This window comes from Acartia tonsa, chromosome 7 (genome assembly GCF_053477335.1).
Source record: "Acartia tonsa isolate MP-2025a chromosome 7, ASM5347733v1, whole genome shotgun sequence".
Taxonomy (NCBI): Eukaryota; Metazoa; Arthropoda; class Copepoda; order Calanoida; family Acartiidae; genus Acartia; species Acartia tonsa.
The window spans coordinates 19417082-19474576 of record NC_137266.1 but is presented as its reverse complement, the minus strand read 5'-3'; the positions used below and the strand labels follow the sequence as shown (position 1 = coordinate 19474576).

Genomic DNA, 57495 nt, shown 5'->3' with positions numbered 1-57495 from the left:
ACACGACTTTTTACAATAACTATGTAATTGATACGACCACTTACAATTACATACGCAGTTTAAAATCGTTTCGACTATTCTAACATGCCTAAATTAGGTTTTGTTGAGCAATACGTTACAATGTTTCACTATGTAAAGACAAACATTTAAAATAATTGAAGGAAAGCTTTGCTTTTAAAAAATGAAACTAATTTTTGTAGAAACAGAGACTAATATTAAGTGATTTAATCGATTTTGAAAAAGTAATTTTCGAAGATTTTTAAAATTCAGTAAATTTTTCTTGCCAATATCCTTCCCCATATATTAAAAAATAAGTGTAAGCAATGAAAAAAAAAATATAAGTCATGAACACTTGAAACGGAGTAGTACATAAATGAATTTAATCCAATGAATGTTTTTTTTAAGACATTATGTTTTATTTTGATTTATTTATATTGATATCATCACTTGAAATAATTATTAAATCATATTACTTTATATAATGCCATGGAGTAGTACCATTTAAAAAAAAATATATTGTCATGTTATTATTTGTCTATTAATAAAACAACAATATTAACATTAATTTTATCAAATTGTAGCCATTAGAACAAAAACAGTATTTTATTTTGGATTGTGCATGTAATTTTAGTTAATTATGTATGGTATTTTGCTGAAGATGAAATATATCATTTAAAACACTATTGCATTACACCATTTAAATAGACTAAAAATTACTGAATGACGTATCCTGTTCATACTTTACTACTGAAACAAAATAAAGAAATGTATTCTGTAATTACGGAAAACACACACTAGGTATAGGAAATTAAGTCAAAGCACTTCAATCTAAAATATTTTTGGAAATTTACCTAATATAAATAAAATGATTTTTTGTTACAATTTTTTATCCAACAAGCATTGTGAATATGTTATTTTGAAAGGCTTTCCTAAAGTAAAAAAAAAAACTGGGTTTGATAATTTTTAAAAAATCATAGTAGGCGAAGTCATAAATTATTTTCTAAGTTAGCCTATGAGTAAGGGTTTTCTTAGCCTTACATAGATATAGAAGAATATTTAAGACCCCAAATTTCTATGCTAGAATAAAAATATTATTTAGGTTTAAAAAATTTTGTAAAAAAATGTTGTACAAAAATGAATAGAAAATCAAGTAAAATTAAGTTGCATATGAAAAAATGAATAAAAAAATTAATTTCTATAAAAAAATTTAACTAAATGGGTAATTAATCCACACTTAAAATTCAAAATTTTAGCGTTAAGTATAACTTCACCTTTTTGTATTGTAAAACAGTGCGAGTATAGTAAGTAACCTCTGAATTGAAAATAACTTATGAATAAGAAAAAGTCACTTATTATGTTTATATGAAAGCTTTACAAAGATAAGTTTCAAAATACATAGTACACATAAGATGTTTATTGTTTATTAACTGTTGGATCAACTGCAGTTCACGGTAAAATATTCCTAGAAACGAATATTTCCAAAAATCTATTAATTTTAAAGGCTGCAAGCTGCCAAACGGCTGAACGCACACCGTTTTCAGCGGCATAAGAAAGCCCACAAATAATCTGGAATAGCCATAAATCAATAATGCACAACAATCTCGCAATGCAGAGAAATGCGCGAAAAATACATAATTTACGCGTTTTTTCTTCCGTAAAGCTTTCCCTGTGCATCATTGGATCTTGGCTATGCCAGATTATTTGTAGGGCTTCTTATGCCGCTTAAAACGGTGTGCGGACATGATCTGTACATTCAGCCGTTTGGCAGCTAGCAGCCTTTAAAATTCATAGATTTTTGGAAATATTCGTTACCAGGAAATTAATATTTTACCGCCAACTGCAGTTGATCCCAACTGTTTCAATAATACTTTTTGCACCCCCTGTTTTGAAAAGTACAGCTGTTCCTTATCTTATTATTTCCTTCAAATGAAAACGATTTCATGAAATAGTCTACTAATTCCCACTTTTTAACAAACACAAATTAGTCACTAGAAAGCGAAAATATAATTTACTTTGAGCGTAGGTCTGTCGGTAATGCTGCAAAAGAGAAATACACATTTTATGTAAAGAGGCTTCGTCATTTTTTAGGCATATTTTCTTTTTTAAAGCGAAGATTTTCTATAATTAGGGTCGGTCCGTCCGTCCGTACGTACGTCCGTCACAAACGGATAGCTTTTTTCGTTAATTTAAACAGGTTAGAATTGTCCAATCGATTCCAAACTTTGGATGATGATTCCTGTAGAAGTTAGGTACAATTTAGAAAGCGTAGCAACTCTATGATCATTACAAGAATGTCCGTACGTTCATTTTAAACATGTTGATTTTTTTACTTTCTTAACAACAAATTTTTATGTGATCTAATCCGATTGATCTGATTTTTGATATGTTGATTCCTGGGTCACCAAAGTATAATGTTATAAGCGAAGCAACTATATAATCAAGTCCTAAAAATGTAAGTATGTCCATAAACATTATCCTGTACCAAGCAGTATTTCATCAAATTTGTTTACAATTTTGCTTCGACTCCTATATATTTTTATTCTGATTATTCAGTTCTGACACTATATAAGTAATAATGTCCGTTTGTCCTACCGTTTCAGTGCTTCGCTTTTATGAATGTTGTCATCCTTGTTAACTAAACATCTGCTCTATAATTGATATTGTCTGTTTGTCCACCCGTAATTTATGTGCTACACTACTTACTCTATCATCCTTGTTATTATTCTAGTTTGTAGATAAAGTACTTTATTTTCTTTGTTTGACCTCTAAGTTAAAAGATTAGTTTTATAATTAATTCAAAGGTTAATATAATTAATCTAAAATCATAATGAAGTACTCATTTATTTAGCTGGCGAAAAATAGGGGTAAAAACTTGAATCCAAAACGCAATAATTGTGATTTTTAGTTTGATTCACCGTCCATTGTGGAATTGTGGATTGCTACAATCAAGAAAATGTTTGCAGAATGACACCATCAACAAAAATTCTTGGGAAGCAAGATAGTGGGTAGATTAGTAGAATTTGGAAAAGTGGCTTTATCTTAATCATGAGCAATGATTGAAAAAACTTTTTTGCTGGGCGTGGATACAGGGGGGGGGGGGGGCGGTTGGCTGACCAAAAAAAGTTTTGAGACGGTTACACTTTGAACTTCACATTGTTATGTAAGGTTTTGTAATTAAATATCTTTTATTATTTCAAATATTTTCTTTAATTTTTAATGATTATTAAAAGAATATAGATAAAAATAAGCATTTTTTAAAAGTAAACTTGCAACTTAGTAATATACTAATTCTAAGACTATATTTAAAAACTTGATTTAATACTTCTTTTATTACAATTTTATGTGTCTAATTTATTTAATAAATCAATTGTTTAAACTTTGAACTTTGCTCTTAATGCTTCGTAAATACATAGTACTTTATTATTTGAAAATATTTCTTCTTATCGTAGAATTAATAGTATGTGTAACATTGAATTTGAAACTTTATTACATAAAAATAAAGCTAATTAAGTTGAACAAACGAACATTAACAATGAAGTCTGAACAGAATTCGATGTAATTTTTAGCGATTTTGCCACACATAATTCGGGTAAATCCCTTTCGTGGCAACTCCCCTTAAGGGGCGATTCGTCGTATTTTTTAAATCGTTTTTAATGGGTTATTTAAGTTTAGGTTAGGTTATGTTATATTGTGTTAGATGATTGCCCCACAGGGTTAGAGCCCCCCGCAGGGGCTAGAAATAGGAGAAAAGCTACTGTGAAAAATTTGAAGAATCGCCCCTTAGGGAGCGTTGCCACGAAAGGGACTATACCCCATAATTCTTCATCTTAGGTGGAGCTTAGGAACTCAACTCCTCCTCCCCTTAAAAAAAACTAGAATTAACCGAGATGGTTATTTTTTTCCCTATGCCTAACGTCGGCAGGGGGCCTCTAACCTGCAAGGTCTATACTTGTCGTGCCCTAGCCCGGTGAGGGGACCCAGTTAACCTAACCTTTACATAACCAAAAATGATAAACAAACAAATCTACAACTATCCCACTTACTCTCATTTCGTTTAAATATCCCACAACTAGCTCACTGGCAAAATGTTATCAAAAACACACGAAGCTATTATAATTGTCGCCTTACTTTGATTTTGCATACAAGGCAAATTTTTACAAAGTTGATATTATATTTTTTTGTTCAAGGATTTTCAAGTTCAAACTTCCTTAGACACACAGTTAGCTACAATTAAGGAATCATAGATTTTTTACATTTCATGATAATGATTTTACTATTACTACGATTTATAAAGTGTTGATTCCAAGGACGATTACATACCCTAATATGTAAAGTATCTCTATAACCAATTTTAAAAACGTCAGTACGTCTTTATAAAAAAAATCCTGTATTAGTATTTAGCGAAATTAAATGTTCTCAATTTTCATTTGTTTGTCTGAGTTGTTGAGCTTCGCTTTTATGGAAAATATCATAATACACAAAAAAAATAATATTAAGAAAATATTGAAAATTCTAATAAATAAACAAAACAAAATTTGTCAAAATTTTGAAATATGAAATTAATGACGTATGTCAATATTCAATTAGATCAGTATCGTGTTGAAAGGCGTTTGAGGTGTGTTTCAAGCCCTCCCCTCCCCCCCTCCCATATTAAATTATTATAAGAAAGAGGTTTGTAATTAACGCTTCAACATGCATCTTGTAAGAAATTATATGTGCCTCGTGCATCCCCCTGACAAAATCCTGTGTACGCCACAATTTCATGTGACATATTTTGTTGCAAATATTTGATACAGACATGTTTTTATAAACAGAAAAAGTTTAGCAAATATTCAATGCTTATCAATATAAAACAAGAACAAAAATTAATATTCGCACATATTTTAGCAATAATCTCTAAGTTTTTTCAATTTTTTTCAATTTGATTAAATATCCAACTAGAGCCGTTCACAGGTTTCTTTTAGTGCCCCCCCCCCCTCATCTTATGCTTATGTATCCTGCACTTTTGTATTTTGTAAAGAATTAAATTTTCATTTGTCCTTTTAGATCCTATTAATTACTGATGCTTATTGAGTTCTCCATTTTAAGAAAGCTTCAAATAGATGATGGGACAGTTTTTGTTGTCATACTTCATTTTAAAATCAGAGTCTCATGTTGGTATTACAGCCTTCCTTCTTTTGCTGGGGACGCAATCGCTAGTTTTTTTTACATCAATTGTCTCTCCGATTTGAACACTGTACAATTACATGCCAAAAAATTATATAAATAAACTAGAATTATATTTCTCGTATTTATTCGAATCCGGTGGATAGGAACCGGTTCTCATCCATACGAAAAAACTATGTCTAGCATCGTATTATATCCAGTTTTCTACGAATTTAGAAATGTACAATCATAAGGTTAAAACTAGTTTTTTTAGCCCGTGCCTTCGGCATCTCGGGGCTAAAAAACTAGTTTTAATCTTATAATTGTACATTCTATATCCTAGGAAAGCCGTTTATAATACGATGAAAGAAATAACTATTACTGAGCATTCTTCAAGATTTTAGTTTCTTAAAGATTTTATCCTGTGCTATTGGTGGACAAAATTGTCCTTGAATTCTTGTGTAGCCTTATTCATATATTACGAGAAATCTTCAATAACTCTCCCCTTTTTTCTTTTGCGTAGTTGTATCAAATGAATGTTGAAGGAAAACCATTCTTTTCCAGCCTAAACTATGTGCTGATATTATATCAATGCTTAATATATAAACTATAGGAGCAATAAAGTTTTTAGAATTGCCTGGTAGATATTGGTTTCTTATATAATTTCGACCTTAGAAAATTTGCCCTTTTTAAAAATTATGTCATCAATAACTCTGGCCATAAAGTCGACTTAAAGCATTTAAATTCGATGTCAACACAAATATTCTTAGTTTAATATGGAAGGCTGCACTGCTGAAGTTCGAGTGCACCATATTGCAAAAAAACATTGGTGTACTTTCTATGTTCTAGGCTTCTCTTAAAAGAATTGATATGCTAGATTAGAGGCTAGAATAAATATTCAAATCCAAGTAGTAGAAATTAGTAAATTTTGGGTTATCCTATAATGCTAAGATCTCGCTAACCACTATTTTTCCATTTTATTAATATTATTTTAACAAGCAAAGTTTGAATAACCCATCAATAATAAAGACATAACATTTTCTATAAATAACATCAACAAAAAAAAGACATAAGATTTTCTATCAACAAAAAAAATCATAATAATGAAAAAATAGTTTTCAATCGGTAGGTCATATTCTTTAAAATCATGCTTCAGATAAGAGGTAGGATGTTTGTCTGTAAGTAAATAATATAGCAAGATTGCAAATTTTACTAAACAAGACAGCTATCAGGAGTGCTTTATATTAGTCCAGATTCAAGAGTGTATTTAAAAGGAAAAGTTTAAAACTAAGAACAAGACAACCTTCCTTAGAAAAGGTTAAAAAATGAGAGGGGCCTTCATTTAACAATAAGCATAAATAATTTAATAAAAGTATGCAACTTATTTTGCTACAATTAGCACTGCAAATTAAACACAATTTATGTATCAATTAAAACTGTTATTAATTTTGTTTGCAATACACTTTTTTACAACCATTTTGAATAATATATTTATTGCTGTTAAAGCAGTAAAATGAAGAAACAAGGATGATATCAATCATTAAAAGCTCAACAACAGATATTATGTAGAAAAAAACAAAGACTTTTTATTTTTTCCAATTGTTACAATGCAAGATGCTGCTTTTTTGTATCGTAGATTCAAATTGCTTTGCTAATGAAAACCTCGCGTGATAACTTTTTTCAAAGAATGTTGTTTTAAGAACAGATTCAAAAATAGATTTACCTCCAAATCTTATGTTCCAGCTAGTCGTTGAAGGAATCATCAATCAAAATTTAATATGGATACTGCGACTAACATATCTAAATTTACTATCTTTAAAACGTTGTAAACAGACGGCTGGTCGGACCGGACGTACGGACACAAACAAAATTACGAATAGCTTCGCTATTGATAAGGAAAAATAAATTCGCAGAGGACCGAGGGGCACTTTCAATTTTGTGCGCCTTTCTATGGGATGGATATATAGAGCTAATATGCAAGTCACACGTTCAAGTGTGCGATCAATTTCACTTGAATAGTTGTTCTTTTTTTCATATAAAGGATTTTGAATGTTTGATAATGAAAATGTTATCGAAGGTAGGATTTAAGAGATATGTACAGACTTAACAGGTATAGCTATTGCTAGAGCTTTTAAAAGATGCATATCATAAGTAATTTAGGGGGATATATTAAAATTCACATGAAGTGTATTTTATGTTGAGAAGTTTTAGTTCATTATTTTGTTCATATTAGTTGCAGTATTATAATTTTGCACTTTTGTGAACGCGATAGAACACCACTTACAGGCCTCTCGAATCCTCTTTTCCCCCTCTGTCTCTTTATTTTTCCCTACTCCTCAACTAAGCTATGGGCCCATAATCTGACGCAAAATTTCTGCAGTTAAGAAAAGTACTCCGTCGGAGAAAGTGCAAATGTGTAAACCATACATAAAAGTAATAGGATGTTTGTGTTTTAAATAGCTTAAGGTCTTGCTAATTGCTCAACCGGTATGGTTCTCCTTAAAAGTGAGGCTTCTCATAGTTGCATGGTAGGTTTGAGGGGAGGTTATTTCCACCCTCCTAAGACAAATCTCTCTCAGAAAAAATAACCTCCCCACAAAAAAATTAAATCTTAAAGTCGCGGGTTGACTCTCCCCCCCCCCCTCATTCACTCTTAAACATAGCCTCTAGTTAAAATATATCGAAGGTACATATTTTTGGGGGTATAGATAAAAATAATTCTTAAGAACTTTAAAATATACTGAACGATTGGGTACTACTTTTCAGGAAATCTTCATTGTGGTTCTTAGCAGGTTTTTACCTATTATAAAGAATAGCAAACTACAATTCAAAAGCAAAAATACTACTCCTCCCCCTAAAAACTATTATACTTAAATACACAATTAGATGTTGCATGGAGGCGCAGTATTTTCTTGCAGTTTTCTTCAAATTAATGCATAATTTTTAAAATAGTAATCAAAACATAAAATCATGCAGCTAGTAATAATAATTAAATACAGCTTTAAATTTTGTACTCAACTTTAAAGTATTACTATGTTCACTTACATAAAAGTAAAAGGATGTCTGTCTGTCTGTCTGTCTATGTGTTCGTAGCTTAAAATCTCGCTAACCAATATGGATCTTCTTTATAGTGAAGCTTGAAGTGAAGGAAAGGTTTATAACTATTATATGAGAGGGTACCTCCCAAGATAAATCGCTTCTGGGAAAACCTTCCCCTCCTACAAAAAAAGTTTACCTCTTTTTTTAAATATTTTTATTTTCTTTTTTCAAAACTTAAATTTAAATGAGTTTTGATTCCACCCTTATTTTAAGTACATCTAGAGAACCCTAGGGGCGTATCCGTGTGAGTAAAGTTACACTTGTATCTACAGACGGACAAATTTTAGTGACAGATGCGCTACTAAAGTCAATTACAACATGCATGACATTCATACATTTACTACCCATTATAATTAATTATTTGGTGGGGACTGACTCAAGATTAATTTGTGGGGGCTATAATTGGTCTCATACCAGGCCCTTTTCAACAACCACTATTTATCATAAAAGTTACAAATTATGTTTCATATAATAATTTATCTTTTTGTCAAAATAGTAGCAGGAATATTGGTAGAGTAGAACAATAGAGGAGGAAGGGGTTAAATAACTGTATATCCTCATCCTGAGGACCGTGTGCCAATCTTTAAATTGGGTCTTTGAAAATCAATCAAAAAAGTCGGGAATATTAACTCAGCTAAGTTGCTACAAAATAGCAGATAGCAAAAAGGGTCCCCAACAGGGAGACCCAAGAAGTTGTCTGGTTATACATTTATTTTTATAGATTTTTGCTGGAATGGTCCTTACGTATTTCAAATGATCTTGCTGGCCGCTGAACATTTACTATTTACCATAAAAAGTTACACATTATTTTTTATGTAATAATTTATCTTTTTAGTTCAATTAGTAGTCGAATGTTGGTATATAAAGTGTTTTATTATAACTTTTGGAAATAGAAATAGCTATCTTTAAGCATTTTTTTCCCTTTAAATATGAAATTTTGAAAGGGTTCGTAATTTGTTGGTATTAATTTTATTTGGAAGTCGACCCTTTAAAGAAGATTCTCATTCATTGATTGAAAATGCTTACTAAAATTTGTAAAATTTTAAGGCAGAAAATGTAGCATGAAAAGGAAAAAAAATATGAAATGTGATATGATTTTTCAATTCAAGCATCACAAAGGCCTTAACTTTTATTTGAATATTATCTAAAACTTTAAGCTTTAATTATGAAAATAACAACAAAATGACCGCTTTAGGATATAAAAACGTGATTCATCAGACACACTGTGCAGTTGTAAGTACTGAGCAGACAATGTTGAATAATTTTGATAAAAAAAAACTTGTTGAAATTGTTTATACACAAATGCAAATATTTTGCAAAATCTGTCTTCACCAGGGAGGGGAAGTACAATAGATAATAAATTAATCCTCTCTCAACTATTACAATATGTTTATTCTAATAAAGGAGATTTTGCTTTATTATCATTGGAAAAAATAAATAATTGTTCATTGTCCTTTCTTTCTGCCTATTTTTTCCATTATGCAATTCATAATTTGAATTATATAAGGATCAATATTTTACACAAATAAATGTAATTGTTGAAACATTAAACAATCACATTTAACAGTCTGACAAAGCATTGAGTAAATGCCACTTTGGCTTTTATTGTAGTTCGTAGATAAATACAAAAAATGTTAAATCATTAATTAGACTTTTTAATTAGGGAATCTACACATAAAAAATCAGACTTTTTTATTTCAAACTTATTATTTTTTGTCATATGTTTAATCCTTGTTATTTCTGGTAAAAGGATTAAAGTGTTGCATTCCTTTATAATCCTTCAGAATTTAATGCATTTTTATGGATTAACTTTTCTTGAAGATGTCATATTTTACATTATTGATTTCCCTTTCATTACATCATTTAAAAATATAGTATTTTCGTTACCAGAGGTGAATTCTTAATAAAACCTTTGCCTCACTAAAATCAGTTTGCCTCACTAAAATTTTAGTGAGGCAAACTGATTTTAGTGGGGCAAAAGTTTTTTTTTAAGAATTCACCTCAGGTGTTAGCATGTCTTTGCGTTTTTGCTACTGATTGCATTTAAATATCAATTGAAATTTAAGTATTTTAGAATCACTATCATGTATTTTATGATAAACAATCTAGGATAATTTTGGAAACATTATGTTGCAAATTTCAAAAGTCATAGGTAAAAATTTCCTACGAGTCCAGGATTTAATATTCCTCTTGTGTATGGCAATGCCTTTATAATGTGTTTTATAGGCTGGCCAATTCTATTTTTTATTTGTTCCCGTTCGAAGTTACCCTCTGCATCATAAATTATCCTGAAACAACCCTACCACCTTTTTTTTAAAAAAAGTACAAAAAAGGATATTTAAAAAGGTTTTTAAAAAAGTGCACTAATCAAGTTGCGAGTTATTGCTGTAATAGTAATTGTCTTTGTTCATATGCATTTGGAATCTGGATAATAGATTGATGGGAAATGTCTTTACTAATCAATTTATACAACAATGACCAATTTGACCATAATAGCGCAGCAAAGTCAAATTTTCTATAATTAGATCTTGGGTAAAAAAAATCAACAATTGTAATTCTAGTTTGAGAATGGACGAACGGACATAACCCAAGTTATAGAGTAGCTGCGTTCCTAATAAATTATCTCATCAATAAACAAATATATCTGTCTGTCTGTCTTTCTGTCACATAGTTACAGAGTAAATACATCTGCATAAATAAGTCAGATACAGGAATAGATTGCTATACATTAGAAAATCTTTTTTTTCATAGTTCTTAGTTTTGTAATTATTAATTAACATAAATTTCTACTACTTGAATGAATATCTAATAATGGAGTACTTCACCTTTATAATCCATTCTCAAAATCAAATAATTTTGAAATGAAAATCTTAATATATAAAGTAGTAAATTTCCTTAACTACTGATCCGATTGAATTCTCCATTTTAGGAAAGCTACATATAGGTTCCGGGATGGTTTTTGGATATTTTTATTTAATATCTTAATCTTGGGATGGTTTTAGGATATTTAAGAGTCACTAGGAATACTTGATGTTAGAGGTGAAGCCGCTAGTATAGCCGCTCCATATATATTGATTCATTTTTGTATCTGTTAAAAGTGATGTTTACCAGATGAAAAAGAGTACATTTAATATCAATTTAATCTATAAAAAATAATAATATTTATTATTTTCAAAAGCAATATTCAAAAATTGATAATAATCATTTGCGTTAGGTGCTTCTGCTGAGCTGGATCTTTAAATCATTTTAGTGATGAACCAGATCGGGTTGCGCCAAATTTCAGCCAATCACAGCGCGGCATTTTAAAAATCCCGCGCTGTGATTGGCTGAAATTCGGCGCACCCCGATCTAAATCACCATTAAAATGATTTAAAGATCCTGTCTCAACCATGACACTTTGGTTGAGTGTGACTTCCGAATTAGCGGGAAGTTCTCGAGATCTTGTTGACTTACAGACAAACCCCCAATACCAGGAACCATCAAGTTTCAACAGCAGGTTTGATTATAGATTTATTGAGGCAACTATTTCAAAGTCCTGAAATTACAAAATCAATTAATACATAATTCCAGTTTTTTATAACCACGTAATCTTAATTGCTTTTTTAAAATCATTTTTCTCTACGGTTAAGAATCTTTGGAAACTTTGGCTTTAAAGGAAAATTATTTGGTTTAATAAATCATTGTTAAATGCAAAAATAAAAGCACATAAAAAATTACTAAAACATAATATTAATCATAATAAAGTTTCATGCTTAGCTGGCTAAAGCCTTTTAAACTAAATATAATCGTCCTATACACCATTCCATTTAAATAAAATTAACAAATTCTACCTGAAGTTCTTATGGTTTCAAACCCCTGGTATACTAGGGTCGTTCACGCACTATGAGACCAATGATAGGCCCAATTTTGTTCTCCGAAATCTTCACACACTCACATATCATTCAAAAGTAACGAACGTGGGCGCATCAACATATAAACAATCCATGCCGCGTCCATTACTGAAGGAAAGTCAAACAAGACGACATTTGCGCTCAATTTGGGATAATGATAAGGAATTAATTTCGATCTTGATAAACACAAAGCTTCCTCGAAAAGAGGTTAAGACACACCCCCCGTTTGAAAGTCAAATTAACTTCCTTAACGAGATTCAAGGTTTTTTGCGCTGAGCACTAGCAACATTTCTCACTAAACTCAACTCACCATAATCACATGAGAATGGCCACATCCCGAAAAACGTGACAATTTTTGCTCCTAACTAAATGAAACCCCGTGAAATGTATACACAATATTATACTCCTCACTAGGACTCATAATACCTCACATTTTAGGATAGAAGGATGGGGATTGGTTTGTACCATACAATATTCCAGGCACATGACACTCACAAGATCACATACACAAATCCTAAAATGGATAATCCTATTAATCATGATGTTGTAAATATAACAACTTATACTAAATGATAATCATTTCATAATCAATAGGTAATAAATCATTATTAATAAATCAATAAGTACCTACGAAATCAGGTTGAAATGTAAACAAATAATAGTAAATATAAAACGAAATAAATCTTAGGCAAGAAAATTAAGATTTATAGGTACTTAAAACTAAATTTGTTAAGCATCAAAAAGAGTAGTAAGAAAAAATATTTCAAAATCCTTGGGCAGAAAGTTTTTCAAACTTAATGAATAAGAACTGTAATTATCTTAATCAACAATAAAACTTTTCAATACTTAGATAATAGCAAAATAATAATGATATTTTTGTTAGAATTTTCATCAAAATTATGAAAAAAAATACCAATTTTTCTTTGTAAAAGAAATATGAGACTTTAAATATGAATTTTCAATCATTCCTTGATCTGAATAAAAATGTTTTACTTGATTGAAATTCATATGCAATTTTAAAAAAATCTGCTAAAAAACTACTTGATTTTTTTCTTAGAATAAATATTGAATCACGCAACCTCGACACATTTATTCTTTTTTGGTAAACTTTTCAGGTAAGTTTTATAATGAATTGTACTTTTGAAAAGAAATTAAACTCAATAAAATTAAATTTGAGCATATGAAATAGAATAAAAATTAATCGCATTTCGGTTGATTCTTATTTTAGGCATAAAATAGGCATATGAAAATGTGGCTTTTTACTAAAAAAAATGTTCTCAATTTTCATAAAATAAGAATCAATTATTGATCATAATTTTTAATAACCGCTTTTATTTTTATATCTGCGAAAAAATTAAGGAAAGGTTAATTTAAAATATGCATAGTTTATCTTAAATTAATTCTGTGATATTCATATAAATAATAATCAATATTTTAATAATATCATACATCGTGTTCATTATTATAAATGCTTATCTCATAGAAAATAGAGTTTACATTTTTAAACATGAACGAAAATATATGTACCTAGGAAAATAATTGCTATAAATACTTCTCAAGGTTTGAAATTGTCCGAAGTCGCTAGGTACATATATTACTACGAATCTCTGCTCTCGGAATGAAGAAAAAATCTTTACGCGTGGATTATTAGGAATCCTTGCCTCCGGAGTGAAAGAAAAACCTTTATTTGCTTACAAATTAAAACAAATATCTTGATTTTTTGCGATAATCTTTTTTTAAAATAATAATAAGAAATATTTTAAACATTATCATAATAATTTTACATGTTGTGTTCTTTACTTTAATGCCTTATCTCATATGAGAATCTGAGAAATAACATTTTTTTAGCAAACGTGAACCAAAAAAAATACCTCGAAAAATAATTTTAAAAAAATCTATTTTTCTCAATCTAAAAAAATCTGCAAAAATCATTTGGTAGTTAATACACACAAACTTTTGCTTTTCAAAATCATACTTAAAGAAACGAAATCTTTTAAAATCTGCTTTAAAAGTCTAAACAATTTTGTAGAATTTTTGTGCTTAAATATGAACAATAAAATTAGTTGAATAATGAATACTTATTCTTTACAGAACCTTTTTAGGTTCCCTTCACAAGCTTAATATATAACTTGTATTATTTTTTCTTTAAAAGATCATTTTCACACATAAATAGTTTATGTTGTAAATTAGATTTGTGGGGTTGGTAGACTTTCAATAACTTTCTGGCGGCAACACCCGCCATACTGCAGGCCCTTTACCCTGTGTCGGGCGGCCAGCTTGGCAGCAGCCAGGTCGATTCTTGACTCACAACAGCACCAACCTCATTATCAGCACCGGCTGCAACACAACCAATTTCAGCATCATCATTGTGAACGGCTACAGCCTCACCCGCCGTAGCAATGTTATCAACAGCTGCGGCAGTATCTTTAACATCAGAATTGACTGCAATACAAACAACAGCATCAACTGCAGAAATAACAGGTTTCTCAACAACAGCATCACAAGCAGAACCAACAGGTTCATCATTAACAGCTACGGCAGAACCAATCGGTTCATTATCAACAGCTACGGCAGAACCAACCGGTTCATTATCAACAGCTACGGCAGTACCAACCGGTTCATTATCAACAGCTACGGCAGTACCAACCGGTTCATTATCAACAGCTACGGCAGTACCAACCGGTTCATTATCAACAGCTACGCCAGTACCAACCGGTTCATTATCAACAGCTACGGCAGTACCAACCGGTTCATTATCAACAGCTACGGCAGTACCAACCGGTTCATTATCAACAGCTACGGCAGTACCAACCGGTTCATTATCAACAGCTACGGCAGTACCAACCGGTTCATTATCAACAGCTACGGCAGTACCAACCGGTTCATTATCAACAGCTATGGCAGTACCAACCGGTTCATTATCAACAGCTACGGCAGTACCAACCGGTTCATTATCAACAGCTACGGCAGTACCAACCGGTTCATTATCAACAGCTACGGCAGTTTTCACCGGCCACGTACTCTCATCCTGGCGCAACCAATCTGGACCCAATCTGTACCTGGATGACTCTGAGGACAAAAATTCAGGCAAGGCGCCTCCACTAACACTGACAGCTTTAAATGCGGATTTCTGCTCACCAGCTCCACAGTCAGCACTTGTACAGATAAAACCACTACCAAAAATGGTTCTCCACAACATAGACTGGCCCACTTTCTGGTAGGTTGACGGAAACACGTCAGGATGGGTATTTCCAATGATAATATCCAAACCTCCACTAATATATGTGAATCTTTCTGGCGGCATCTTAAATATTTCGGCGGCGGTTTCCGGATGGACCGAGCGCATCTCGTTGCCACCTCCGAGGTTAGGCATAACAGCTGCCTCAAATTCTCTCAACGTACCATCCCTGTCCTTCAGATAGAACATCACATTGCGGCAGGATGATTCACTGCCGTCAGCTACAGAAATGTTTGTATATCTGCCGGTAGATTTCAGCTTCAACTTGTGGGACAACTTCTCAGATATAAGTGGTAGATTCGCACCAGAGTCAAACATGACGGCGGCATGGCAGGCGCCGCCGCCAGGTGCTACAACTGGAACTATTTGCAGCAGGAAGGTACATGTGCTAGGCGCAGAACTTGATTTGTAGACTGTATTCACACTAGCACTAGCCTCATGCAACATACGACTATGATAACTGTCGCAATTATTGGTGCCACAGACACCAAGCTTATCCGATTTATTACAATTGTCAGCAGCATGACCATCACACAGGCAGAGTTCACACAACTTATTCTGCTGGACAACTTTTTTTCGGTCAACAACATCCATCTTCTTAAATGTGAGACAACGGAAAATAGGATGTTTATCATTACAACTTTCAATAGGACATGCACTATTCCACTTGGAAGTTTTGTCCTTTCCAGCCCATCCATTCTCATTGTCACTGCGGCCAGATACTTGCGCGGCGGCAGCTCTGTCACGGTTCCTCTTGCCGGCACCAGTGTCGTAGGACATATCACCAGCCAACATTGCTCCCCTTGTCCTCTCCAGAAGTTCTACAATCTTCTTGATGTTTGGTTGGTTCATGCTACCTAGCTCCATCATAATTTTCTCTCTCAGGCCATCTGGGCACTTGTCTTTGAAAATATGAATAAGAGTTAGGTGGTGGTAATCCTTAGCTGCAGAACCAACGATGGCTTCTACTTCCTGCATGGTACTCTTGAAGGTAGCAATTGCACTAACCACGTCCACAGGTTTATCCACAGGTTTCATCTTGTTCAGCTTAGTTAAAATCTTCATGAACCGGCGGGTGTTTGATAAAAACATCTGATCGAGAAACAACCATTGTTCATTATGATCTCTAATCGCTGACACTTGCTTGCGTAGCTCCGGGTTGGTTATCACCTTCTCCATACACAACATCAGACTTAACCTCTGGTCAGAAAATCCGTAACCAGCGCATAGATCTTTAAAGACCTGTTTAAAGTTGGAGTAATCCGTGTCAGTACCGTCGAAGGACGGCAACAAACTGTTGTCCCAGCGCCCATACTGCGGGTTGGAACTCCGAATATCCACGGCAGACATACTCCTGGAGAGTATGGCAGGTGTCCCACTCTCATCCAAGTTAGATGAACGCCGTTCCATCTCTCTAAGCCTTCGGTACATATCACGTACTTCTTGGCGCAACTCCATGGAAATTTTAAGCACTCCCATGTCCATCTTCACCTTCTCAATGACGTCGAGGTTCCTGGCGACAGTGCTTGACCTCGCGTCGTCTGAATCATTGTCAAGCCAGTACAGAATTTTTGTACACTGCTCCAACGACGCATAAACTTTATCTGCAACAGTTTTCTGTTCACTAGCTTCATCCAAATCACGCTTGAACTCGCGCAACTCACTAGTCTCCACGGCAGGTTTTAGACTTTTTATTAGGTCATATTGGTCCTTGACCTCACTAAAAATGTCACGAATTGATTTTAAATTCACATTTTCACATGAACTAAAACTTTGGCAGGCTTTTAGATTGTCATAAAACACTTTTAACTGTTCGTCAAACACTTCTAGCCTTTCACTGCCAATAGCGATAGCTCGCTCAATTTTCTGCTTTTTGGTGAGCACCATATTGATTCACTAGGTACTATTTCACAGAAAAATTGTCAATGTTTTTTGCATCAATAATCACTATATGCTATTGATCTCTTGAAGAATGCTAACGCCTATTCTTCAGATTCTTTGAAGAATGCTAATGCCTATTCTTCAGAACCATTTGAAATTGCTTGTGCAGCTCCTTCAAACATCAGGTTATTTGAAATTTGCTAATGCCTAAACTTCAAACTTCACTTCTTTGAAATTGCTTGTGCAGCTCCTTCAAACATCAGGTTATTGAAATTTGCTAACGCCTAAACTTCAAGTCCTTTGAAATTGTCTCAACCATGACACTTTGGTTGAGTGTGACTTCCGAATTAGCGGGAAGTTCTCGAGATCTTGTTGACTTACAGACAAACCCCCAATACCAGGAACCATCAAGTTTCAACAGCAGGTTTGATTATAGATTTATTGAGGCAACTATTTCAAAGTCCTGAAATTACAAAATCAATTAATACATAATTCCAGTTTTTTATAACCACGTAATCTTAATTGCTTTTTAAAATCATTTTTCTCTACGGTTAAGAATCTTTGGAAACTTTGGCTTTAAAGGAAAATTATTTGGTTTAATAAATCATTGTTAAATGCAAAAATAAAAGCACATAAAAAATTACTAAAACATAATATTAATCATAATAAAGTTTCATGCTTAGCTGGCTAAAGCCTTTTAAACTAAATATAATCGTCCTATACACCATTCCATTTAAATAAAATTAACAAATTCTACCTGAAGTTCTTATGGTTTCAAACCCCTGGTATACTAGGGTCGTTCACGCACTATGAGACCAATGATAGGCCCAATTTTGTTCTCCGAAATCTTCACACACTCACATATCATTCAAAAGTAACGAACGTGGGCGCATCAACATATAAACAATCCATGCCGCGTCCATTACTGAAGGAAAGTCAAACAAGACGACATTTGCGCTCAATTTGGGATAATGATAAGGAATTAATTTCGATCTTGATAAACACAAAGCTTCCTCGAAAAGAGGTTAAGACAGATCCAGCTCTGCAATTAAATTCTCAGAGTTTAAACAAAACTTTTTTGGGGTTAACTACTTATCTCATAATTTGTAATTTTCTTATCAAATTTTTGAAAAAAGTATTTATATGTATTGCTTCAAAACTGATTAATATTCGCTGGATTGAAACTGGTCTAACCCATACTGAAAAATCGTGTATCGTATCGTAATACAATTTTCCTTGAATAATAAAATAAATTGGCAGCTCGGGATCAACAAAATTGAAATTAATCTTACAATTTTTCATTATAATATCCGCGGAAAGCTGTCTATAATACTATACGATAAAAAGAAACTATTTTCAGATTTATAATGATGTGATGACTGACCTATGGATAATTACTCTTTGCACTCTCAGCACAATTATTTATCACACAGAGGAACAAATAAACATAAAAAATAGGATCATTAGTTTTATGATTTTTTTGTTTTATGAGTTTTTTTTTGCTTCAGACAAAATATTTTTATGATAAAGGTTGGAAATACCCTATTTTGCTTTTAACAATGTCTGTGACTTTCAAAACATTTAATATGTTACATCAAGGTACTAAATATACATTCTTAATGATTCTATCGCTTTTTTGGCAAATGTACTTTATCCTTTATTCGTCTTACATGCAAAGACTTGCATGAAAACAATATGAAATAATAATAATGTAAGTAATAGCAGCAGACAGGCAGTCTACTAACAGGTCCTGTCCACAACTTTTCTTGCGGTTGACAATTATACACTTAATTGGACAAATCCAGGTTAATAATGTCTGGCAAGGCAGGCCAACCGCTTTTAACTCAACCCTTTTCAGCAATCAGCCGCCATAACGTCAAATTTTTTTCTGACCGAAAGATTCCAATTTGTCAACAATCGGCAGCTGTGTCAAAAAATTGGATCAATTGTAATTTCAGCAGCAGAAAAGCCTCCCTAAACAGAGCGACTGCCGAGCCTAATGTCTGGACAAAAAATTGGCGTCATTAGCCATTAGTATAGTATTATGCAATTTTTTAGGCCACCAATTTAAATGCATAACTTTTTATATTCTTAAAGTTCAACATATTTTTTCCACAATTCTTGATCCAATGAGTACTGATTCGATAATACTTTTAAACGAACGTACTAAAGTTTCAACATTTTTGCTAACAGACAAATGCTTTGTTAAAGTCAAAGGTACACTTTTAAAATATTTTAATACTTAAAAATATTGTCGTTATGCTCTTCATTTGCAAATCTAACCATGGATAAAAGTGCTCTTGTTTTTTTACACTATTTGTATTAAGCATTAACATTTATTCAAAATTATTATTATTAAACTTCGTTTATGGCGAAAACAAGGATGATAACATTTATAAAAGCAACTTTTAATAAAACCTATTAAGTTTAATTTGGTTATAAAATAAGTATTACGTTAAAAGTAAAAATATTTGTATTGGCATTCGGATAATGGCGAAGAAATTGCTACCCTATAGTTACAGGAATCTATTAAACCACAGCAAACATAGAGTACCTATGATACAAAAAAAATACCGTTTCCCACAAAACGTTTTAGACGGACATACGGACAGACGGATATTTCATATTATAAAGTAGCTTCGCTGCTAGAAAATTATTTCTATTTGCTTTATGTTTATTTACAATGGTTAGGCGTACAAAAGACTTTCATCAAGGTAACATAATTTATTTTACAATAAGAATTGTATAATAAGATATATAAGTTATAGGGGGAGATTTGAAATCTGCATCAAATATTAAGGATTTTTTATAAAATTCGTTTTTTCTATAATTCTTTATCTAAAAGCGGAAATGCAATTTAAGATAATTAATTTTGGCATCTGTGATTGGTGGATTTAAAAAATCTGCGCTCTGATTGAATGGCGTACATCATTCAACCAATTAGAGCGCAGGTAGTTTAAAATCCACCTATCCTATTGGTCAAAATTAATTAACTTAAAATGCATTTCCGCTTTTAGATAAAGAATTATACAAAAAACGAATTTTATAAAAAATCCTTAATATTTGATGCAGATTTCAAATCTCCCCCTAACATTAAAATTCCGGAAAACTTATATATCTTATTGTATAAACCTATACGTACTTTCAATTAACTAAAGATAGCTGCTTTTTAAAATTTATTAAAATTTATTTACTCTTATCATATTTTTCAAGATAAAGTTTGATGGTAGACTATAAACAAATCTTTACAAAAACAGTTTTATCAATAATACTTTAATAAAACTTACCATCCTTTAAACTCTAAATTCAATCTTTATCGTCTCTTTTAAAATGTCTAAAACTTTATGACAGAAACTTTTGTATGATATTTTGTAAGATTAAACTAAATTGAATTATTTGCAGAAGGGACTTTACCTACCAAAATGTAATTTTTTAAAAGCGAAGCTTTTCTATAATTATTAAAAGCGAAGCTTTTCTATAATTAGGGTCGGTCCGTCCGTAGGTCCGTCCGTCCGAGATAGTTAGTTTTTATTCGTTAATTTAAGCATGTTAGAATTGTCCTATCGATTTTAAACTTTGCATGGTGATTTCTGTAGTAGTTAGGTACGATTTAGAAAGCGTAGCAACTCTATAATCATTACCAAAATGTCCGTACGTCCATTTTAAACATGTTGATTTTTCTACTTTTTTAACAACAAATTTTTATATGTTCTAATTATCCGTTTGATCTGATATTTGGTATATTGATTCCTGGGACAACAAAGAACAATATTTTAAGCGAAGCAACTCTATAATCAAGCCCTAAAGATGTAAGTATGTCCATAAACATTATCCTGTATCAAGCAGTTTTTCAACAAATTTACTTACAATTTTGCTTCGAATCTTATACTTTTATATTCTGATTATTCAGTTCAGACACTATACAAGTAATAATGTCCGTTTGTCCTACCGTTTCAGTGCTTCGCTTTTATGGATGTTGTCATCCTTGTTTTATTTTTATTTGTATTGATAATGATTACAACACTTCATATTTTTGACATTGTTTTAATAAAATGTTGTAAAATAAATTTTATGATTTGCAGAGAAGACTTTTCAACAGCCTCTGTGGTTTGCTTTCAATGCTCAGGTAAGAATTATGTTTTATCATAGCTTCTCTAATCTAGTAATTGTATTTTTTTTTCTTTTTTTAAAAAAGATGATGATATAGTTAGTGCTCAAAGCAAAATTTTTGGGGGGTTAAAATTTTTCTCCATTTTATCCTTCTAAACTTAATTTACACCTCAATTAAGATTGTTCCCCCTCCCTCAAGCTTGGATGTCCTTAATCAGTTCATATGTATAAAGATTTTTTAAAAGTTTTTGCTTATATATTTGATAAATTACTAAATTGTTTCCCCCAAAGGATTTCTCAATTGGTTCTGGTTGTCCTAAAAGTCAAGTAAATTCTGATTCAATTTCCTACTTGTTTTTGAAGTTATGAGTTTCAATATCAGTAGACAACAATTATCAATAATGATAAACTTTGTTGCAATAGCTACGCTACTAATGGACGTTTTTGTTTAAGTTGTTTTGATAATTATGGACTTTGTTCAACATTCAACGAATATCCTAGATCATAAGTGATAAGACAAAGTACAATATATTGGTAAACACACAAATCAAATGAAGGTTGAAATTATTGTTTGACAAGTTTGGATACTGCTTGTTTTTAATAACTAATAGATTGAAAAAATATAGAAATAGTCCAAATTCATGTACAACAACAACTAATTAACTAATTATTGCTGCGCTTCTTGTGAAGTTAATTATCCTTGTTTTTCCTCCTGAACTAAGTCATGTAATTGGATGAACTTGAAACTTTTTACTTTTAAAATTCAGGGTTAAACATTTATTTATATTTATCCAACATCTAAAGTTTATTTATTAAATGTTTTATAGGATACTCGATGAAATATATATGTATGTCAGGGATTTTAAGAGATAAGACAATGCACGATAAACTAAGTAAATCCTGTGAAGCAACAGATCTATAGTAAAGATGTATATACACACAACTACCTCCCTTCATTTTCAAAGACCTCTCTCGTCTGCTTCTAAATTATTTTCTGCTACTTAGCTGTGTTAATATAAGCTACACCATTGGTTAATTTACAATGACCCAATAGAAAGGTTGCACAAGGCGGTTGAGATAGGGAGAAACAGTTATTTAACCCTTTCTCCCCTAGTATTTTATTCAAATTGTACATCCCCAATGAAGAAAAAAATCACCCTTTCTAAAGATTAAAATTATTGGATGAAAAGTTTGGACGTTGATAGTTTGAACCAACCAATTGATACTTGATATAGGTACTCAAAGTTTTTAATCAAGCTAATAAGAGAACACATTTATAAAACTTTGGGTACAAGTATGAAAAATGTCACCACTCTCCCTGTATGTATTATGTATAAAGAATTTTAAGAACAACACTTCTCTACAAGACATTTATTACTGTTAGTCTAAGCTTAATAACGCAAATTAACACACATTTACAAAATATTTATTCTTCTTAGGTAAATCTTTCAGTCTAAGTAAGAGATTAAAAGTTGCTTTATAATCCTTGTTTAATGGCAGATTTTTATAATTATCCAAATGAAATAAGCTATGTAATGAAAATTCATGAACGGTGCTCTTTCAAAATTAATTCTAGTTATGTTACTTGTGGAAATAATAATCTGTTAAAATCCTATTGTATGGTTTAGTCAGTTTTATTTCATTAGAGCTTTTAAAGCTGAGCTACTTTTGGGTATAATTGTTTTTGTTTCTTTATTAGAAATCATACATTACTTCCTCATTTGCTTAGAAAAGGATTAGGTTATTTTTTGTATTTCACCACACGGACTTTCCAAGTATAGGATATATTTTTGAACTGTACGTTATATCGGGTAAAACTTTAAAAGATCTGAAATCCTCAAATACAGTGAATGGTCGACATCGCCTTTCCCCCTTTTTACCTCAAGTGTCTCTAGATGATTATGCCTATCAAGTAACCCCCCTTCACTTTTTTATGAATAAAATAAGAATTGAGGTGGGGCTCTTTATACACATCCCTTACGGTTGTCTATTCTTGTAATGCCCTAACTCTGAGATGCTACCCTGTACTCAATAAAACTAAACCTAACCTAGACTACTAAAAAAATTCCCCATAAATGCTTTTATTTCATATTATTTTTTTGATGCTTTTTTCTTTTAAATTTTAAAAACATGATATAGGCAGCAAAATAATAAATTAGTAAAGTGTTTATGTACTAATTTATTGTTTTGTATGTAAATAGACCTAACTATACATTGTAATTAACTTGATTATTCACCAATCTAAGCAAGTTAGATACACAAATAGATTACATTGAACTAGGAGAGTTTGTTGAACTATGATAATAAATAGATTTTGGCTTAGTGGTAATTTTATAAAATTATTTTACGCGATATAAAAACATTTTTTTTATAAAATTATTTTACGCGATATAAAAACATTTTTTTTTTATTGTTTGTAGAACCGTCGCTGTTCTATAATTTCTATTCCTTCTCTTTTTCTTTCTCTCTCTTTCTCTTTCTCTCTCTCTCCCTCTCTGTCTCTCTGTCTGTCTGTCTGTCTGTCTCTCTCTCTCTCTCTGTCTCTCTCTGTCTCTCTCTCTCTCTTCTCTCTCTCTCTTCCTCTCTCTCTCTCTCCCTCTCTCTGTCTCTCTCCCTCTCTCTCCCTCTCTCTGTCTCTCTCCCTCTCTCTCCCTCTCTCTGTCTCTCTCCCTCTCTCTGTCTCTCTCTCTCTCTCTCTCTCTCTCTCACTCTCTCTCTCTCTCTCTATCTATCTATCTATTTCTCTCTTGGTATTTAAATTTCATTTGTCATTAATATAAAATATCAATCATATAATAGCTTTTTTTGATAAAGCGGAATATTCACAACTAAGATCTTTAGAAGAATTTAATTTATTATCTTTTCTACATCACAGAAATCTATTCGTTTATGAACCTGCATGTAGTAATTCTGATTACTTTGCCAATACCAAAATACAAAAGAAAGTAATTTTCTTGCGGAAAAACAAAGATACAGAATATGAAAGGGTTTTGTTTTACTGACAGAATTTGTTTATTCTTTAAATACATCATATAACAAGGGTGACAGCGTACATAAGTAAAAATGCACACAAAAATAAAAGCTTATAAAATTACAAAAAGGGCTAAATGACAACATTAAAAATAAATTTTGTATTATTTATACTTCATTAACATTGGAGATTAAATTAAAACATAGTCCACTGTTTTCCTTTTCCTTGCCAATCTTAACCACTATTGAACAGAATCATCCTTGTTATAATTATTTGTCTATCTTTGTTAACAAAAATATATGAAATTGAACCTTAAAGTTACTTGATTCATTGCATTGCATGAGATGCATGGATCACAAGGGATAGGATTGAATTGATTTATTAATCACAGACAAACTTATACTTTTAGTATATAGTAGTTAGGGTAGATGGAAAAGCAGGACACTGCTGGCTCATACAACCCAATCAAGATATAATTTGAGTTCCCACGAATAAGAGAATGTTTTTATGAAACTTTGAGAAACAGCTGAATTTTCAATCCAATATCCCCCCCCCCCCTTCCCTGAAAAGATGTGAATTAGCAATGCAAATAGTCCCATTCTATACCCATTCTCAAGTATAAGATGGGTAGATTATCCAGGGACATATGGATAGGACACTGGAAAATACATGTAAGTGTAAAATGATAAGAGGGAGAAACCCTGTTTAACTTTATAGTTGTTATTTTAACAACATAAGACTGTAGTCAGAATACCATTATTAGAATAGAATTTTTGTATATTAAAAAAATTTAACTTTGACTTTTATTCATTTATATTCTGATCATTCAGTTCCGACACTATACAAGTGTTAATGTCCGTTTGTCCTATCGTTTCAGAGCTTCGCTTTTATGGATGTTGTCATCCTTGTTTTTTAACAATGACATGTTAAATAATAAGTCAGCTGTTACCATTTTCAATGTATACCATGTAGTAGACAACATATGAATGAAACTATCTGTGGACAAAATTTCACAGGAATTGTCCTTTATTCCTGTGGTTACTAACCCATTCTTAAAATTAGATACGGTGTATTCCAATTTTACTGAGAGAAGATGTTTCTTTATTACATTTAAAAGAATCTAATTTTTAATTTAAACTTTTGGAGCAACACAAGTTTTCTTATTTTGAATTAATAGCGTATCTAAACGTTATTGATAATTCAAATTCTACTCTATAATTCACTTTATCTGTCCGTCTGTCAGTTAGTTACTCAGTCTTTCACTTACAAGGTAAATGCAATTTTCTCGGCTGCTATATGAGACTGACTGCTGACTTTTAAGATAACCATAACCAAAGAGCGTCCAATATATGTAGAATTTACTTTGCACGTTGGTCTGTCAGTAATGCTGCAATAAAAGTATTTTATATTTATCATTCTTCCTCTCTATGTTTATGGCCTAATATTTGCCATACAGCACCTTTAAATTCTTTTTGAGGGATAATCACCCCTCCCCTATTATTAGTTCAAGAAAAAAGGGTAGTTGGTGAAGAGAATTTTTTTAAAATAATTAGTTTCGCTGTTTTTTAGATCTTTTGTGACAAAAAAAATGTAATGTATAAAATTATTGTTAAATAATTCGCAATGCAGATTGTTGGAAACCATTTGAAATTCTAATTGTCACATGATTCAAATTTCGAGTACATGCTCAGAATAATTAAATAAATTTCCTGTTACATTGAAATTATATTGTATTGTACAAGTTGTTGCTTCGCCTCTATCCCCTCTGGGTTTAGCTAATGGAGAAGTTGGGGAAATCCTCACATTCAATCTTTTGTAGAAAAGAAAATAATAATAAACTTAAAGTTGGGGTTCTACGTAAATATTATTGGTTTTCCCTGCCCAAAAATTTGGATCTTTATATAAAAATGTCTAAAAAGTATCTTGACTTACTATAATAAAACATGGATGACAATATCTATAAAAGCGCACTTTTATTTCAGCACTTTATAAGCAAATCAGTTGCTTCAATTTCGAAATTTTTTCTAACAGGAAGCTTTTTGGTTTCAATAGGACAATTCTAACATGCCTAAATTAGCGGACGTAAGGATTGACCCTAAAAATAAAAAAGCTTCGATTTTACGATTTTTTGTATATTTTAGATATTGAACTGGATGAGACATCAGAGGACGAACAGATAGGACAATGTCCAGGTGAGAAAAAGACAATGGTAAAACTTTTTTTAAAATACCAGCGGCTACGCCCCTAGAAATCTCTAGGGGCACTTAAGGTAGGAGGGGGAAAAGTCGACCTCATCCCATTTTACATTTGAGTTTCGAAAAATAAAATATTTTGGGGGGGAAGGGGGATGAAGACACCCTCCCCAAAAATAGTTTAAAACCTTTCCAGGACCTATAAGAAGTTTTACTGTAAAGGAGAACATTATCGGTTCAGCGGTTAGCGAGATCCTTCGGGACAGACAAAAAACGGTTACTACTTTATATAATAGGATTAATAAAAGTATTAATAAAAACCATGTTTTTGTCATACGCACCTCCAAATAAAAGGTGAAAGTTTTATTTGGATGTTGTACCCTCCAACCAAAGTAAAACCTTGGACGTTCTTGATTGCTTTTTACATGTTATTCTAGGTTAAGAATGATAAAAAATTAAGAAGATGACTGTTAGCTGTCCACAAAGTGTTTTAAAGGGGAAAAGTTAGTAGTGTTATGTGTTAAGAAAATAAAAATTACATTATACTAATTATTATTCTTATTTATATAGAACTAGGGATAACTAAGCTTTTATTTGCATTCACAATATTTATTTTAAACACTTACATGAACGTAGCAAGGAGGGGGGTGGGGTAATCATTTTCATAAAAAAATGTATTTGTGGTGTGTATATTTTAAACAAACCACTTTTTATCTTGAGTCACCCTTGGCTGTTTATTATTTTACTGTTTTTACAGTATGTGATGAAATAACATTAAATTCGGTCAATTTTTTATTAAAGTTTTCCAGACAAAGTTTTATAAGAACATATATACTTATAAGTTGTGTAAAAACTGCATTAAACACTTTATTAAAAAAAACACCACATGATTAAAATTTTACAAAATTGTTGAATCAATGTCCTTATTTCAATTACATAAATGAAATTAAATAGCAACACTGAAATTTAATAACACCATAGTGTTGAATAAAAAGCTTATATGTAAATAAAGTTATAACTGTGTATTTTTGTAGTGAAGATACTCTAAAGACTGTACTTTGTTGTCCTTAAATTTATAGTATTTCAAAAGTTTTTTGAATTAAATTCTTGTTTTTTTCTTCAGTTTACCATCGCGCTTTATAGTTACGGTACAAAGTTTTTCAAAACTCAACCATGTGACGTCATGAGGGAGATATCAAGAGAATTGGGAAAGAAAACCCCTAATGGATAATCACTCATTTTTATTACTTTACATGGCTGATTTTTGAGAGACTTTGTCCCGCTACCGCTTCATGTGGGCTTAATTGATCTTGTTGAAATAAAAAAATCAGATTTAAGGTTAATTAATAAGCTTATGAGATGATTAGCGAATCCTTAGATTTAATGCAAAATTTGTGTGAATCTTTACAAGTTAAGTTTTTGCTTATACTTTATTAATCCGCTACAATCACATGTCTTATAAGTGTAGAATTTGTAGTAGCGCAGCTACATTTATACAATTCCAGTTTTCACGTCCCTAGCCTATGGTAACATCTTCGTTTCTAAAACAAGGTCAAATCCTGCATGAGACTTATATAAAACTTCCATGACCAGTGGATATAGTTGAGAAAGCCCAATCTGTCCCGATTTTGTATCACTTTTAAAAAGTGCGATTCCTGTGACGTCATATAAAAAGGGAAGGGGGGAAGAAAAATCTCTTCCCTTTTCTCCCATAAAAATCGGGACAGATTGGGCTTTCTCGATATAGTTATGTGAGTGGAAAAAGTCGCTCAAAAAATTAGCATGTGACGTCATAAAAATTAGGGATTATCCATCTCTTTTCAGGGGTTTTCTTTCCCACTCCTCCTCTACTCATCCCTAATTTTTATGACGTAAAACATTTTTTGAGCGACTTTCTTCACTCACATCCAGAGCATAGAGTGGTGACTTGCCCTAGTGTATTTAATATTTATGTAACACAAATTAAAAGAGATACAGACAGACAGAATAAATTAGTGAATACACACACATACATACTTAATTATTAGAAGCGAAGCTTCTCTACAACAACAATTACCCAACATTCACTCGTTAAGAAAATCAAAAGTAATTTCTTGTTTAATATAGAGTTTAAGGATTTTTGTAACATGTTTTTTATAGAACTCCTGAACTTTTTAACAAAATGTATTGAATAGTAGATGACAAAATATGCCAATATATTTGTTTTCAAAGCATGATACTTTATGGCTGCTATGCCAATGAAAATAATTGATCTTGTTAAGACACTGCATACATTAATATTGCATAATATAGAATGTATATATTTCTTATAATTATACTTATACAGCAAAATTATGTTCTTTGAGGGTTAAACCAATATTATTCTTAGATATTGTAAATTACTTAGCTATTTTTATTATATTAAAGTTATAACAAATGACAATATCTCTTGTAAAACATTGGCTACTTTGAAAACTTCAATAGGTTGTAGTAATTATTAACCTTTAATATTAAAATTTTACATAAAGTCTTTTTAAAAAATATAATTTTTTATTTGTCCTTCAAAATCTCTAATGAATAAATAACTAATGAATCAATTGATGTCTTCATTGCAGTGAAGCTTCACGTAGGTCCCGGGATAGTTTAGAGTAATTTGAATTTTAGTCCAGTACGAGTTTTAGGCTATTTTGTACCCAAACCACAAAATATCAAATAAAGAGCCTCTACTCAAAGATTTTGTGCTTTTAAAAGAAATATAGCCTAATTTGTTATTCACTCTCTTAAATTTTTTTCCGAATATTTAGCAATTTTGAATACACTTCTATTCCAAAAAAATCAGTTACTTTCTTAAAAAGAAAGATAATACAGTTAGGGAGTTGAATCCATTTTTATAGAAGCAGAAATATAATATATGATTATGGTTTGGACCCTCTAAAACTGTAATCTACCCTTCCACTTTCCCCTCTCTTGGTGAAGATATCTTCAACGCCGATGCGATTTTTGAAATATAAGATTCCACTTTTGTCTCTCTTGTTGAAGATATCTTCACCAAGAGAGGCAAAAGTGGAATCTTAAATTTCAAAAATCGTATCGGCGTTGAAGATATCTTCACCAAGAGAGGGGAAAGTGGAATCTTACATTTCAAAAATCGTATCGGCGTTGAAGATATCTTCACCAAGAGAAGGGAAAGTAGAATCTTACATTTCAAAAATCGTATCGGCGTTGAAGATATCTTCACCAAGAGAGGAGAAAGTGGAAAGGTAGATTACAGTTTTAGAGGGTCCAAACCATAATCATAGATTATATTTCTGCTTCTATGAAAATGGATTCAACTCCCTAACTGTAATAATTTTCCTTCTTTTTTGTTTGTAAATAGTTATAATTGAAAACAAACATGTCATGATTGTTCTAAAACTATAGACTATGTTATTATTTTTAGAATTGAATAAATTTTGCTTTTTAGGTTGGTTGAGACCGCCAGTAATTTTTCCTTCAACTTCAGGAATTTGAAATATCCTTTTACTTTAATTTAAGGACAATGACGCTTCATAAGGGCGAAGCTTTTTAAAGAATAATACAGAAAAATATGTGAAGTTTAAAAAAAAATTTGTAAAAAGGAGGGATTAGGATGATTAAGCAATCGGAAAGAGTGTTTAGGCTTTGTTTTGTTCCATCTTTATAAAAAAAACAAGGATGACAACATCCATAAGTAGCGAAGCACAAAAATTATAGATGGATGTCCGGAAAAACATTACTTTATTGCAGTTTCATAAAAAAAAACATTAAACTAAAAAATCACGAAACCTTATAAGATTTATAACGTGAAAATCTAGGAATCGATCTAGCACCTCGGCAAATTAGCAAATCTTATTCAAACTTTGTGGGGATATGTAAATTGTGAAATTATTTAATCCCTAAAAATATCAGCAGTCTATCTCAAACAGGAATAAAGAAGATCATGAAACCTAAAAATCTAGGAATCAAACTAGCAAATCTCAATAAAACTTAAAAGTATGCCTAGTATGAAAGTATTCAATCCCTGAAAATTTCCGCCGTCTATGCTGAAAAGGAGTTGAGAAAATCATATAAAGAAGGACAGACGGACGGGCGGACATTTCGAGTTATAGAGTAGCTTCGCTACTAAAAAAGTAATGGGATGTCTAGTGTCTCTGTGTTTGTTGGCAGCTAAAGATCTCACTAACCGCTTGACTGATATGGTTCTCCTTTACAGTGAAGCTTTTATATGTCCATGTTTATAACAATTATGGTGTATGGTACCTCCACCCGCTCAACAGAAATCGCCACCCAAAACATTTTGGTTAACTTTAAAAAACACTAAAATTGAAAATGGAGGGTCGACTCTCCATAATCCTTCAAGTGCTCTTAGGGACTGGAAGGGGCTTAGCCGCTAGTATGCATATAAAGTATGTATGTTGCGTCAGATAAGAACGAAGGACAAGCAACACTATCAACAATTAAGCATTGCTACTAAAAAGAATACTATTATTCTAAATCAATAATATAAAAGTTCAATAATTATAAAAGAGAAAGTATTGGTTATTCTTTTGATAGTTATCACTAATGCAATCATAATTGTTATCTATTGGAAAGTTCTAGTTTTTAGTAGCGGTGCTCCTTTAAGATTGGGGTAGGACTAATTTTCCATCCATAAGTCCAGAATATTTGTCACCCAAAGATTTTTTTAGCAATTCTGACATCTGTATTCGATTTTTCGGGTATAGTCCATTTCGTGACAACACCTCTTTAGGGGCGTTTCTTCGGATTTGCACAGTAACTTTTCTCCTATTTCTAGCACCTGCGGTGGGCTCTAACCTAACCTACCCTAACCTAAAATGAAATAACCTATCAAAAGCTAGTGGGAAAATACGACGAAACTCCTCTTAAGAAGCGTTGTCATGAAAGGGACTTACCCGATTTTTCTTTTAAAACTTAGCTAGATATTGATTCGCAATCAAGAAAAATAAAATAGTTTGGCAAATAACACCTGCATGAAGAAAACACTGTAAAACTGTATGAAAAGAAATCAGTATTAAAATTATATTGCAATAAATCTTGTGGGTAGTGGTTGCTTAATGGTTAATTTATCACACTTTAACATAAACAAAACATTTAATAGTATTTTATTACCACTAAATTACTTAGAATTTAGAATTAATTCAATATAAAATGGATGAAACTGAATTAAATCAATAATACATAGAAAAAAAGCTATCGTATTGACTATCTTTAAACTATCTTGATAAGTCTAATATAAAATCATAAAAGATTGAACTGTCATATCAAAATGAGTATGTTAAAATTGAAATTAATATGATTTCAATAAACGTCCAAATTTTCATATTGAGTTCATGAAAGATTTAAATTTTTTTTTAAGAAACAGCGTATAGTGTCCAATAAAAAATGACGTCATACAATAAAAATTACCAATGATGGCCAGTATACAATTTACCATTGGTCATTTACAATATATTCTGGCATATCGTTAATCAATTTGTATTGTATGCCGTCATTTTTTATTGGGCACTGTACACTGTTTCTATGTTTAGTGCTATCCTTAACGTTAATAGACTCAGGAATTACGAATGGACGTGCAGACGAACACACAATCCTATTATATAAAGGATTTAGTTTTTTTGTCTGTAGCTTCAGATTTCGATAACTACTGAACCAATTGAGCCCACCGTTTTGAGGACCCTTCTTACAGATCCCTTGATGGTTTTAAGCTATTTAATTCTTAAATCTAAGTTTGGTTTAAGGTTATGTTTCTACTTTTCTTACTCCTTCGAATACAGAGCCCCATATATGCTAGGAGCGCAGTCGCTAGTTATTATATAAAATCTGAACTACTTAAGATAAAGGATATTTAAAATATTTCAGTTTATGATGGTTGCATTAGTATTCTGGACTCTGAGGGAACTATTCTTGTTCAGGGAGGGATTGTTTATTCACTTTGCCAAAAGGTAACAATTTCCACCAGGTATAAAGGGACAGGTCAATGGAATGTGAATTAATATTATCCCCAATAATTTCACATTAAATGCTGACTTTTGTAGCTCACGCATTTTTTACTACAAATTTATCTTACCTTCTAATTTTTGTGTGTTTTATTTTTTGCCCTTTGACGGAAAATTGTTATATTGAAAAATGAACGGGATGTAGAATGATCTATGGACCATTTGTCTATCCTATTATACCTGATTTATTCTAAATAGATTTTAAAAACTTTGTTTCAAAATATGCAGGAATAAAATGTTTCGTAAATAAATTGAAAATATTAGAAAAAAATATATTTCTAATAGATTTAATGCTCTAGTTAGTCGGTTAGACACGATAATCACGATGAAATTATACTAGAGGAAGATTTTATCTATATTCAATCACATATTTATCCAAAAATACGAGTTAAATTTTGGGACGCCAATATTTTCTTGAAGGCTACCTTTTAAAGAATTTTAATTATCCAAGATGGCTTATTTATGGGTGACCAAAAGAAATCAAATGCCCCTTTAATATCAAAATGTGTACTTTATTTTTGAGGAGCTGATTTTCTTGACAGTTTAAGTATACCAATATTTGTGAAAACAACTTAATAGACTTGCATAAATAGTATATAATTTAGTGCTAAAGCCTAAAGAATAGTCTGTTTGTCTGTCTGTCTTAATATTTACCCCTGTGTCTTTCCTATCTTTTCATATCTTTAAGCAGTTTTATAATCATGGCTCATCCATTTTTTAAAATCATTTTACTTTATAAGTAGTTTCACCGTTAATAAAGTATTTTAGGGAGTTTTGCCTGTACAATCATATAAGTTACTTAATATCAATGGATTTAATTATAAACTCTATATTTGTTTTTAGTATGAGAATATGACTGATTATGTTGAAAATTTGATTGGAAAACCAGGTACATATTAAACAAATACATTTAGTACAGGGTGATTAATCTTTCAACAGATTCTAAATATTTTATATAAAAGTAACAGGATGGTTCACTCTATCTATTTATCTGTTTATCTATATCATAAGATTTTGCTAACAGCTGGTTCGATATGGTTTTCCTTTACAGTAAATCTTCGTATATGTTCAGGGAAGGTTTATAACTATTTATAACTAGCCCAGGCTAAAAAAAAACTGGTTCTAATCTTATGATGGGCAATTGTCAGTAATACGATACTATACAGGATTTTTGATAAGGCTGAAAACCGGTTCTTGTCTTTCGGATATTAATCGGTTTCAAAACAATACTTAAAGACATCTTACGCATTTATGTTTTTTTGCTGCAAGTCTTCTAATATTGAATACAAAAAATTAATGTTAGAGTGTTGTTTAGTTTGGTTATAATTAACCCTGTACGTACATATATTTCATTTAATCAAATGTTTAAGACGAAGCCCATTTTGTTCCGAATTTGTATCACTTTTGAAAAGTGCGACTCCAGTTACGTCATATTTTTCTTTCCCGAAAAAGGGAAGGGGGAAAGAAAAAAAGGGAAGGGGGGAAGAAAAAAAGAGATGAGAGAAAAGGGGGTTTTCCCCATCTCTTTTGAAGAGATTTTCTTCCCCCCTTCCCTTTTTCGGGAAAGAAAAATATGACGTAACTGGAGTCGCACTTTTCAAAAGTGATACAAATTCGGAACAAAATGGGCTTCGTCAATGTTTAAACATAATTACAATTACAGACATGATTAATTATTTTCTGCAAAACACAATATGTGTTAACATTCATAATTCTTTTTTACATAATAATATCACTTAAATTAAGCAATAACTTGCTATAATATGAATAGTTTTTATCTGGGCAGCAATGAATTTGAGGTTTTGTAACTTCTAAAATCAGCTGGATGTATGTTTGATAATGAAAGATAATTTCTGATCAGTTTTGTGATCACACTTTTATCGGATATAAAATGCGGTACTGACGCGATGCGCGGCTGCCAATCCTAGTTTTCAGAATAGTTAAATTAAATATTTCTAAATAATGAAATGAATTTTATTTACAGGGAAGGTTTTATGTTGTAAAGGACAGGACTGTATGCCCGAATATTTAAGGTAATTTTGTGTCAGTTTTATAATATATGATATACGTCAACTATTTACGTTTCCAATCATGAATTTAAAGAGACGAGACAATGGTCGTTAAATGAATAGGCATCCCCAATGATGATAAATAAGATTAACAAAGTTGTATATTAACTAATCAAATTCAATAAAAGTACCGAAAGTTTGTAAGCCAACAAATAATATAACGTAGTCACAAAATTTGGGTTAACAGTGTAATTTACAATCCAATGTCCCCTCCCTCCAGGTTTTCCAATACCCAAGGTCGAAATATCCAATAATTCCAATTGATGTATACCCAAAACCAATTACCTCTTTTACATATGTTTTGTATACACTCTGTTAAACAAGGGAATTATTATGTTGACACATAAGTTTAAAGATTGGCGTTTATATAATTAATGTAACTATGTAGTCATAATATTGATATGCTGTTATAAGATATTCCAGATGTTGATGTGGAATTTTATTTGCAACTCAAGTCCATTCACCAATGTTAAAATATTTAAACATGATATTTCATTTTCATTTGGTCGCTATTAGTCATATGTTAAAATCATGCAAAACTTTCTTTTCATAAACGACATCATTGCAATTATCTATTTTTACTAGGTGAATTTTTAAAAGAGTGGTCTCAACTAGAATTTGTTTAATTTTTTTTTAAAGATAATTAGAATACTGTAATAATATTATGTTAGTAGGGAAGCTGAGAAACATGGAGTTGGGTACCTTTATGATCTCAATATAGAAGGTAAGAAAATGAAATATTCTTTAATAAAAAGTTGCTTTTGAAGTCTTTTGAATATTTGGTAATTATGTCTGAAAAGAGAATTATTCAGATTTCTAATTTGTTTTATGAAATTGCAGCGACTCTTTCAATAGATTACATCTTTACTTTTATCTGTCCTTTTATACTCAACTATTGTCCTTAGTAGTATTTTATATATTTAAATGCAGTTTATTGTATCTATAAGATCAATATCCAGGTAAACTTTCTTCAACAGACCTCAGTCAGAACACACACAAACAGTATAATATTCTATGTTTGTTATTCACAAATAAAAAAATAAAAAAATTGGTGTTAAAATATGCTACATTATCTTATTGGTTGCCTACTGTTTATAGCTTCGCTTTTAGGTAGTGAAATTGTGCTTGTATTATTTGTACTTTAATTAAAAATAGGTTTAGTGATTTTTTTTCTTGTAGGATAAAATATATTATGTATTTAAAATAAACTCCATTAGTTCAGAAGCTACAAATAATTTCTCTTGAATTCTATAATAATAGGAAATATTTATATTTAGAACAGCCACCATTAGTTCAGAAGCTACAAGCAGACCCTCCTGAGTTCTGTAATAATAGGAAAATAGCTTTAAATTAAAACACTATGAAAAAAAGAACAAAAAAACTTACTATCCTCATAATCTTTAATATGAGTCTAATACATTTAAACCCTTATATTACTTAATAAATATAACTGATAAATAATTAATACGACTAAACAAAAAGGATTTTAAGATATATTTTTAATAAAGCTTTTTATTAGTGCCTGGTTGGAACGAAGAAACTTATTTAGTTTAATTTTAACTTTAATTATGTATACGCTTTTAAGTTAGACTGTTAATTATAAAATAAATAAAATGATAAATGGTTTGTTTTCTGGTTGAGAAATTATTCTATATTTATGGTAAGTTTATGCGTCAGAATTTCATTTAAAAAAATAATATCCTAGTGCAATTTTATCAGGTTTTTTAAATAGAATGTCAAATTTGTTATGTTCAAAAATTAATTTCCTTTGAAGCAGCTTATGGTGCTTATAAAATAAAGCTGTCATACAATACAATTGACCAATGGTAAACTGTATATTAGCCTATAATAAGTCATTTGTATTGTATGACGTATTTTTTTTCATTTACTGCTCTTTTTTTAAAATGAAATAATGCCATCTTGTAATTGCTACGCTTCTTATTACCTAATTTTGTCAGTTCTATATGTTTATTCCGTAGGTAAAGTAACTATTAACTTTTTAAAAAATATATTGGTCAGAACAATAAAAATTTTGGGATCACAGAAATTATCTAGCAACTAAAAAATAATGGTAGTTTGAACTTAAAACAACATTTAATAGTAAAACTATGTTAATTTTGAAGAGTAAAAATTTATTTCTTTATAAAAGTTAACAAATAAAGTCAACACAATTAAAAGGTAGCAAAGCATATACAAAATAACATTTTTATGGTATTATAATTGAAATTATCAATATAAATTTCAATTATTTTTTTTTAAGTTAGCTGTAATAGTAAACTTTTGAGGTTTAGGGACGCACGTGCATGACCTAGCTAATAAATAGCTAAGCTACCAGTCATGCTTTTAAATTTTACATAATCAATTTCCATAGTTGAGCAAAAGGATTCTTTGATTCTACAACTTCTTCAAAGAATTCTTCTACTGGTTCTTCTAAAAAAGAATAACAATGTCAATACAATTTTGTCCTAAAAGTACCAATAGAGTTTTAGTTGTATATAGATTTGTAGCTTAAGATTTCGATAACTATAAATCAATATAGTTCTCTTTATTATGAATGTTTCACATAGGTCCGGAGATGGTTTTGGGCTATACTTTAGAATTAAGTCTTGGGATGGATTTTAGACTATTTTGTACATTCACTACGCCTTTTAGAGGCTTCTAGATATAATAGTTCAGATTAGGAGGAATTCACAAAAACTAAAGAGGATTAAATTTTTTGGGAGAATTACTAAAAACTTATTTGTATTTTTTAAAGAAAAATAAAAGCTTTTAACAGATCAAAGTGCCCTTTAAAAACTTTCTCTATTCTTTAAAATGATTCAATGCAAGTACGCAAAAGTACAAATTATTATAAAAGAACACCAAAAAGTTTATTTAATTTACCTATAACTCTGGTAAGTCCAACAAGGAAGGTCTTTGAAGTTCCAATGTAAGGTGTCAGTCCTCTAATAATATGCTTGTAATATCCTAATAAAAATAATAAAATCCAAATTTAAGATTTTAGGGTATGGAGATAATTCATTGTCTGTTTTATTTATTTGTTTTAAAATCTCTTATTCCCTTCTGTATTATTATGCTTTACACAAGAATTATCTTCAAAAAACATTTCCCTTATCTCATGCTTTTATACTTAGTTGCTCAGCTTCTTTATAATTAATTTTCCTTTGACTAAAATATATAAGTGTTGTAGAAAAACTAAAAAAGCACTAATTCCTAAATTTTTTGAAAAAAACTATCAATCTTTGTTTCTCTTCTTATTTTCAAATAAACTAAAGGGGTTTGTTGTTTTCTTATGCTTAACAGCCAAAAATCTAAAATGTTGTCTTGTTACTGTTGCACTACTAAGGACAAAAATATTCTTGTTCCACTGACCTTTATGAATGATTCTGTATTCTCCTCTTGGGGCGTCCTGGGGAATATCCCATAATACTGTTACCTAAATATTTCAAATTAAAGCATAAATGACTAATTATTAATATACGTTCCTTGGTTACATTAAAATTTTCCTTTTTTATGGTAAAACAACGTTTTTTGTTATTAAGATTTATTTATCTTTAATTTAAAGTTTTACTGTATTTTAATCCTATAATATAAAGTAATAAGGTTTTTTGTCTGAAGCTTAAAATCTTAATGACTCTTGCTTGGTTTTAACTTTAAGCTTTTTTTAAAGCAGCCCCTTTCTGCCCCCGTGAAAACAGAGCCCCTAGATGCAAGGAGCGCAGCCGAAAATCCATAATATAAGTTATGGATTTTTTTTCCTTCCTTTTATGAAAAATTTTTTTTATTTATATTATAACTTGCGATAAAAAATTAATCAAACCATTGATAAACTATGATCACTGTAAGATTGATAGGCAAATTCTTTTAGTTACATTAAATCTATACCTCGCTTTCACCCAGAATGGCATTTGTTCTTTCCCAGTAAAGCCTTGTTGACCAATCATCATCGTTTGCATATTCTATCCATTCTCCATTCTAAAATATACCAATCTACAAATACAAATACATTATTTACAATTAGGATCCAACAAACTGTGTTTTTGAATTGATAAGGGGAAGGCACAAAAAATCATTCTAGTACTCAAATGGTTCTTTGGTTAGCGAGATCTTAACAAACAGACAAAAGATCCTTACTACCTTATAACTATAGCTATACTTGTTGTATCATTGTTACAAAAATTGTAAAAATCGGTCTTTTCGATTAATGAATTAACTTATAGACAGGTAAACTAACTGGTACCAAATAGAGAGTAGCTGTGCTTCTTATAAAACTGTATTCCTAACATGAGTGGTAAAGATTATGAAGTGCATTATAGGGATCATGGGATTATCTCTATTTCAAAAGAAAAAAAGGAATCTGTCATAATAACACTATATAATAATTTATACCTCACATACAACAAAAACTAAAATATGCTTTTAAAGGAAAGTTTTATAAAATGAAATAAGTTACGGTGTCTGATGCAAGTAACTACTGTTCTTTTTTTGCCTTTAAATGTATTTTTTTATCATTATCATTCATTATACATTCCTCACGTAAATCATTCAGTCTCATTATTTTAAATTCTAAATAATAAATCCCCAATTAAGAGGGCTAAAAGGTCCAAGCACAAACTTATAAATCATTTTATCTTGTTATTGTTACGCCACTCACTGATATAATTTTCCTTTTTACTACTCTAGTTAATTAGCTTCCTCATTTTGCTCTACTCTGAGGAAAGTGTCACCAGTAAGAAGATCATTTCTAAGATATCTAAACACAAACCTGACAGTCATTATCTTTTAACTTGTTATTACTACCCTACTTAGGGACATAATTTTCCTTTTTACTACTCTAAATAAGCTACCTCATTATGCTCTACTCTGAGGAAAGAGTCACTAGTAAGAAGATCATTTCTAAGGTGTCCAGAAACAAACTTGGCAGTTACCATCTGTCCGGGTTGTGCGTCGTGTGGTTGCTGAATACAGTGACCGAAAGATAGGGAACCTAAACAATTTAATGAATTGGTGCTTTCCCTCAAAGTGCCAAGTCGAGCACATGAACACTTAGAAATAAATTGAAAATAAGGGGGCTGTTTTTTGTGTGTTTTAATCCACAGGAATAAGGTCCCATGCAAAATAAAACTACAACCCACCACTTATAATTCAATTATTTTTTTTTAAATGGGGAGGATTGCTGGAACTTTAAATGAAAGCACTAATTGTCCCCGTCTTATTAATCTAGAATTATCCAAAGGTTTTAAAACTTGGTATGGTGATTTAAATGTTAATTATAAACTTTTAGCTAATCTGTCATAGAGGATTTAGCTTCTGAAAAATGCATTAATATTATTCTCTAATCGATATTTTAATGTAATAATTTTTCAAATTTTAACTATATCGTATAATTAGCTTACATTTAAATATTTTATTTCTGTTTTTTTTCTTAAAATTATGATAAACCTGGGGTGTGATCAAAGATGACTCCAGGTATGAAAGAGAGCTGAACATCCAGAAGGTATTCAGGTGGTGTACCAGCAGGCAGCTCTTCTCCAGTCAGCATGGATGCTGCCAGCTTAGAGTACTGTTGCTGGTAGGCTTCTAGAGAGCGTGGACCATAGATGTTAGATGCTGCTTCATACCTATTAACATAGCATTAACAAGGATGACAACATCCATAAAAGGGAAGCTCTGAAACGGAAGGACTAACGAACATTAGCACTTGTGTCAGAACTGAATAAGCAGAATATAAATGTATAAAAGTCGGAATAAAATTGTAAGTAAATTAGTTGGAAAACTGCTTCAATACAGTTGTAATGTTGAAGACATATTTACATTTTAGGACTTAATTGAAGAAATATTTTGCTTATAACACTAATAATTCTTACATTTTTATTAATTTTGCAAATTGCGTATGAAAGCAAACTTATGTAAGTGCATCAATACAATATACTTCTTGTTATAAAGTAGCTACTCAAGTTTAAACATGATATACCTTTGTTTCTGATACTCTTCAAAAGTAGTGATATAATGTGTATAAGTATTTGATAGTCCAGCAACAACTGGTATTATATCTTCTCCTTGTTCCTGTACCAGCTTCTCAACTGTTTCTCTCAGCCTTCTCCCAGCCATTGTGGTGAACTCTCCAGGTACTGCCAAGAGGTACAACTAAAAAAGGATAAAAATTCTCATATAATGTTTAGCATGAAATTTACTTTTTTATACCAATAACCACTTTACAGAACAAATACCTATGGAATGAAGTTCTTTTAAAATTAAATGTTTGATTTGAAGCTGGTAAAAGTGTCTCCTAAAAAATAGTAAAACAAAGATTTTGGCCAATTGCCCTTAATTCCTCATATTATGACATAATTTGTAATACTTCAGCTAAAAGTATTTTTACTGCATGTGCATACCCTTTTAAATGAGGCACTTTAACCAGCTTTGTAAGATTGTTTTTCTTTAGCTATTTAGTATTTTTTTAAAGATTGACAATTTAATTAACCATCATTCAGTATTCTCAAAGTATACCTGTCCAATCTTAATGATCTGAGTATCAACTTGAGTTGGATGCCAGGCATAGGGATACTTGAACTCTCCAGTGTCCAACAGGATAGGTTTTGGAGCGTGGCAGGCTACTGTTTCTGGCTCAGGATCCTAGAATCAGAAATAAGCTTTACAATTATACTAATGGTTGTTGAATGTGTTTCTGACAAAAATGTATTCAAACTGCTGGATAAAAGGCAATTTGCAATGTTCTGCCTGTTTATAATATTTTCACAAAAGAATTGGATAAGAATTGAAAGTGGTATGATTATGTTCAATGGTTCATGGGTCATTGCCATTTCTGATCTCTTACTTTGTATTGATATTCTGCCAAAATATCTAAAATATGTATTCTTTATTAATATTATCATTTATATACATAACATTCATATTATAAAGTAATTTTAATAGAGAATTAAAAATAATTTACCTTCAGAATTTCAGAGATGTAGTCCCGGTATTGATTTGCACTAATTGTTCCCTGGGTAAATCAAAACAAATATCTACATATACTTAAAAAGAAATAATACCTAGGTCCTTAGAGATGAGATACCAGAAAGGAAAACCAAAATGTGTTACTTGGTTAACTAATTTACCTTAAGTGGAAATTCCAGAAAGCTTTTACTTTTTATAGTAAAATGTAAATCAACCTTTACATAGCAGAGGTTAGATCCCAGATTAGATTACCAATAATTGTTCCACCATAGTTTTATATTAATATGTAATTTAACCTTCAGAAAGCAGAGGTTAAGTCCCAGATTATATTACCAATAATTGTTCCTTAAGTTAATCAAATCATATCTAAACTACATTACATTAACAAGTGATTGTACCTAGAGTTGCAAAGAAAGGATAACCATAAATTGTTACTTGGGTAATAAAAACTTACTCACCTGAATGAATTCCAGGAAAGTAAATACTTTCATATGGATAAGTACTTTAACCTTCAGTATTCCAGAGATGAAGTCCCAGAATGGATTACCAGTAATTGTTCCCTGGGTGAAATCAAACTCTCCAGGCCCATCCGTTGTTCCAGCTGCAAAACTAAAAACAAGTTCTCAATAATTTAAAATTTAAAAATATTTAACTGGTATCAATAATTCTGACAAGTACTTGAATCTTCTCTGTTAAATACAGAAGTACAAATTATACTTACTATAATAATGATAAGCAGGAGAAATTATTTACTCAGTAACTTTGGTTTTGTATTTCAAGAATTATTCTTACCTATACCCCAGTGCAGGTGTACAGGTAGAAGCTGTGCTGCCATCAGCCAGGTTCACTTCATACTTTGTCATGTCTATCCATTGATGAGCATACTTTATTGAACCAGTTAGAGCAGTCATTCCTACATTAAGTTACACTATCTTATAAATATATCATTTAAAAGTGTATGATTTAACATAAAAATAAATGTATTATTATTTTAAATTTCTAAATATTGTCTACCTGATTCATCTTCTAACAAAGCTTTAGAAACTGCATACTGTCTTTCAGCAATAATCCTATTAATATTTAAAGTGAGTCATAATTCATTCAACAAAGAATTAAGATTCAATATCATTAAACACTCTAAAATGCTGAGTGGTCTGATGTTGGTTTTCTGGTTTTTAACCCTTATATTTAATAAAGTTATTTGAGGGATGTCATACAATCCCACCTAAGGAAAATATTTACTTCAAATAAACAATATGCTAAATGAAATAAAATGGTAATTGATACTATCCTTGTAAAACTTTCAAGATTTATTTATACATTTATACAGTGTTTAAAATCATTGCATCTTCTGGAGCATGCTAAATCTGTGATAACAATTAGATTCAATTAACTTTTTTGTTTTGCAACAAATTGGTAGAAAAGTACAACACTAAAGTGGTTAAAGGAATGTCCCCATTTGAGATTTTAGCATACTTCCTTTTTTTAAAGCCATTTTTTTGATTAAATTTCAAATGTAATTGAAAAAAAATATTTCATGGCCCGTAATATAAAGATGATTTCAAGTGCAATAAGAGATTACATTAAACCATTAAAATGTTTTATCAGAATAAAATATCACATACACTTTAAAATGTGCTGTTGTTTTAAAAGATATTAAAAACACATTTTCTAGATTTGATGCATATTTTTACAGAGAATATGAACCTATAATTATCATTTTATACTCCTACTGGTTGTTTCACCAAACCGGAAAACGCAGTATTATTTATTTAAACACCTTGTATAATCTATTACCTGGTTGATTCATACATATCCTCTCCAGGACCAAAGGCCACACACATTTGTGTTCTGCCCTCACATGTTGAGTGCTCCAAGTCACAGGGTAAACCTGTATCCAGACATTTAGGACCCTGAAATATTTTTATTTTTCTTAGATCTTTAGGTTAAGACAAAACAGTATTTTATTTACAATTTCTAAAATTTCATTCTGTTTCATTTTAGAATAAGGTTTAATGATTGTAAAATTGCTTGTAGTTTATTTATCTAAGCATTAAGTAAAATATTAAATTATAAATCAAAGATGATTAAAACAATACTTCCCTAAGAAGCAGACCTTGATCCTATTACTTTTAATTGAATTACCTTTATATTTGGAGAAATATCTCCAAGATTGGTGCTGGCAAAGGCAGCAACAAAACCTCCCCTTCCAGTTGGGACACCAGGATTCATCTCTTTTTCAAACAATTGGCTGGCAAGTCCCTTGTTGTCACCTAAATTGGTCGACTTTAATACAAAGTAGAAAAATGTCTGTCTGTCTGAAGATTTAAATCTCAATAACCGCTAAACCGAATGGGCCCTATCTACTCTTCAGGGTATATGATACTAGTGGCTACGCCCCTCTAGTGACACTTTAAATGTTTTTTTTTAATAATACACAAGTTTCTACGATACCTTGCAATGTTGCGTAGGAGTCTCTATCAAGTTCTATGATACCTTGCAATGTTACGTAGGAGTCTCTATTCGAGAAAAAAAATTTCAATTTATTGTGCTTTCTCTTGGGAGGGTGATGGTACCCTGTTAAGGAGAACCCGATTGATTCAGCAGTTAGCGAGAACCTTCGGTACACACAGATAAATAGACAGACATCCTGTTACTTTATTATAAGGATTATAAGACAAATAATATCTTTAATAGTGATAGATCAAATCGTTTAAAGATAACCTGAGATAAGATGATTAGTATTATTCATTGAAGTTGGATGAACAGCAAACCAGTTAAAAACTCCCATATATTCATCCTCCTGTAGATCTACAAATGTCAACTGGACCATTGTCTTGTCAGTGTTTCCATCAGGGTATCTAAACAATGGAATTTTAAGTTAAGTTATATTAGAATAATTATAATAAGAGGGGAAAGACCCTATAAATTTAGAAACATAATATAACAATGATATATGCTAAGAAGGGACAATAAACTGCAAATTATTTTGCACTCCAGAAATCTTAAAATTGTTATCACATTCGTTAGGTTTAAAAACTTTGGGGGTTAGTATTATAATGTGATTAGGTGTATAACAGGAGGTTACAATAACTGGATAAACTGCATTTCACGGTAAAATATTCCTGGTAACGAATATTTCCAAAAATCCATGAATTTTAAAGACTGCTAGCTGCTAAACGTCTGAACGTACAGATCTTGCCCGGACACTGTTTTAAGCGGCATAAGAAGGCCTACAAATAATTTGGAATAGCCATAAATCAATAATGCATAATTATCTCGTAGTGTAGAGAAATACGTGAAAAAGACCTATTTTACGCGTCTTTTCTTCAGTGAAGCTTTCCCTGTGCATCATTGGATCTTAGCTATTCCAGATTATTTTTAGGCCTTCTTATGCCGCTTAAAATGGTGTGCGGATATTATCTGTACGTCCAGCCGTTTGGCAGCCAGCAGCCTTTAAAATTCATAGATTTTTGGAAATATTTGTTACCAGGAATATTTAACCTTGAACTGCAGTTGACCCCAATAACTTTTTGTTGGCTGTCCTGAACCTTCTTGAATGAAAAAGTTAAAAATTTATCAAAATTACTGACTAATGAAAAGCAAATATGCAATAAAATTAAGAATGACCTGGCTCTTTCTTCTTCAGGATTGGCATCATAAGAAGTTGGACTTCTGTTGATATTAGCTTCTGCTACTTTTCCTTGGCTAAACAAATTTTAGGACTAATAATTTCTTGGAGATTTTTCTAACTATTTGTTGATCTATATAATTAGAATTTTCAGATGATATAGTAAAATCTATTTTATTAATAATTTTGAATAGAATATCAGGCAATATAGAAAACTGTTATACTTTATCGAGGTACTATTGGCTATGCCACTAGAGGCATATACATTCACTTGAGAAAGGAGGGGATAAGTTAAAAAAAATTCTCTTGGGATGTTGGAGATACCCTATAAGAAACTTAGCTGCAAACGAGAACCATATCAGGAACAGTTACGAGATATTAAGCCAAGACAGACATACATCCTATTACTGTTATTTGAGGATTAACAAAACAAAATTTAAACTATACCTGACATAAATCTTAGCAGGTCTAACAAGAGTATGAGCCCTGCTGATAGCATCAACAATACCATCTACCAGAGCATCCATGGACTGTTTCAAGAAGCCAAGGTTGGATACATTGAATATTACATACTGCATGTAACCTTAAAAATTGAAAATCAATTTAATTTCTTTCCTGTTTTCTTTTTGGTAGCAAAGATAATCTAAAATTTACTTTTTCTGTCAGTTAGTCAGTCCCTGTATTTTTTCGTTTGTCCGTTAGTTTATCAGTAATGCTTTAATGATTTAAATATTAAATCATATAAAAGACATATGTTAAAGATTTTGTGATTCTTTTATAAATATATTCTTGAACTTCTGCTGTTTAATTTGCTTTTTCCTTCAATTCATGATATTTTTTGTGCTTTAACTTATAGATGTTGTCATCCTTGTTTATTAGCTATTGAATCAGAAATGCAAAGAATAATGTACCTAATCCTTATAATAAAGTAACAGGATCTTTGTCTGTATTCATATCTGTCTGTCTGTACCGAAGGATCTTGCTAACCGATGAACCGATATGGTTCTTCTCAACACAGAGTAGCTTCTCATAGGTGGATGGTCGACACAAACCCCCCCCCCCAAAAAAAAAAATTATTCCCAAATTTTCATTTAAAAAAAAATAAAATAAAAATTGGGTTATCGAATTCAACTCCTCTTTAAGTGCTCTATCTGCTGGTTATGATTAAAACAGTTCTTAATTGCACTTGTCTGTACCTGCAGGTCCAGAATGAGTATGGGTGGCAGAGATGACGACATTCTTTTCTGTGTAAACACCAGGATACATTAGTTCCAGCTGATCCATAACCTGGAACAAATTGTATCTTTGAACAGAGCTAGAACTATATTGGTTACAGGGGATTATTAAAATTGTCATTTAACATAATTAAAACAAATATTTTTTTCTTCTGCTTTTAACTTAAAACATAATATTTATACATCAATTTATCATGAAAATTTTTTTTAAAAAGTGTTTACCTGCTTCTTAACTAGTTGTCCCATCATTCCTAGTACAAAAAAAGTCCATTAAAAGATATCGGATACGATATTTTATTAGATTTTTTCTCTATCTAGTTATTTTAAAATATAAGCTTTCAGTCTTTTTTTTAAATGTAACGTTTACCAATTCAATTGTGTAATTTAGACAATTTTAATTAACGCTTTTTCAAGATCTAACGGTAGATAATAATGAGTTTCGCTTGTTTATAAGCCAAGACATACACATATCTTATCGACTTAACACAATGTTTACATCAGACATGGCAGTAACCATAAAGATTTCAGCTAAATATATTTTGATGCTAGGACTCAAACTTATGATTTACATACCTGCATCTACAGAGACAAACACAACTCTGGTGCCAGTTGCCACCTCCTAAAACAAAATGAGGATTTTCCTTTAAAGTAACTGTTGAGAACTGAAACCTCCCTCATTATTTTGAAAATAAATTAAAAATAATAAGAATTAAGTATTTTTTCCACATACATAGCAAGTGAAGTGCTTAACCCTGAGTGGCTAGACCTAAAGTGGCCAAACCATGTGGAGCGTTAGTATCCAAAATTGGATAACATGGCCTGACAGAAATTAATAAACAAACAATAAAAACATTCTCCCACTCATTTTCAATTTATTTCAAGAAAAAAGGGAGTAGGGTCTCTGTTCAACAAGGCATTTGAGGGAAAACAACCAAAACTTGGGTATCGGAAACCTAGAGTAAAAGTTTGTTCTGGAAAATATTCCATACCTGGCACAATATACATCATATTATTACATCTGGCATGACAATATTTATTAATAAAAACAAGAATAGAAATTTCCATTAACATAAAGAGTTCCAAATTATGAAGTGGTAATAAGAATATATTTCTAGTCATTAAAAATCTATAAGCTGTAAACCTTTAAAATATAGTTGAGATAGATTGATAAATGTTAAAAGTAAAAATATGATGTTTGAGAAGATAAAGAATGGACATTTTTTAGGCTAGCTAATGAGCTCCCTAATTCTCCTTGCATATTCCTTTAATAGTAGTAAGCATGCAGAATTTTAAGGGAACATTATATACTTTGATATAAATTAGCTGCTTAAAAACAAAACAAGCTACTAGATCAGCATATAAAAATTAAGTTTCATCTTCGATTCGGATTGTTTTATAAGTAAACTGTAACACTCAGAACTTAGTTATAGAAAAGCTTCGGCTTTATCAAAGCAGAACAAGCTTCTTTTTATGTACAAAAAATATAAAGTGAAAAGATGCCAAATAGTAATATCTGTATATATTTTCAAGTACTATGAAAACATTAGAAAATAATTTATATAAAGTGAAGACAAAGCAATTAGTATAAATGTTTTTTTTTAGTTTTAATTTTAATTAATTTAATTTAATGTTCAAATAATGAAAATTTTTAGATTTTTTTTCTGGCGCTTCGCATCCCCAAATAATATTACCTCAACAACAAATGCTCTGGCATATAGTCTGATATGGATACCAGCTGTATTCTGGCCTTGCTTTGCATAACCCATCATACCAATCTAAATTATTGAATCATTAAATAACAGATAAATTAAGGGAAAAGGCAATTTAAGATGCTGCGTTTCACACCAATTACTAGCCAAAACTATTTAAAGAATCTAATCAAGATAAAACCAAAAGACCCAAAGGTTTAAGCTCATAAATAAGAGATTGTGTTTATAAAACTTTGGGTACGAGCATAAAAATTACAATGTTCTTTCCCTGTAAAAAAAATAAAACAGAATCTATCTTGATGAATAAAATTAAACTTGGATATGACCCTCCGCCCCTCATTGCAGGTCATGAAACTTCATGTTCGTTTAATTTTACATGTATAATGATTGAGCTGTAACTTTAATAATACATTAAAGATACTACCCCCAAAATTATCCGCTACAAATAAACATGATTGTTCTTGTTACAATTGATTCACAAAAGATAAATTCTAGCAATTATACTAAACAGTAATATGGTCAAAGACAAACAATATACAACATAAACAATTACCAAAAGTATTTATCAATATTTATATCAATTAATTTCAAATTGTCTTGAAATTCTAAAATATTATTGCTTTCAATTTGAATTATTTCTTGTGGTAATTGATAATTTAAAAATTTTAGACTAGGCATTTTGTTGTGATTGTTTAATAAATTGGTAAATTTATCTTTAAGAAAAAGAAAATCTTAAATCATTGTTACAAATCTAATCCTTGAAATACAGTAAAGTAGTGTCTGTCTGTCTGTACCGAATGATATCGATAACTGCTGAACTGATAAGGTTCTCCTTATAAATATCTTCTAATGGGAAGTGTTAGGGAAGGGTACAAACACCCTCCCAAGAGATGTCACATTTATTGGGCAGCTCGTTCATCTAGAAGGAGGGTAGGGGATGGAGTTTATCGTTAATTTAGCTCGCTGCAAGTTTCACTTTCTTAAAGAACATAAAAATCTGGTGTAAGATCCAAGTAGTAATACATCCATTTACAAAAGGTAAGGGCTATTAATATTACCTCGGCTGCAGGCCCTGTAACATCAGCTTTGCCCACACCAGCATTGTATTCCCAGGCATGGCTGCCAACCAGGGTTAAAACTAACAACAACAGGCAGGTCTTCAACCTAAATATAAATATAATAACTAATGATATACATGGGTGTCAACATTATATTCCTAGACATAGCTCCCAACCAGGATTAAAACTAACAATAACAGGCAGGTTTTCAACCTAAATATGAAATAATAATCTAACATTGGACATAGATGCCAACATATTCCCAGGAATTGCTACCTACTCGTATTAAAACTAACAAAAACCGGCAGTATACATATATGTTTCACTTCTCCAGGAAAAAGGGAATGTGATTCTTACAAACAAGTCTAAGTGAGAATTTCCCACACTCCCTTCTCTTATTTCTTCCCCCCCCCCCTTTCTTACCCACTTCCCTTTAATTACATCAAAAACAAGTTTTACGTTAACAAAATATTCAATTTTCGGCTATTTCAAATGGAATTAATTGGCTGAATTGCAGCCCCTGCACTTCACATAGATCACAAATTGTTGTCACAGAAAGTCAATTATTCTATTTGCAATCGGTAGGACAACTCTACTGATATATACAATTATGTAGAAAAGCCTTGCTATCAAAAAAATAAAAATGAAGTTTATAATAATAATTGACGAATATCATTTACCTAATTTCAGTGAACTTTACTATTTGTTCTAAATAAAATAGTGAACATTTGTTTATGATTTTGTTTACAAATAATGTAAGATAAGATTTTCTATTGAGAAACAAATTACCTCATAACTGTTATATAGCACTAATTTGACTAATTGCTCAAATGCATTACCCAGAAATGTAATGCAGTTAGGAGGTTGAAATCATTTTTATACAAGCAGAAATATAATCAATAAGTACAGTAATGTCCCTTTGTAAAAAGTGACTTCAATTTCCTTCTCTTGGTAGTGATATCATCCAGATCGATATAATTTATGTAATGTACCATTCCACTTTCAATAGACGAAACTGGAATGATACATTTATGTTTACATACCAACCGTATCGACCTTGATAATATTATTACCGAGAGAGGCAAAAATAAAATGGTAGATTACAAAAATCATATCGGCTATGATGATATAATTAACAAGAGAGTGGAAAATAGAATCATTAATACCTTTTTTAGAGTGTCAAAATCGAAACCATAGCTAGAATATTTTTCTCCTTTTATATAAATGGTTTCTACCTCCTAACTGGATGACAGTAGTTCGAAATCTCGGATTTTTTAAAACTTGTTTTGTTCCCCCCCTTATTTTTGTGCATTAACTGGTGTTTATACAAATGCGCCAATTTCAAATCCCCTACCTAAAATTTTTTATAATATTTTTTATTAAAACTCAAATTAAAAAGTAAAAAGGCGGTTGACTTATCCCCCTCCCACTTTAATAATACCTAAAGGCTTCTAGGGGGCGTTGCCCCTCGTCTATCTTAAAATAAAAGCTATGTCTTGCATTTTTTTTCAATTAGGTGTTTGATCACGAATTTCATATGGTAAAAGTATTTTTCTTATTTAATTGTTATCCTAATAAGATAAAAGTTATGCTTGAAAATTGTTTTAACAGGGGAGTAAATAGGAGGTAGGGGGATAAAAAATTTGGCAGAGGATGTTAAACTAGAATTTAAATACCCAAAATATACAATCTGTAAAAAAATTTATCAATCAAATGGTAAATAAATATTCAAATATTCATAAAAATTTATGAAATGTATTTTTGCCAGTGTTGGATGTACTTATTGCATAAGAAAAACGAAGAAAACATTTTGCCAAAAATACATCCACTGTAAACTTGTTGGATTTGTAAGTTCAATGTTACCCAATTCTTAATATATTTGACAACAGAGTTGCTTCACCACTTAAATACTAGAAATAGGCCAAAAAATGATTATGGGTTAATAGTTACCGGCATAATTATAAAAGAATGTTTAAAAAACTATTGAGACTTTGTAAATAGTTTTGTATGGAAATGTATGTTTGGTGTCTAATTGCACTTGATATAGAGCATAAGTCAGAAACTTTTTATTTCCGCAATTATTCTGTAATTTATGCTGGGTCATAAAGTGCAAGTCTACCGAGTAGTTATAGGAATGACTCTAGCTTTCATATTTTACAACATATTTTAAAGGATTAATAATGTTAATTTTGCTTAGATAAGATTGATTTTTATTCAAAGCTTCTTTGGCTTATTAATTAAAAAAAAAATAACTAGGGTTTGGCAGCCGCAGCCAAGGCTATTTATCTTGGACAAGCTGCAGTCACAGCTGCAACAAACCACGCAGAAAGCTGGGCGGTTAAAAGAAAGAATCAGTAAGCCACAGTTACATCACAACCGCATGTTTGTATACAGTCGCAGCCGTGCGGCAGATGCAGTGGCTACCAACCTAAATTTACATCTGCGTTTCTACTAGTTAAGTACTAAACGTTTTTATAAAATTTTATAACGTAATATAACTTTTCCAGTCAGTTTAGATGATAATTATGATAATATTTAGGCTTTTAAAGTCGCAGCTACCCTACAACTACAGTGCATGTCCGTCTGTCAAGTAATAACTACATTTCCTTTCATTTAAACATTTTAATTCAATATAAAAGATTTATAAACATAAGTCCTCATATGTATTTATGTAAAGATGTCATTATCTAATATTTCTTCGTTGCTAATGGACTGTTAAATAGACAATATAAAAACATAAAGAACTGCAAATATTAATAAATTGTTGTGGTGGCAACAGTTTTCTTAAGATTTGAATTTGCCAAGAGCTAATTAGTATTTGTCTTTTATTGTCTTGTAATATGTGTAATATCCTTGTTTTTTCACAATGGACCACAAGAAACCCCACTTCTCTCAAAAAATCTTTTATAATTCAAATTAAGGGGGGGGGGAAGTGCCCCAAAAATGTTATCAAAATTGTTTGTCGAAATAATGTTTTCAGGATGCTTGTGTGTGTATATCCAATCAAAAGTTATGGGAAACTGCCTAATATGATACAAGTACTAATTATCCTCTCTTTGTAATATCTTGATGTCTCTTATTTATACGCTATACCGAACACAAAACCACAATCAACGCAAATATAATAGTAGCGCAGCTATAATTTAAGGTACTAGATGCTTATATAATTGAATTTAAGGGGACATAGGAAAAGTGTCAGAAAATAGCCTAAAACTATCTTATAACATTTACAAAGGTAATTCATATAAAAGGTTCATAAAAAGACTTGCTATTCATGAGATCTTTAGCTTAATACATAAAAAAAACGATGCTTTCCCTCGAAGTGACTGTCAAGCACCCCTCCCATCATATTCTAATCTAATTTATAATGCGAGGGATGGGGGGTTCTAAGCTCGTCTACGCACTCTAAGGGAAACCGCCAGCTTTAACTAAGACCGACAAATATAGTAAAATATTTTATGCTAATAGTCATAGATAATAGAAATCTTCACAATTAAAAAAATGCGATAAGATTGTAAGATAAGGGATGTAGTTTGATTTTTAATCTTTTTATAAAAAGGGGGGGGGAGGGGTTGAATGTGCTTTAATAAACATAATCTAATAAGTACTAAAAATAAGTAATATAAAATAATTTTGTTTATACACGTTGTTGGATTTATTGTCATTACCTGCAAAATAAATTGCTTTAGAATTTATGTGAACTTTCTGTTATTTGATTGGCTAATTATGAACCTAGTTGTGCTTGTATAAAAGCCAGGGCTCGGCAGCAGCGCCTCAGCCGCTTGCAAGCCTCAAATTTAAACATGCTTGTTTCAAATAAAAAAATTCGAAAAGTTCTGACATTCATCTGAATTTTAAAGTTATAATATGACGATTTCAATGAGGCTTACGCGCGGCTTTCGCGCGGCTTCCAGGCCCTGATAAAAAGCTTTTTGATACATTATTTATCACCTAATTCTTAATCTTAACAAAGACAAAACTATATAAAGAAAGAGAAATATAAGAGAGAGAAAAGTTCACAAAGTAAACGATTAATTGATTCCTAATTATAAAAAAAAAAGTCACCGTTCAATAAACTTTAAATATCCCACTAATCAATAAAGTGGAATTTAAAGATCCCACCCTTTTGTTCATTTTTAAGCATTTATTTATATCCTCTTCGGGTTAGGTTAGGTTTAGAAGTGTTTTGTAAGGCTAATATCAAGAAGAGTTAAAGCTTAGCAATTTTGAAAAACATAAAAAAGGTTTTGTTTGGTCCATTTGTCAACACGATGGATTTCACTTCTTTTTATTATGGCATGAGAAAAAAAACAGAAAGCAAATTAGATGAATCGAAAAAAAAGATGACAACATAAATCATAAGAAAGCCAAATTTTTAGAAAGAAATCCCAATAATAATTATCATCGCATCGTATCATAGACAGCCCTCCGCGGATATCAAAATTAAAAAATAGTTTTGTTAGCCTTGAGGTTCTTAAGTAAAAACCGAAGTTTTCACTCATAAATTGAACACTGACCCTCCCCAACAAAATTTTAAATAATGAAAAAAAATTAAGTTTCTAGTTTAACATAAAATTATTTCTTGCATACACATACAATTTTTTTCGCTATATAAACGAAAAAAAACAATAATTTCCCTTTCACTTTAAGCTCTTTTTGAAGCATTACACAAGTCATAAATCAATATAATATTTAAACAGCACACAAATTCTTATCAGAATAATAATGTATATTTAACAGGAAAATAATCTAACCTCTTAAAAGGCTGCATATTTAGTTTTAACTGGACATCTCAATTTCTCTTTTATCTTATCTCATTTCTTGATGTAAACAGCGGCGTAATACAGGGGGATTAACAAAATAGTTTTTATTTTTGTGTATACTGGTGGCAACGCCCCTAAAGGTATCTAGGGGCACTTTAAAGGGGAGGTAGAGGGAAAACCTCCACTTTTTATTATATTTTTTAATAAAAAAGAAATAAAATGGAGAGGATTTTTTAGGGACGATTTTTCTTGTTATGGGATGGCAACCCCCCTCCCCCCCAAAAAAAAATAGTTATAAACCTTCCACCTATGAGAAGATTCACTGTTAAAAAGAATAATATTGGTCAGCGAGGTCCTTTAAGACAGACAGACACAGATCCTGTTACTTTTATACAAATCCTTCGATTTTTGTTAAAGTTTTTATATATTTTGTTAAGATTACAATCAGTGTATACAAAAACTAAAACTTGCATATATGGGTCAATTGGACATTTAAACGTTATAAAAGGCCGACTCAATGACTGAGATTTTTTTCGAACAATTATTTTTCAACAATAACAATAGTTTGTTACCCTTTTAATTTTTTTCCAAAATATGCCCCAGTTTGAAGAAAAATATACCTACATTACTTACATGTTATAGCTCAGTACTTTGATAAGATTCTTCAATAAAAATGTTGGTGTTCATCAAATTCAACCAAAAAAATCTTTAATTGTATGTACAACCCACATAATATTTACCATATTGATTATATATTAACAATTAATACATTAACACATCATAAATTCAAAACACGAAAAAATGAACAACCCTAATCTCGAACTCTGCAGGCCCTATCCCTATGGGGCCACTTAGTACACAACTTAGTACCTAACCTAACCTGTCTTAAAGTAATACAAAAAACAACATAAAACTTCCATCCCCTTGTTTTTAATTTATTTCAAAATAAAGAGCTCTTTGCTCGACAATGCACTTTGATGAAAACGGCCACCAGGGCTGGTGACCATATTGCTGTCACTTCTGGTTCTCATAATCATAAGTGTCGTGTCTTCTATTTTGATCATTCACCAAAAGTTTGCCTGCTTAAGAGCCAAGGCATTTATACTACTCATACTTTTAATTTTTCTCGCCAGACATAAAAGCATTTAGTACTATTCCCATTTGCTTTAACAGTTTTGAATAAACATAAATATAAATCATCCTAATCTTCTTGTAACATAATAAACTCACAAACTAAAACATAACTTTTTTAATGGAGAAATTTTAAACAGGGTAGATAACACCCATCAGTTGCATAGCTGTTTGAAACAATAAACTAGATAGAGAGAGAGAGAGAGAGAGGGAGATAAATATGGAAGAGAAATGAAAAAAAAGTTTTATTAGCGAAGCTACTCAATGATTCACTTTGTATGCCATTCTGTCAGTCGGTAACTTAATGGGAGAAATGTGATTTGCTGTTAGAAGATAGACAGCTGAAATTTTCAGTGCAGATTCCTATGACATATGTGCATCTAGTCTATCGATCACGCTTCAAAAGACATATACCTTATTTTTAAATAAAATAATTTCATTAAATAAAAATAGAAGATTGTAAAAATATAACAATTTGAAGGCATAATTAAAGTACTTAAGAAAATAAGAAGAAATTTATAATAGTAAAAAACGAGAAAAAATCATTTCCAGTCTAAAAAATAATGTATAACATCGGCCCCTTGGGTCTAACAAAACTGGTTTTAATCGTGAGATTTCTATTTCAACATCCGCGGAAAGCTGTCTATAATACGATGCGTTGACATAATAACAAATTTCTTTTTCTCGCTACAGGTCAAAGAAATTCGTCAAATCTCAACGATCAACAAATCAACAACATCTTTTTTTCTAACAGCAGAAATCAACGAAAAAGGGAATAAGTAAAGTTTCCTAAAAAATTAATCATCGTGATTTAATTATGTAAAACATATTAAGCTGCTTAAAAGATATAAATATTTTAATTATTTGTATAGCAGTTCGTCAGTATGTAAGTATGACTGAAACTAATATATCATGTTTAGTGATTTATTGACAATACTGGTAAACATTACATCTTTAAACATCTTTATAATACTCAATTGAATAACATAATAAGGGCGTGCTCTGCAAAAGTGTTTATCTTCGATGGAAGAATTGACTGATTACTTTATTCCTGGATATCAACAGCAACGTACACTCAAGACAACACACAAGCACACATAAACACACACACACACACACACATACACTCGCACACCAACAACTCCGACAACTGCAAGCATATGACTTAATGAGGTTTCTATGGCCGTCTGTGTTAAGAAAATCACACCAATGACTTATGTTTACAGTGTAAATATTGTATTGTTATACAATAATTTTGACAACTGAAGGGTCCACAATTAAGCTCTGGGGTATCTTCCGAACCATGTGGTAGTTGGTGTCAAAATAAAACAACATTTTAGAAGAAAAAAAATTAATTGAAGCTAAAATCTATCATTAATTGCCAAAAGCAATGAAATAAAAAGGTGTTAAACCATAAGTACCATTTTAAAAAAAATATTGGAATAATGGTTAAGATTATTCAAGAATTTTTACTTCTAAAATTTTAGGATATCAATCCGTTACAGAAGAAAAAACAGTTTTCCATGTTCAATGAAATTTTCAACTTCATTTTATCCATCCATGGTCACCTTCTTAATGCAAGACATTAATTTCTATATATACGTACTTTATCAAAATACTTTTAATTAAGATTTTATATCCATATGATTTTAAAACAAGCAATGCAGCAATTGTTTATTATTTGATTCATTCTGTATATTCATCACTTATTAAATATTTTATTTTATTTAGATTTTATTAGCTCTTATTTTTTAAAAGCGAAGCTTTTCTATAATTAGGGTTGGCCCGTCCGTACGTCCGTCCGTCACAGATAGATAGCTTTTTTCGTTAATTTAGGCATGTTAGAATTGTTCTATCGACTTCATACTTTGCATGGTGATTCCTATAGTAGTTAGGTACGATTTAGAAATCGAAGCAACTCTATAATCATTACAAGAATGTCCGTACGTACATTTTAGACATGTTGATTTTTTTACTTTTTTAACAACAAATATGTGATCTAATCACCCAGTTGATCTGATTTTTGGTATATTGATTCCTGGGACAACAATGTATAATATTATAAGCGAAGCAACTCTATAATCAGGTCCTAAAAATGTAAGTATGTCCATAAACATTATTTTGTATCAAGCAGTTTTTCAACAAATTTACTTACAATTTTGCCGACTCTTATACATTTATATTCTGATTATTCAGTTCTGACACTATACAAGTGTTAATGTCCGTTTTTCCTACCGTTTCAGTGCTTCGCTTTTATGGATGTTGTCATCCTTGTTAAATTAAGTTGTTTTGTATGAGAACTTTGCAACTTCAGACCAAAAGTGACGGGGGAAGTGGAAAATCGAAAGGAGAACTGTTGTTAACCAAGGGGAAGGCTGTTGCAGTTGTTGTAGTTTTAA

General features: G+C 31.0%; 2 protein-coding genes across 9 annotated transcripts; one reads left to right on the top strand and one right to left on the bottom strand.

The window, feature by feature from the left end:
* Positions 1-18601: 18601 nt before the first annotated feature.
* Positions 18602-36232, top strand: LOC145325015 (uncharacterized). Of its 2 annotated transcripts, none has more exons than XM_080167804.1 (11): positions 18602-18689; positions 19946-19967; positions 21336-21379; positions 26476-26526; positions 29969-30007; positions 32404-32486; positions 33384-33429; positions 34525-34573; positions 35284-35333; positions 35887-35944; positions 36129-36232. In XM_080167804.1, the coding sequence occupies exons 1-11, from the start codon at positions 18629-18631 to the stop codon at positions 36196-36198; spliced, it is 573 nt and encodes a 190-aa protein (XP_080023930.1). In that variant the 5' UTR covers positions 18602-18628; the 3' UTR covers positions 36199-36232. The 2 variants fall into 2 exon arrangements, with proteins under 2 accessions (XP_080023930.1, XP_080023929.1); XM_080167803.1 differs by having other exon boundaries at positions 35281-35333.
* A 492-nt stretch (positions 36233-36724) lies between these two features.
* CDase (neutral ceramidase) lies at positions 36725-54053 on the bottom strand. 7 transcript variants are annotated; one of them, XM_080167795.1, is made up of 23 exons: positions 53957-54053; positions 49203-49308; positions 48127-48210; positions 47009-47054; positions 46658-46686; positions 46397-46487; positions 45648-45783; positions 45200-45277; positions 44294-44430; positions 43715-43842; positions 43367-43482; positions 42584-42639; positions 42362-42482; positions 42028-42178; positions 41565-41615; positions 41120-41245; positions 40584-40756; positions 40052-40230; positions 39457-39596; positions 38495-38584; positions 37982-38045; positions 37493-37576; positions 36725-37039 (listed from the first exon to the last, which is right to left on the bottom strand). In XM_080167795.1, exons 1-23 carry the CDS (start codon positions 53971-53973, stop codon positions 36960-36962), a joined length of 2283 nt encoding a protein of 760 aa, XP_080023921.1. In that variant the 5' UTR covers positions 53974-54053; the 3' UTR covers positions 36725-36959. The 7 variants fall into 7 exon arrangements, with proteins under 7 accessions (XP_080023921.1, XP_080023922.1, XP_080023923.1 ...); XM_080167796.1 differs by having other exon boundaries at positions 36725-37036; XM_080167797.1 differs by lacking the exon at positions 53957-54053 and adding an exon at positions 49992-50148.
* Positions 54054-57495: the final 3442 nt, after the last annotated feature.

Coding starts and splice junctions, on each gene's coding strand:
- CDase (XM_080167795.1), bottom strand. Junction 48,211..49,202: donor TTACAGGGCCTGCAGCCGAG/GTAATATTAATA, acceptor TCAATAATTTAG/ATTGGTATGATGGGTTATGC. Junction 41,616..42,027: donor CTTTCCTGGAATTCATTCAG/GTGAGTAAGTTT, acceptor TGATTTACCCAG/GGAACAATTAGTGCAAATCA.
- LOC145325015 (XM_080167803.1), top strand. CDS start 18,629: ATGACTGACCTATGGATAATTACTCTTTGCACTCTCAGCACAATTATT. Junction 33,430..34,524: donor AAATTTGATTGGAAAACCAG/GTACATATTAAA, acceptor TTTTATTTACAG/GGAAGGTTTTATGTTGTAAA. Junction 35,334..35,886: donor TTATGATCTCAATATAGAAG/GTAAGAAAATGA, acceptor ATTTATATTTAG/AACAGCCACCATTAGTTCAG.